The sequence below is a fragment of the Rattus rattus genome, chromosome 8, assembly GCF_011064425.1.
Source record: "Rattus rattus isolate New Zealand chromosome 8, Rrattus_CSIRO_v1, whole genome shotgun sequence".
Lineage (NCBI taxonomy): Eukaryota > Metazoa > Chordata > Mammalia > Rodentia > Muridae > Rattus > Rattus rattus.
The window spans coordinates 47,739,365-47,811,207 of NC_046161.1; the positions used below are offsets into that span (position 1 = coordinate 47,739,365).

At 45.7% G+C, this 71,843-nt stretch overlaps 1 protein-coding gene across 1 annotated transcript; it reads left to right on the forward strand.

The window, feature by feature from the left end:
- The first annotated feature begins 10,739 nt into the window (after positions 1-10,739).
- On the forward strand, positions 10,740-54,270 carry Slc35f2 (solute carrier family 35 member F2). The gene is made up of 8 exons (XM_032911156.1): positions 10,740-10,879; positions 38,887-39,062; positions 42,202-42,329; positions 46,416-46,575; positions 47,772-47,928; positions 49,052-49,104; positions 50,292-50,446; positions 53,939-54,270. The coding sequence occupies exons 1-8, from the start codon at positions 10,770-10,772 to the stop codon at positions 54,125-54,127; spliced, it is 1,128 nt and encodes a 375-aa protein (XP_032767047.1). The 5' UTR covers positions 10,740-10,769; the 3' UTR covers positions 54,128-54,270.
- Positions 54,271-71,843: the final 17,573 nt, after the last annotated feature.

A 71,843-nucleotide genomic window follows, 5' to 3' on the forward strand; every position in this document is an offset into this window, starting at 1 on the left:
GACTATACGTTAAGTTGCCTAGAGTAGTAAGTAGACAATGGTTTATCTTCAAACATTTTCTCCCCTTTGGACGTCTTCTTACTGGTTTTCTTTCTCCTGACAAATCACAGGCCTCTGTAGGGGAACTCATGCTTCAGATCAGGTTTCTGTGCTGCTTTGGGGTGGGGCTTCTCAGCTTTTACTGGAGACCATCGACTCCCACTGGGTCTCAGGGTTACCCTCCATGTCTGTGGAAAAGTGGGAGGTCTTAATGACAGTGGATGATCTAACCCTTATATGTGACTTCTCTGGACAAGCTGATAAAGTTTCTTTTGACCCAGGAACAAGATATATTTGTTGTTTCCCAAAGACATCGAAAGGTATGGGGAGTTCTCCCAGACATCTCTATTGAGATGTTGGTTTGGAGGGAACAAATGCCTCCTATATTTAATGTTTGAAGGATCAAGCATTCGAAAATATTTTTAAAGATTTATTTATTTTCATTTTATGTGTATGAGTGTTTTGCTGCGTGTATGGTGTATCCCTGTGTCCCACATGTGTGACAAGAGCCTGCAGAGTTCAGAAGATTTATGGATGGCTGGGAACCTCCATGTGGTGGCTGGGAACTGAACCTGGTCCTCTGCAAGAACTGCGAATTCTCTTAACCACTAAGTCACCTCTCCAGCTCCACTCAGAATATTCTTAAGACGAAGGTTACAAGGTCACAATATGGAGGAGAAGCCAGAGAAAAATGCAGAACTGGTTATTGGAGGAGTGTCAGGAGCCAAGTGTGAAATAGGTAATAAACCAGAGGTTATTTCCCAAGGCGAACAGAACCACGTCAAACCAAGCCGACAACAAACCAATCAGAAACCAAAATGCTTCTGAAGCCCACAAAACTGACTGCTTTAAAGCGAACATGTTGAATGCAAATCCTATCCTAAGAACTTCAGGTCGGAATAAGTCAAGAAGGTCTGAACCCTAAGAAAAGACTCACTAGTTTTTCTTTTGTGAGACAGGGTCTCTCTATGTAGTCCCGTCTATACTCACTGCGTAGACCAGGCTGGCCTTGAGCTCTCAGAGTTCTGACTGCCTCTGCATCCCAATCGCTGGTGAGGCAATGCTGAATTGTAGACAGCAAGAGGCATCCTGTCCTGGTAACAATCCAGTGGAGGGCACACTTTGGGAACCAAGAACTATTGATGAAAGAAAAGCATCTCTCCCTAAATGAATAAAGACTTTTTTTTTTTTTTTTTGGTCTGGAGCCAAACATGAGTGACCATAGCTTAGGAATAAAGACTTAGGTCTTCCCCAATACAGTGCTCCAGTATGGTAGCAAGTTCATGGAATATTCATAGTAGCAGAACGTGAAAGCTATGCACTAAGATACTTTTCAAATACATTGGTGGGCATATCTGGTAGGTGGATTTGCTGGTAGGAACAGCAAATCGGGGAAACCTCTGCTATAGGCCTTAGACGCATTCTGAGCACACTTAGCCTTTTGGTTGGTGGACACTGGAGAGTCTATTCATATTTTTTTTTAATGTCATTTACAGGACGTCAGAACTGAAGCAGGAATGGGCAAGAAACGGCTACTTAGGACAAAAGCTAGCCCAAGACAACTTGAAATTAGGCTATGGATCTGCAATATTCCAACCTCTCCACATCCCTGCTGGTCCACTAATCAGTCAGTCAACCTCTGCAGACACAGCTCATTCCCAGGGGTTACTTACAGGAACAGAGGTGACTCAAAAGCAGCTGTGTTACTGAAAAGCCCACCTTAATACCCTGGAAGACTCAGAAAGGCTGCTACCTCAGAGCTCTCTACCCAGCCTCCCAGTAGCTGGAAAGGCTCAGGAAATCTCTTGGCAAGCTCTGTCAGAGTCCCTTCCCCAATGGTGTTTATTCATTTTACAAAGCCTGGCATGAGAGAATCTTTCAAAATCCCCCTTTCCCAGACAGGTGACATTTTGTTTGTCTTCTGGGTTCCCTTTCCCTCCTGGAGCGAAGTCTTCAATTAGGTGGAAACTGAAGGGGCCCTGGCCAGCTCCAGCACTGCGAGCACAGCTCTGGCCAGTCCTGCCCTTCTCCCCCATTCCCTCTGCCTTGCTAAACCCCCTTAGATTACACTCCTAAAGCTAGCCCCCAAGGTCTATTCCCTTATATGGCCACTTCCTCCTCCTAAAGCTGACAACAAAGGTCCAGCTATTAAAGTGTTAAAGTCTAGCAATCAAGCCCCCCCTTTTGGCTCACCTAATTAATATACCCAATTAAAACTAAGCACCTCATCCTAATATGGAGCTTCCCCTTGTTCCTTTCTAAACTGGATAGACATCCTTTCTATCCAGAGGCAGTCCTTTGTCCCCCTCCTTTGGGACACACACCCCTCCCCTCTCTCCCTTGTTCCCTTCCCTTTCTTCTCTTCATAGTCTTCTGTCTTTGTCCCTTATCCTGTTCCTCTGTCCCCCTGGGCAAATAAATCTCCTTTGAGCTGAGAACTTGGTCTTGGGGGTGGGGGTCTTGAGCCAATACTTTCTCCTTTCAGAAACTGCTGTTCAACAGAGGCCACCCTGGCCAGGTGTGTCAGTCCACATCTTCAATCCTAGCACTTAAGTGGGAAGCAGAGAGATTAGACTGATTAGATTAGATCTCTGGGAGTTCGAGGCCAGCCTAGTCTACAGAATGAGTTCCAGGATAGCCAAGACCACAAGGAGAAACCCTGTTTAGGAAAAACAAACAAACAAATGAACAAATAAATAACAAAACAAAGACCAGTCTTGGCTACTTAGAGAGATCCCCCATTTCAAAAAGAGGGTGGGCACGTATGTGGTTTAGTGGAACAGTGCTTGGCCCGGGGTCCTGAGCTCCATTTCCAGCACTACAACTACAAAAACTCTGGTTTAGAAAGAAGAAGCTTTCTGGTGGTCTTTTGTCAGAAGTCCTTGATCACGGGCTTTGACTTACAGGCTCTTGCCTGGGGCTGAGGAGGACGCTGCCAAGTAAGTAGACCAAAGGCCTTGAAGTCACCAGGTTGTGAAGAAGTTCAAATTAATCCTCAAAGAGAGGTCACAAGGAGACCTCCTAAATTAAGCAGATGGAGAGAGAGTTGTTGAGTAGGAACTAGATGTTCTGTCCCTCGCTTCCCACTCCTGCCTCCAGCTACTTTCTAGCTGTGAAAGCAGGAGACCATTCCAGCCAGAATTGTCCAACTCATACCTTCCTCAAACTCTGGACCCACAGAAACCACAAGAGATAATAAAATGATTGCTTGAAACACAGGGATGTGGGCTGATTTGATACACACAGTAGATAATATCAGGCACACGGAAGGTGTTTACTAAATGGTAGTTTTTTAATTGTTATTTGAACGTCTAATAAGCAAGTTTATTATAGGAAAAAAGAAGCCCCAACACCTACTTGTCCCCCAGTAAATTTCCTTTGGCAGAAAAACTTGTGGATTCGTGCCCACAGATGGACTCAATATATTTTAGTCCCGATACCGAAATAATGCAGGCTGATCAATACTCCTCAGCGAGGGATGAGCCCATTGTAGAGCAAAGCTAGGAAGTCCTACTTTCTGGGGAGGACCCCGTGTGTAGAGAACACGTGCCATATGACTTCATGTACTGCTTGGTTGTACTTCTGTCCTTTGGAGTATAATGTTGAACCTGACACATCGAAAAATGCTTTAATTGAATATTTTCACATTTCAAAATTAGTAATATGACCCCCCAAAATAAAGACAGATAACGACAATCTCTCTTCACTTATTTCCCTAGCTCCATTCTGACCGTGCCCATGATTTAACCAATTTTCAATTTCCTGGCATGTGTTCTTGCACACTTTAGCCCTCTCCTCCCTTCTTTAAGACAGAGTCTCGCTATGTAGCGCTGGCTGACCTGGAATTCTCTAGTAGGCCAGGTTATACAGTATGGGGATTGCAGGCTTGCTCTACTCTGGGTGGTTTCAGGTTTGTTTTTTTTTTTCCATTTTCCTTTTGAGCTGGAAGCTCAGGATGATGATGCCCAGGCTGGACCCAGACTCTTGGGTGTGAGGCAACTTCCTGTCCCAGTCTTGCAGGTGCTGAACTGATAAGGCTCCATCAGCACGCTTGCTCTTCTGGTTCTCGTAAACAGAAGCAAGCGTAAATATGTGTGAATCATGCATATGCAGATACAAACAAAGATAGTAATGTCTTTGGTGGCTTTCAGTAATGGATTCGTGTAGCATGGTTCTCTGACGCCTGCTTGCTTCACTTGACAGCAGGTCACAATCTTTTCAAAGTAGCCTATGTCTCCCTGGCTGGCTGCTGTCATAAGTCGTCATTGATTTATCGCTTAAAGTAGGGTAATTTTGTTTATTCCCTTCAATGTTCTGGAGGCCAGAGGTCCAAGATCAGTTTTACCTTATGATGTTGAAGCCTAAGGTTGTCGAGGCTGTTTCTTCTGGAGGTTCTGAGCCCGTAGCAGCTACCTGTATGGTAGCTGCTTCTTTGTCTTTAAAGTATATCACCCCCCAGTCCCGTTATGTAATTTCTGCTGGTGAGACTCTCCCCCTGCTTCCCTCTGTAAGGACACTTCCTTTAGGGCCCACTGGATAATCCAGGATCACTTTCCCATCTCAGGATGCCGCCCTTCATTAAACTTACAAAGTCCCCATTGCTGTGTAAGACAACTGCCCTTGGTTCTACAGATTCAGCCTGTATTTGGGGGCTGGAGACATCATTGAGTATGGCACAGCTGAACTTTTTTCTTGTTTGTTTGTTTTTGATTTATTTATTTTTTATATAAGTACACAGTCGCTGTCTTCAGACACACCAGAAGAGGGCATCAGATCTCATTACAGATGGTTGTGAGCCACCATGTGGTTGCTGGGATTTGAACTCTGGACCTCTGGAAGAGCAGTCAGTGTTCTTAACCACGGAGCCATCTCTCCAGCCTCCTGAACTTTTTTCTTAAAAGATCTATTTTATTTTAAAATTTCATATGTGTGGCATTTTGTCTGTCACGTGTCTGTGTGCCACGTGAGTGACTGGTACCCCTGCATAGCCTGAGACTGCAGTCATAGTTGTGCATTGACTCGTGGGTGCTGGAAATTGAACTTAGGTCCTCTGGAAGAGCAGCTGGTACTCTAATCCACTGAGCCATCTCTCTAGCCTCACATCTGTTGGTTTTTCTTTTGTTTGTTTTGTGGCAGGGTCTCAGTATATAGCTCTGGCTGTCCTGGAACTCACCATATTTGAGTTTCTTGTAGGATGGACTACTACTTCCAAGGTCTGCCAGCCTCTGTCTCCTGAGTACTGGGATGAAAAGGCTTGCACCACCATGACCAGTTGCATGTGAACTTTTAATCTTAGCATACACTAAAGGACTATTTGATACATGCTTGCTGTTGCTTGTTTCATATTTGAAGAACAGACCCTGAAGATGAGAGTGGCTTGGAACTCAATAGGTAACAGACTTCTCAAATTCAGGCAATCTTTCTGCCTTGATCTCATGAATCCTGGGATTATAGGTGTGCCGTACCGAACCCATCTTATTTTTTGTTTGCTTGGAACAGATTCCCATAGTCAAGACTGTCCTCAGACTTCCTACAGAGCAGAGGATGGCCTTGAACTTTTGCACTTCTGCTCCTATCACCCAAGTTCTGGGATTGCAAGCATAAACTGCCATTTCCAGCTTTACTGATCTCTCTCTCTCTCTCTCTCTCTCTCTCTCTCTCTCTCTCTCTCTCTCTCTGACTGTCTGTCTCTGTCTTTCTCTGTCTCTGTCTCCCTCTCCTCTCTCTGTCTCTGTCTGTTTCCCTCTTCTCTCTGTCTTTCTTTTTCTCTGTCTCCCTCTCTGCTCTCTGTCTCTGTCTCTCTCTGCCTCATCTCTCCCTGCTTTCTCTCTCCCCCCTCCCCTCCTCTCTCTTTCTGTCTCTGTCTGTTTCCCTCTTCTCTCTCTCTCTCTTCTCTCTCTGTCTCTCTCTGTCTCCCTCTTCTCTCTCTGTCTCTCTCTGTCTCTCTCTGTCTCTGTCTCTCTCTGTCTCCCTCTTTTCTCTCTGTCTCTGTCTTTCTCTCTGTCCCTCTCTTCTCTCTCTGTCTCTCTCTCTTTCTGTCTCTGTCTTTCTCTCTCTCTGTTTCTCTCCCCTCTTCTCTGTCTTTCTCTGTCCCATCTCTCCCTCCTCTCTCTCTCCCCCTCCCCCTCCCCTTCTCTCCCTCTCTTTCTTGGTCTCTCCTCTCTCTTATTGTTTGATTTCTTTTGGTAATTTTTTCTTTACATTTTTGAAGTTTTTCCTTTGCTTACCATTCATTCTCCACCATTTTTGGGAGGTGGGTGCAGGTCTTGGTGAGGTAGATTGAACGTAGAAGTCCCAGACACACTTAGTTCATTCTAAGCGCCTGCTTTCCTAACCACGAGACACCTCTCTGGCCATATTTTAAGGTTATGTGCATTGCTAAAGCTCATAACTTTCTCTATAATCATGCAAAAACCAAACAAGTCTCATACTTAGGAGAGGCTGTACTGGCTGGTTTTGTGTGTCAATTTGACACAAGCTGGAGTTATCACAGAGAAAGGAGCCTCCCTTGAGGAAATGCCTTCATGAGATCCAGCTGTAAGGCATTTTCTCAACTAGTGACCAAGCGAGGAGGGTCCAGTCCATTGTGGGTGGTGCCATCCCTGGGCTGGTAGTCCTGAGTTCTACAAGAGAGCAAGCCGAGCAAGCCAGGGGGAGCAATTCAGTAAGCAGCACCCCTCCATGGCTCTACATCACCTCCTGCCTCCAAGTTCCTGCCCTGTTTGAGTTCCTGTCCTGACTTCCTTTGGTGATGAACAGCAATGTGGAAGTGTAAGCTGAATAAATCCTTTGCTCCCCAACTAGCTTCTTGGTCATGATGTTTTGTGCAGGAATACAAACCCTGTCTAAGACAGAGGCTTTGTCGGGGGAATCATTACAAGAGTTACTTCAGCAGGGGGCTGGAGAGATGGCTCAGTGGTTAAGAGCATTGACTGCTCTTCCAGAGGTCCTGAGTTCAAATCCCAGCAACCACATGGTGGTTCATAACCATCTGTAATGAGATCTGATGCCCTCTTCTGGTGTCTGAAGACAGCTACAGTGTACTTCTATATAATAAATAAATCTTTAAAAAAAAAAAAGAGTTACTTCAGCAGGGAGGTGAGGGGCAATCCCAAGGCTTCAGGGAGCTGGTTTGATTGATAGTAGATGGAGAAGGCTTTAGCTGAAAATGGCCTGTTTTTAGGAGTGGCTCTTGTGGAAAGCTGACTCATGGATTGTGAAAGTTCAGAGGCCTGGGGCTAGAAGACAAAATTCAAGTTGATCACAGCTAAGTGTGCTGATAATTGCATAAATACAGCACTTGGGAGCATGGGGTAGGAGGACCATAATTCCTAGGCCAGCCTGGGTAACAGTCTATTTCTAGATAAATTAAAAACAGCAACAGCATGGTGATGGGGGTGTATGACTTTAATCCACCACTCAGGAGGCAGAGGCAGCCAGAGCTCTGAGTTCAAGGCCAGCCTGGTCTAAGAGTTCCAAGACAGCCAGGAATATAGTATAGAGAAACCCTGTCTCATAAAACCAACCCAACCAACCACCACCACTACCACCACTACCACCACCGCCACCACCACCACCATCATCACCACCACCACCACCACCACTACCACTACCACCACCACCACCACCACCACCACCACCACCATCACCACCACCACCATCACCACCACCATCACCACCACCACCACCATCCTCACCACCACCACCACTACCACCAACCCCATCAATTAATTAAAACTTGGTTAATAAGTATTTTGTTCTAATTGGTCAGTGGGAATGAGTGGTTCAGTCTCATGAAGGAAAGAATGGGAGTCTGAGAGGTCGTTTGCCGGTCTTACGTAATCACACGAGGAGGCGTGTGTGCTGTGCCAAGAACAGAGATGAAAACAGGGTTCAGGTGAAAAACACCACATTGTCCTTTTTCTTTTTCTTGAGAGGGGCTCTCTGTGTTGCTCTCTAGCTATCTTAGAACTCACTATGTAGACCAGGCTGGCATCAACGCAGAGAGATCCACTGCCTGTGCCTTCCGCGTACTGAGATTAAAGGCCTAAGCCACAGTGTCCAAAACTTCCACACTGCCAATCTGTTGAGTTTAATGGGTGTGGTTTGTAAGTCCTCCCCACCCTCCTGAGACAGGGTCTCGTGTGTCTCAGACTGACTCTGAACCCTCCACGTAGCTAAGGATGGCATTGAACTTTTCTGCCTCCACAGTGCTGGGTTACAGGCATGAGTGACATGGTTCTCTCCAATCCTGGTGACTGAACCTAGATCCTCACACATGCTAGGTAAGCACTCTCCCCACCGAGACACATCTCAAGCCTCTACGTGGGCATCTAATGCTCTCAGACGGCTTCCTCAAGGTGTCCCATGATATTCAGTCTTCTTTGGTCATCTAGTTTTGAGTTTCACTCTCATCTTGGACAATCTACACAGACACATCTATCTATCTCGGTAAATCTATCTGTGTAATTATATCTTTGTGTGTCTGGAGATGAACCCAGGGCCCTAAGCCAGCTGAGCTCGCTCGCTACTATTGACGTCAGCAATCGCTACAACACGTATTTTATTATATTTTAATAAGAATATTTATTTTAAAAATTACAAAAATAATTTCAGTCTCAGCTTATATCCAACTCACTTTATATCCAATTGATTCATCCTGTTTATTTTCCCCAAGCATTTATAAAGAAATTTGATTACGTCCCTTTAAAGTTAGAAAAAATAGCCAGAGATATTGGCAAATGCCTTTAGTCCTAGCACTTGGGAGGCAGAAGCAGGCAGATTTCTGTGGGTTTGAGGCTAGCCTGGTCTACAGAGTGAGGTCCAGGACAGCTAGGATTATTTAAGATCTCCACACCCTGTCTCAAAACAAAACAAATAAATCTTCAAAATAAATAAATAAAATTAGACAAGTACTCCCAACAATCATTTCGGTTAGGCACGATTGTGCATGCCCCAACCCTTGGGAGGAGGAGGCAGAAGGCCTGCCCTAAATTGGAGGCCAGCCTGGGCTACATAGTTGAGTTTCATCTAGTGTAGCTTATGGAGTAAGGTTTTGTCTCAAAAAGGCAAAAATAAGCAGAAACAATTAAACTTTACAGCGCTTGTAGTTGGCAAACCTAAGGCCCATTTAGCTACTTTTTCAAAACCTATTCCCTTTTTTAATAAACATTTTTTTTGTTATATTGATTCGATTGATTGTGTTTGTGTGTGCCATTGCTTAAATGTGGAGTTCAACTTGGTAGGGATCTGTTCTCGGCATCCACCATGTGGGCTCCAGGAACTGAACCCTGGCGTCAGCTACCTTTATGGGCTGAGTCACACACCCCTACCCCCACCTCGTGTTTTTGCTTTCATTTTAGCTCAGGCTAACCTAGAACTCACACTATTCTAGGCTAGCCTCGAACTTAAGGCAATGCTCCTGCTTCAGCCTCCTAGGAGCTGTGATTAAAAGCATGAGTTACCAGCTGGTTAAAAATCTGTTTTTTCGGGGTTGGGGATTTAGTTCAGTGGTAGAGTACTTGCCTAGCATGCGCAAGGCCCTGAGTTCGGTCCCCAGCTCCGAAAAAAAAGAAAAAAAAATCTGGTTTTTCTTAGTGTCTTCTACAAAACCACCTGGTCTTCTGTATCCACACACAGTCTTCTAGAATTTACCATTTACAGTATTCCTTTATCCACTAAAGGAGGAGGCTGGGGTCAGGGTGAGGAGGTGGGGATCGGTCCCAACACCTTTTCTTTTGTGTGCCTGGTCTCTTTCAGGAAAAAAGCTTAATCAGCACTACAGATTTGCTTCTGTCAGCAAGAACCAGGAACTTTCCCATCCTTTTTTTTTTTTTTTTAATTCCCTCTCGTTCCTTCTAGGTCTATCCAAGCACCAGAAGGCGTGGCCCGGGTCAAGGCCAGGACAGCGCTGTGGGTGGCGAGGCAACCCAGCACCTCTGCAAGGCTTGCCTCGCCTTCACCACAGAGACACACTTCCCCGATCTTCCTTTTGCAAGGAAAAGAAACCACAGCTTTTCTTCAGTTCTTTTAAGGGAGGAGGAGGGAGACCTGGACACAGGCGGGGTCAGTGGTTCTTCCAGTTAGCAAAGTTCAAGAGGGCACTAACTCGCTGTCTGTACCGACATCCTGGAAACCAGCCAAGAACATCTCTTATCCGGTTACCTATAGGTTGCTGATTTCAAACAAGGAACCATAAAACCCTGAAATGCGCCGGGCGTGATAGCGCCGATCTGTAAGTTCCAGTTCTCTGGAAGCTGAGGCAGGAGGACTGCTGAGAGTTCGCGGTTATCCTTGGCTATATCGAGAGTTCCAAGATAGTCCAGGCTACAGAGTGAGACCTTAGGTCACACAAACTAACCAAATCAACTCCACCCACAGGGGGTGGGGGAGGAAGAAGCCCAACCCTCTCATCTTAAATTTACATTCAGCCCTACTCAGCTCTGACACTAGCCGGGAAAACAAACCCGCCCTTTCTCCTCCAGCTTCCCAAAGGTGCCAGGTGGCGATCTGCAAAAGCGTTGTCTGGCTTTAAGGGCTTGACAGTTAATGATTTGTCGCAAGAGCTGGGCGGAGGAGTACCGGGACCCAGGCGAGCGTGCTAGCGAGCGCAGCAGGAGAGCAAGGCAGGGCGCGAGCCGAGTCCGCGCTATCCTCACAGGCACCGCCTCCTGTCTTCCGGGCCTGAGCACTTATCGGGGTTCCGGGCACGCGAGGCTCGGAGGGACCCCATGGAGGCTGAGTCGCCCGCTAGCACGGGGGCCAGCGAGCCCCGGGCGCTGGGGACGGTGAGCAGTATCGGCAGCCAACTGAGCAGGATCCGAGGCAAACTCTTCACCTGGTGAGTGCAGCGCGCGGAGCCGGCCTGGGTGGCGGGGGCCCCAGGCAGGACCCGCTGGCTACCCGCGCGCACGTGTCTGCGGAGCGGAGGCAGCGGCGCCTGGACCTCGGTTCCTTGCGCTCTCAAGGCACCCTAGGGGTCGCATTTCACCTGGGTGCCCCCACCCCCCAAACCGTGGCAATGCTGGTTTTTCAGAGAGTACGCGGGGAATTCATCAGATTGGCATTGTGAGAGAGGTCCCCGGTTTCCTGTGACAGGGTGGGAGTCACCGTGGATGCAGTGGAGGGGCGCTGCCCAACCTAGCGCTTGGCAGGTGGAAGTGTTGCCCTTCCTGGCTCGGTGCCCGCATTCCTTCAGATCGGGATCCGTGCCCACCTAGCCTGGTGATCGCCTCCAACTGGAGTTCACTCAAGTGAGAAAGCTGGGTTAAGTTTTGTGCTGTTGCGAACCCGGAGACAGTGTCTGCCGGGTTTTGGGGCCTGAGCGAGGCGACATGGCCACCTCCGGGAGCTGGTCCAGGGAAGCAGGTGGCTGATGTCACTGTGCTCTGTTGAGCTGTAGGTAGAGATGTTCTTAAAGAGTTGGCAGCGACTCTGGGGAAAGCTTTCTGTGATCACTGGGCGACTTGAATTCTGGAGATACCAAAGGCTAACATCCAAATAATGAAATCCATTTACTGAACATTTACTTCGTGCCAGGCACCGCGCTTAGCCATTTATGTAGACAATAGCACCGCATCCTCTTCGCTTTAGGATATGGCGCTATTGTTAGACCCACTTTCCAGGTGCGGAAACATAAGGCTAAGCAATTCACTTGTGGATAGTGAGAATGCCAGGATTACAGGCATGTGCCACCATCGACCTTGGGCAATGGATTTCAATTGAAAGATTTTGAAAGCTATGTCCTTGAAAAGCATCTCACCTTCAGAGCTGATCAATAAATGTGTATACATGCATTTTTTTTGTCGTAAATAAGCATAGTTTTAAATAGATGCTCGGTACAGAGGGGCAAATGACCCAAATTGCTCATTCTCCGACAGCTGTGTAATGTCTTTATAATTCGGCAGTAATTGATTAGCAGGGAGATGATACAGTGGCATAACCCAAGATGCAAACTTGGAATTCAAATCTTTAAGAGAGCTGGTTTGGAAGAGTCACAGAACTCTGCGTTCACGATTGGTACTGTGAGGGTCGTTGCAGTACCACAAACAGTACCACAACACAGTGAGAGCATTCATGCTCCACCTGGGTCAGACCTATGGGTTCAGTTCTCAACAATAGCAAACACACGCACGCACGCACGCACGCGCGCGCGCGGGCGCGCGCAGGTGAGAAGGCAAGATGGCTCAGTGGTTAATGGCCCCTGCCACCAAACCTGAGTTCAGTACCCAGAACCTAAATGTGTGACGGAAGGAGAACCAACTTCCCCAAATTGTCCTCTGATCTACACGCGTGTGCTGCGGCATGCATGTCCACACACATACATATGCACGGATGTACAAAATAAATAAATAAGTGCAAAAAAAAAGTATCAGCAGGCTTCTATACCACCCTTCCCCCAACCTGCTTACCCTGTAGGGCTTCGAGTAGATTCATTGGCTGACTGCACAGCCTGGCCCATTTCAGAGTCCTGCACAGATAAGTTACCACCATCCGCGCTCTCCACTCCGTGGTAATGGGAACATGTGGTAACTGGGGAGGTGCCAGTGACCCTAGGCTAGGGTAGAATCCAGCGGATAGCTCAGCAAGAAGTGAGGACGAGCAAAGATGGCTTTCTCTTCATCCGTAGTGTTTTTCGGAGAGTATGTTTTATAACACATTTCAGATTTCTTCTCCTTTGAGGTGAGGTTTATTGTGCACCTCCTTCCCTGTGGGACTTTTCCTGTCTTCTCTGTGTGGTGGTGGTTTGTGGGTATCTTACATGCTCTCGGAGGGTCCTGCTTAGCATCACTTAAGGTCACTTGTGCAGTCCGCAGAACCCCTAGCATGGGGACAGATGAATGAATAAACAGCTAAAAGATGATAACGTTCTTCTTCCCTTACTGCTTTTCTTTGCTCATAAACCATTTATTTTTCCTAATTCCAAAATCGCACGCCGGAAAAGTGAACCAAGCTCACAATATTTCTGAACTCTTGAGCATAAGCATAAACACTATTCGCTCTTATTCTGTCTTTAGTTTTCCCAAACCCCCTTTTCATAAGTGTCTCTCTGTTGTCCTCAGCTGGCTGCAAACTCTTGTGCTAAAACGATCCTCTTGCCTTACCTTCCTGAGTGCTTGGGTTTGCTGGTGTGCATCTGTTTCCTGAGGTGAAATTCTCCTCCACACTCTGATTGCTTCCCTACGTTCATCTTTATTCCGAGGGCCACAGATCTGCAACTTTCTTTCTTGTTGCTGTTTTCCAGGGTCTCACGTAGACCATGCAGACTTTTAAGTTTCTGTGTTATCTGAAGCTAGCCTTGAACTCCTAACCTTCCTGGCCAAGGAACCATGGGGAATAGAGAGGAGATAGGATATAGAAAAATAGTTTGTAGCTATTTTTCTATAGAGACAACTCCCCCCTTTTCTTTTTTCACCAAAGGAAACATGAATACCTTGTTTGACAAGTGGGTTCCAAATGCAGGGAAAAGTTAGGGGCCTAGGGTGGGTCATTTCCTTTATGTGAAGTGCACATTCTAGGTGACCCTAACTCTTGACATACCCGCCCCCCTCTGGGTATGAAGTGTGAATACCATGCAGCTAGACTGATATGGTGGTGTGCGCCTGCAGTGTCAGCACTCAGTAGGCGGAGTGGAAAGTTCAAAGGCATGCGGGGTGGTCGAGGCCAACCATAGTGATACCCTGTCTCAACGAAGAAGAGGATATAAACATTGTTTCCTTCTTTCAAGTTTTCCCTGGTCTTGATTCAATGGAATGAGGTGTAGTTCCTCTTCTCTCTTAAAGCCTGAAGGTGTTAATGGCGCTTTAGCACTACAATTTATAAGCATTTCATGTCTGTGCACTTTTGAATGAGCTTAAGGCTTCCAATAGACACCCAGAGCAGCAAATGAAAAAGACGAGGAGGAGCAAGAGGATGATGATGATGGTGGTGAGGAGGAGGAGGAAAAAGAAAAAAGGTATCAGACTGCTTGATTACTCATTCCACAAGTTCAGTGAGCACTTACTGTCTGAAGCAATCAGGGCGGTAGACCACAAATATCCTCAAATAGACTCTGCTCCTTGCTGGACTTCTGTTGGATATTGCTCTCAAGTCAAGTGATACACTTTAATTAAAGCCAGGGGTTTCCAGAAGTGCCCGATGACACACACTTACTATTTGTACACTATCACATAGTGTATATTCTGGAACGGAGACCTTCATTTATTCATGTTTCAAAACACACATTCCTCACGATGGCCAACTTTCTATCTCTAGCAGAAAACTTTAATATTTCATGAGCTTATCTTTTCCCTTAGCGAATAGATGATAAGCTATTGAGGGCGTAGCTTTTCATTGTATTTTCATGCCACTGTGCCGGTCTGGTTTTGTTTTGTTTTGTTTCACTCAGCACACCTTAAATGTCTGAGGGGCAGCAGTAGGAATGGCTTAGTTTCTGTTTTCAAGAGGGCTCATAATGAAATCATGGTAAGAAATTGTGGTAACTGCCAGTTGTCGTAAGTGCAAAGTTCTGCAGTGGTGCTGGGCTGCAGTAGTGAACAGAGCTGCCTTCCAAAGGTCACTGTATGAAGGAGGGCGAAGGTCATGCAGCTGAGAAACTTGAAGTTTTGTTCCTCCAGGTGTGAAAGAGGTAGCCAGGTTTGGAGGGCTAGCGAGTATTTGGCTTAATGGGTGGCAAGGAAATTAGCTTGAAGAAGGCATGGGCTGGATGAGGGTCGAGCAGCAGTAAGTAGTCCATCAGTGTGCAGGAGCAGTCTTTGTCACTGTCCATCAGTCTGCAGGAGCAGTCCTTGTCACTGTCCATCAGTCTACAGGAGCAGTCCTTGTCACTGTCCATCAGTCTACAGGAGCAGTCCTTGTCACTGTCAGTGCAGAGCACTCCTCTTCAGTCTATAGGAATAACCTGCTTTCCCTACAGACGGGTGGATGTTTTGTGTAAATGTATACCTGTGTGGAACATGCCTTCTTGGTCAGATGAGGGCATTGGGTCCCCATGGACTGTAATTCCAGTCATCTGTGAGCCGCCATGTGGGTGCCAAGGACTGAACCTGTGTCTTCTGGAAGAACAGTCAGTGATTTTAATTGCTGATCCATCTTCCTAGACCAATGAAGGGTGCTGTTGTATGGCATTACTTATAGGAATTTTAGGAAATGAGACATTTATATGCCTTGTGCTGTGGGGACCTGGGTAATCCTTTATCCTACCTGTCTCTGTAAATTCTTCCAGCCCCATTTCTACCGTGCAATTAATTACTATCTGCTTCCCCTAGACTTACAAGTCAGGAGTAATGTCAAGTCCACGGTTACATACTTTATTATAGCACATTTTGGACTGAATACTTTCTCACTGGGAACAGCTGTGAATCCTGGCTTCTGCCAACACAACACCCTTGCCCCTCAACATATACCCCATATTACAATCAAAAGTATCTCCAAGCACATCAGATGTCTATTTTTAACTGCCTCATAAATTTATGCTCCACAGTGCCCCAAAACTTCCCATTTCCACCCGTAGAACACAGGTCTGTGCTGAGGGTTGTTTTGTTTTCTTCTTGAGTGCTGAAGAAGAACCAATGGCCGGGTGACAGTAGATAGGGGGTGCGAGGAGGCCTAGAACCCTGCCTGGGCCATAGCTCACAGCTGAGTGCTTTGATGGGTGTTGCTCCTGTTTGACCTGATTCACAACTTGCTCAGTACTGCAGGGATTTGTCGAAGGACAGGCAGTCAGTGACGGTGTCTGTGTGGTACATTGGAGAGGAGAGAGTAGACTTTAAAAGCTCTCTTCCAACAGGCTTTACATGGGCCTCTGGCCAGGATCTCTCCCCAGAATAGTTCTGGAAACCTCCGGGCTCATCCTCTTCTCTTTGCCCTTTTTTCCCAGGCTAACTTGAAAGCAGAGAAGATGGCTGTCAGAGTTTATTCTTTGACAAACTTATTGTCAAAGCTTATTCTTGACAACCCTTCTAGAATATTCCTTCAGGCCATCTTCCCTTCAGCCCTTCACAGCCATTACTTTAATTGAAACCTTTCTCATCTGTCATCCAGACTCTTATAGCTTCCATTCATGGTCTCATTCATCCTCTCCACCAGTCACCTCACTACACAGGAAACAGAGAGATGTCCAATAAAACAAGAGGGTAGCAATAGCCTTCATCCACCGTGAATTCTCTGTTTACATTTCATCGGCCCCGGGACACACCCACACAGTTTGGTTTCTCACTGGACGGGACAGATGAGTAACTTGCTTGGATCACATAATTGGCGAGTGGCAGAGAGAGAAGGAGTTGCAGTTGATTCTAAAGTGAAACCTGCTTTACTAGTTCGAAGTCTCACCGTATCATACTTGAAGGCAGGGCTTTAGGATGCTGCCCTTCACCTGTACCAATGATGTACAAACCAAAAGATATCCTGCAAGTTCCTAGAGGTTGCTCAGATGTTACCCTGGGGTGCAAGTGAAGAAGGGGACCTAGTAGGTTTCTTAGGTGGTCTCTGGCATTCACAGATACATTGCTATTGCTATTTATAGAGTTGGGATTTCATGCTAGTTGTTTGACTCATTAACAGCAGTACTCCAGGCTAGGTGGCTTAGAAAGAACAAGAATTCATTTCTCAGAGCTCTGAAAAGTGGGATGTCTAAGACTGAGGCTCTTGCAGATTTGGTGTATGGTGAAGGCATATTTACCTCCTCGTGGATGGCCATCTTCCCATGATGCCTTTGCACGTCAGAAGCGGTGACAGAGCAAATGGTGACAGAGCAAACTGGAGCCTCTCTTTTGCACATCGGTCCCAGTCATAAAGATGAACTCTGTCTTAATTACTTTACTTATTGTGATAAACACTTTGATCAAAAGAAACTTGGGGAGGAAAGGGCTCATTTCATTTTATAAGTCACAATCTGTTATAGAAGGAAGCCAGGGCACGAACCCCAGGTGGGAACTGAAGCAGAGGCCACTGAGGAATACTGCTTACTGGTTTGCTCCCTATGGCTTAGTCAGCTCGCTTTCTTATATAGCTCAGGACCGCCTGCCCAGGGGAGGTACCATTCGAAGTGGTTTGGCTTTCTCATATCAATCATTAATTGAGAAAATGCCCACACACATGTGCCTATTGGTCAGTCTGATGGGGGCAGTTCTTCATTTGAGGTTCCCTGTTTTCATCGTCTCTGGTGACTCAAGTTTAGTCAAATTGACAAAAACTAACCAGCACACACTCTCATGACCTAAGCAACTCCACAAGATGGTGGCACATCCAAAGCTGAGCCTCTACGTGCCGCCATCTTGTGGATGAGATTCTTTTTTTTTTTTTTAATTTTTTCTTGGATATTTTATGTATTTACATTTTAAATATTATCCCCTTGCCCCCCTTCTCCAATACCTCCCCTTCTCCACCCCCTGCTTCTATGAGGATGCTTTCATTCCCACCCACTCCAACCTCAACGCCTTGGCATTACCCTACATTGGGGAAACAAGCCTTCACGGGACCAAGGGTTTTTCCTCCCATTGATGCTAGACAATGCCATCCTCTGCTACATATGTGGCTAGAGTCATGGATCCCACCGTGTGTACTCATTGGTTGGTGGTTTTGTCCCTGGGAGCTGTAGTTGGTTGATATTGTTGTTCTTCCTATGTGGTTGCAAAACCCTTCAGCTCCTTCAGTCTTTTCTGTAACTCCTCCATTGGGGTCCCCCTGTTCAATCCAATGGTTAGCTGCAAGCATCCTCATCGGTATCAGTAGGGCTCTGTCAGAGCCTTTCAGGAGACACCCATATCTGGCTCCTGTCAGCAAGCACTTCTTGGCCTCAGCAATAGTGACTGGATTTGGTGGCTGCAAATGGGATGGATCCCCAGGTGGGGCAGTCTCTGGGTGGCCTTTCCTTCAGTACCTGCTCCGGGTAACAACATTTCATCTCTGTGTTTGAAGAAAGCTGCAGCTAACACAAGTCTGAGAACCACGGGTCCCTCCACTTACCTCCTCGCTCCTCCATTTCTCCCTTCTTCCGCTTTACCTGCACATAGCAGTTAATTTCAGTGTTCTAAAATGATGTTAAAATGTACAGACTTTGAACTTTTTCTTTACAGCTGCTTCTATGTGTGCTGTTCGCAGACATTATTAGACAGTGCAGCCTTCACCTCCGTCCAAATTCCAAACAAAAGCTATCCCCTGCCTTCTGAGCCCTGGCAGCACCCAGTTCTTTCTTTTTCCTTTCCTCTTTCCTCTTTCCTTTAAAAGTATCTATCTATCTATCTATCTATCTATCTATCTATCTATCTATCTATCTATCTATCTATCATCTACCCATCTATCATCTATCTATCTATCTATCTATCTATCTATCTATCTATCTATCTATCATCTACCCATCTATCATCTATCTATCTATCATCTACCCATCTATCATCTATCTACTTATCTATCATCTATCTATCTATCTATCTATCTATCTATCTATCTATCTATCTATCTATCTCTTTATCTACCTAGCTACCTATTCTCTCTCTCTCTCTCTCTCTCTCTCTCTCTCTCTCTCTCTCTCTCTGTCTGTCTCTGTCTGTGTGTGCGCGTGCATGCGCGCTTAATTAGCTGAAGGTGTATAGAGGTCAGAGGACAACTCAGGAATCACTTCCTTCTGCTGTGTGGATTCTGAGTATTAAACTCCGACGGCAAGGCTTGGCAGGAAGCACCTATCCCTGCTGAGCCACACCGTCAAGCCCAATCTACTTCGTCTATGGGTCTGACTTGTCTAGAAGCCTCCTAGTGATGGGCTGGACTCACATGGCATTTGTCTCTTTCTGAGGGCTTAGGCCTCTCCATGCAAAGTACAAAGGCCCGCTCTCATTTGCCCACTTCCCATTCCTGGATCATCGACCAGAATGATGCTCACTTTCGAGGCAGAGACACGCCATCCTTTGTCTTTTGGTTCCCCCCTCAGTGCTGTTGCTATCTGCCTTCTTGTGGAGGAGGCTTAAGGACGGAGTTTCGTAGATGGCACTAGGATGGTAGCTGTGACCTCCTCCCACCTGTCCTCCCCCACATCTTTGTTGGATACCCTCTTCTCTACCTGTAAGGTACGTGTTCCCATCCTCACTGGTTTATGGTTGAAAGCTCAACGATAGTTATCATCGGCCCGGGAGAGTCCTTTAGGGCAGAGGCTGTAGCTCGTCTTGGAACAAACGCCTGTAGTTCTTTGCCCTTGGCATAAATCCAAAATGGTAGTGGTTCTTCCCATTTTTGGGGATAGGAGAGATCTATGGGAACAATAAAGCCCCATTTTAAACGGCAGAATACTTGTTATCTTTGGCAGTTTCATATGTGTGAATGATGTACCTTGATTGTATGCACGATCAACTCCTTCCCAGAAATTCCCTGCTCCTCCCTTCCTCCTTCACGTCCCGTCTGTTTTTGTTATTAGTAACCCTCCGGGTCCTTCAGGTGCTGCCTGTTGGAATGCTGACTGATCCTTGTTGAGTTGATGTCATGTGGGTAACTGTAGATGTATTGAGCTCATGAGCTCAGGGGCCATATCGTGTTCTGAAGGCAGCATTTCCCCCATCCTCCTGTTCCTGCATCTTTCCATCCCTTTGCCAAGATGCCCTGAGCCTGAAGGATGGGACTGATATAGATGTCCTATTAGGGCTGAGTCCTCCATGGACACTTGTTCACAGCTCTTTGACTAGTTATGAGTCTCTCAGTTCACTGCTAACCACTGCAGAGAGAAGCTTCTCTAGCCAAGGTTGAGGGCAGCACATATCAGCCGGTACAAGAATTGTACCAGTTTAGAAGGCAGTTTGACAATTGTGCTGGTAAACAAAATGACAGGAGTAGGTTCCTCTTGGGGCCAGTGACCTCCCCAGCTATGGACTCTTGACTAGGTTTATAGTACCAGACACGAATTCCTTCCTGTGGAGCTAGCCTCAAGTTCAGTGTAAAAGGAGTTGCCAACCCCCTTACTGTTCATGCCTCTGTTCCATCAATGCACACATCGTGCCTTGCAGGTTGGAATTGTAGTGTCGAGTGGCTGAATGGGTACCACGGCTGTCTCTTCTCCCTCCCCACCACAGACTGCATACATAGCACACTCCCCCTGGCACAATGAAAAGGAGTCACCAGAGAAGGTCATCAGGTCTGTTCCAGCTTGATTTCACGGTCTTACAACCAAAGTGGATCGTGTCTTCATCAATAGGCTCTTACCGTCATCTCGTTCTCCTGGGTAACCAAGATCAATGGTGGTAGCACGTGTTGTTTAGGGGGCCTGTGGGGTTTCCTGATCAGTAACACATAGGAAGGTATCCCAACCTCGGTACTGAGATTTTCACTTAATAGCCCATCTTCTGGGGGAATCATTGCCTACTATGTGTGATTCTCCCCCTTTAATTAGATGTGTTAAGATGTGAGAGCTGGGACTGAAGTAAGAATAGGCTCTTTCTGAAGGGCAGCTTACAGAATGTTTGGAAGGAGAGGCTACATGGGCAGAGGAGTTGCCATCCCTGGAAACCGTTTTGATACATGCTCTGGTAAGCTCATTAAACAGCCACTGTAGCTGAGTGCATAAAGCACTGGCCTAGCACACCAAAGGACCTGGGTTCAATCCCCAGCACTTCCTAAACTGGGAGGGTGGCATGCAGCTCTTTCAGGACCAGGAGTTCAAGGTCATTCCAGCCTCTGCCAGCTCCTGGCCCACCAGGGCTTCATGAGACCATGTCTCAAAACAGCCACAACTGATCAAACAGCTCTCTTTATCCCCACCCCTCGTGACAAAAGCTAGAAAATTTCCTTCTGTTACTGAGATCATTACAGAACTTATTTCAAGCAAGTTGATTTTCCTGAAAGCTTCAAGCTTGTTCTTCTAAACACTAACTTTACTTAAAAGGTGCGACTGAATGGCGCCTCCTTGTGTCTCTCACTTCTGGTAGTTTTTCTGTGCATAATATCTGGCAGCTATTCTTCAATATTGAGTTGGCGGGTACGAGACAACTCTCCAAGGTGAACCAATTCATGTAATTACCTAGCGGGACCATCTGGTGTTAACCTTAGAGATTCTGGTAAAACCAAAAACCGAAAACCAAATCCAAAAACTCAAACCAAAATTTTATTTGAAATTCTCAGCTGGCCGTTATGGTATACTTTTGTAGTTTCATCACTGAGAGACTGAGGCAGGAGGATTGCTGTGAGTTCAAGGCCAGCTTCAGTGAGTTTCAGGACAGTTGGGGACACACAGTAAGACCCCACTTCATACAAAACAACACAAAAAGAAAATAAATCAAAACAGTTTGTTTTTTCAGGAAAGTTCACTTACTTCTTTAGTGTGTATGTATGTGTCTGTGTGTGTGTGTGTACAAATGTATGTGCTTTTATACCCAGAGGTCAGAGGACAGTGTCTTCCTCTTCCACATTCTGCCCATTCCTTTGAGGCAGAATCTCTCTCCCTGAGCCCAGGGCTCAAGTTTTCTTGGCTTGGAACCCAGGAAGCCCTAATAATCCCCGTCTCCATGCCCTTTGGAGCTGGGGTTTCAGGAACCCCATCTTGTTCCATGGGCGCTAGGATCTGAACTCTGGTCCTGATGGTTGTGTAGCACGTTCTCTTAACCACAAAGCCATGCTTCTAGCCCCAAGAGATCAATTAAATTCTTCGCTGCACATTTAAGACCCAAGAACACTCCCATTTCCACACACAAAGCACACTCAGCCTGGCACCACCTCGGTTCTTGTGGATTTTACTATTCTGCAGAGCAACAAGAATGTGCCCTGGGGCACTAAGTGAACTCTTTGTCTTGTGTCTTCTAACTCTCACTCCCACATTGTCCCATGTGACTTTTTTCTGTCTTATCAAGCATATCTCTGGAAACGTGTGTTCTTTTAAAATTAGTTTTTGACTATTAAACCCTCCAGGACCCACTGAACAGCTTTGTACCTTAGAACTGCTAGAAACAGGCCACACATGAACACTTTAATAGTTTTGATTTTTGTTTGATTTTTGTTTTTTTGATACAGAATTTCTCTGCCTTTAGAATGATGGAATTAAAGGTGTGACTTTTATTATAATGGATTATATAGGTGTGTGACATTGTACCCAGCAGCTCCTGGCTTTCACGTAGGCTAGCAAGCACAGGTAAAAGCAGGCACAGCCAAGCATGGCTGTGTACTGGGGAGTAACAGCTCCGTGTAGTTCTTCTGCTAACTTTCTCTCCTTGTGACTTGGGGTGGCCTGGATTAATTTTGAACCACGTGTCTTTTTATTTTTTAAAAAGATTTACTTATTTATTTTAATATTTATTTATATTATATATGTGTGTACACTGTAGCTGTCTTCAGACACACCAGAGGAGAGCATCGGATCCCATTACAGGTGGTTGTGAGCCACCATGTGGTTGCTGGGTATTGAACTCAGGACCTCTGAAAGAGCAGTCAGTGCTCTTAGCCACTGAGCTAGCTCTCCAGTCCTGAACCGCTTGTCCTACTTAACTTCCTGAATTCTTAAAGAAGTCCCTTGTTTTTAGTTTTAGTTTTAGTTTTTAGAGACAGGGTCTCTCATACCTGTTTCAACCCCTCAACCTCCTGTTTCTGCCTCCTGCGTTGTGGTACCTCAGCTCCGAGTACTGGAGACTAAACCTAGAGACTTTTGCATACTAGGCAAACAGTCTTCTCCTGATCTATATATTTTGCTTCTGGGAAATTTCTGTATTAACTTCCCCTCTTGAACAAGGGGAAACTGAGGCAAAGGGAGCATTAGTAATTCTGTCTAATGGGAACAGTCACACTGCAACCTGGAACCAGCAGCGTTTTCCCCATTCAGGCAATTCGGCCCAACCTCCAGTGCTGTTAGCTTTTTATGCTTTCGCATAGCTTGTGAGAGGGATAGTAAAAGCAAGCAAGCAATCCACCCACTCTAAACAGACAAATGCCTCTGGCACTCTCCCACTGAGGCGGTTGTATCTCCAGGCGTGCCTGATAGCACATAACCCTCAAGATAAACATCTCATTTCCCCCCTTGAATCATATTAAACTCTGACCGCTCAAAGCAGATTAATCTTTTTAAAAAAGAGATTTATTTATTATATACAAGGACACTGTAGCTGTCTTCAGACACACCAGAAGAGGGCATCAGATCTCATTACAGACGGTTGTGAGCCACCATGTGGTTGCTGGGATTTGAACTCAGGTCCTCTGGAAGAGCAGTCAGTGCTCTTAACCACTGAGTCATCTCTCCAGCCCCGGATTAATCTTTTTAAGTTTAACTTTTTATTGATTCTTTGTGAATTTCACCTCATGCACCCCAATCTCACTCATCTCCCCATTGCTTCATACCCGCCGCTGCCACCCTTGCAACCTTCCCCACCAAAAGAAAAGACAATCTTGTTGTGGAAGCTGTATTGTGTCACAGTGTGTCCCACAGTGTATCCTTTTATCCTCATTCTTTACTTGCAAATGTCCATTGCAAGGAGTCATTGGTCTGTTTCAAGGCCTCTGACTTCTGCTACACTATCAGTACTGAATCCTCACCAGGACTCTTTTTGGATACCCTGTTGCCCTGTGTCATGGAGTTCCTTTGGATCTGTAGGACCAGCCCCTTCATGCACTCCAGCAGTTCAAAGATGGGGTAGCTGTTGGGGCAGGCTAACTCAAAGCCCTGGATTTAGGCCTGGGTGGCAGCTGAACTTGTCAGCCTGTCAGCTCTCCCACGCTTGTGCCCCCAGGGTGAGCTCTCCAGCACTGCCTGAGCTAGCTCACCCAATGTGCAGCAGGGGAGCAGAGCCAGCTCTCACACCCTGGGGACTGGCTCGCCTGTGCCCATGCCAGCAGGGCTGGCGCTCTCTGGAGTGCAGGAGAGGTGAGGGGCTGGGCCAGCTCTCCCACTCTCATGACCTGAGGGCCAGCTCTCCTGCTTACCATGCTCACGTGCAACCCTGCAACCAGGGTGAGCTCTGATTGCACACATGCACAGTGCAGTTGGTGAGGGGTGGGGCCAGCTCTGCACAGCCCTCAGACATCAACATGGTCCCAGGCAGTCCATGGCTTTTGGTGGCCTTTGGTGGCAACAGCCTCTGCTGCTGCAGGGCCACAGACCCAGACATGGCAACATGGACAGAACCTCGCCATGGCCTTAGGTGTCAGTGCTGGACACTCACATCAGGCTGTTCTTCACTACCCGTGAGTCCCCAGTTCCATGCATCCTTCTGCCTCTCTTTCTCTTCCACCTCGCCACCATTTACTTGCACATCTTAGTGGTACCCAGAGTCTCTGGATGTCTGGGATCATCTCAGGAGTGCTGTGACTCACCATGGCATGCTGGGGGAACGGGTTATCTCTAGCATGATCTGGGCCACATAGCACTGGTTGTCATGGGCTTGCTCTGCCTGCCTAGACCAAGTGGCATGGGGCTGTGGGTCATCTTGGGCCTGGTCTGCCATCTTGGGCTCCATGGCATCAGGCAGGGTCCTCTCAGGCTTTCTCTGTCCACCTAGGCCATGTGGCAATTGCCTGGGAGTAGAAAACAGATTAATCCTAATTCTTGGTCTATGATACACTCTCAGTGTTGGCACATGAATGGCTCTATTAATTTTTTAATGTAACACATTCCCATGAATTCACTACTAGCTCAAACTAGAATCTATGTACACCTAGACGTGATTCCCCTCCATCTGTTTATCTGTTTGACTTCAGATAATTATAGGTGGCCATCACCTGGGTCTTCCTTTTGCTACTTCTTTGCTTTCATATAATATATGTATATATATAACATGAAAGACTATTAGACTAATATATCATCTATTGTGTGTGTGTGTGTGTGTGTGTGTGTGTGTGTGTGTGTGTGTGTGTGTTTTAGGTAGTTTTGTATCCGTATGACTTTTCTTTTCCCTCCATCCCCCAGTCCTCCTCCGGCAATCTCTCTTTGTGAAAGGGTATGTAACCTTGGCTGTCCTGTAGCTCCCTATGTAAACCTGGCTGGCATCTAATTCCCATCTAATTCCCAGCAATCTGCCTGCCTTTGCCTCCTGAGTACTTGTAGACACGCTCTACCACACTCAGCATTTCTTCCATTTAGTCTGGGTCTCAGTTATTTCAGGATGGCCTTGTGTTCCATATATGACCAAATATGACTTTGAACTCCTTCTTCATTCTCCTGTCTGCGCTCTCCAGTGTTGTGGATTTACAGCTGTTTACTATAATGGGACATATCTGTATGTGTGTCCAAAAGACTATTTTATTTTATGTGTGTGGATGTTTTGCCTGCATTCGTATCTGTGTGCCAAATAGATCAGATGAGGATGTCAGATCCCCTGAAACCAAGTTGTTGCGTGGGTGCTGGGAACTGTGGGTGTTCTGACAGAGAAGCAAGGGCTCTTAACTGTTGAACTATTTCTCCAGCCCCTATTTTAATTTTATCCCCCCTCTTCTCTCGCTCTGTGTGTGTGTGTGTGTGTGTGTGTGTGTGTGTGTGTGTGTGTGTGTGTGTGTGTGTGTTTCAGGTGCCCTCTCAGAGGTCAGAAGAGGGGTCAGTTTCCCTGGAGTTTGAGTTACAGGCAGTTACGAGCTGGAGCTGAACTCGGATCCTTCTTCAGGAGTAGCAAGCACTTTTACCTGCTGAGCGATCTCTGCAATCTTTACTAAACCCTTTCACCTCATTAAAAAGCATACAATGCAATAAGTTGAAATTCGTTCTGTGGGTGCCAGGCAATATTCACAATTACTCAAATAATACTCTTTCCTCTGAATACGCCACACATCATTCTTTCCTTGGCTCATTCCTGCATCCACTCTGTCAGTAGGTTTTGGGATATTTCCCAGGTGTTGTTCTTGTGAACAGGACTTCTAGGAATATCCTTCCATGCGTTCCTATAGGCTGGTGACACAGCTTAGTGGTATATAATGCCCAGGGTCCTGGGTTTGATCCCAGTGCTGCAGAACAAACCAAATGTTTGTGAAAGCTTCTTTAAATATGCAGATATACACTCATCTAGGAAAGAAATTGCTGGTCTGCAGGCCGTACGATGTGAACTTTGTAGAGCAGTATTGAACAGTTTTCCAAAGTTACACTGATTTACACCCTACCAGCCACAGGTGAGATCCGGGTGGACCGAGGTCCTTTCTAACACTTGATGTCAGACTTGGCATTTTCAACAGCTACATAAATGTAAGTCTCTTAACTCACATATATTTGATTACTAATGGTATTTGTGTGTGTGTGTGTGTGTGTGTGTGTGTGTGTGTGTGTGTGAGAGAGAGAGAAAGAGAGAGAGAGTGTCTTTGTCTGCTGTGCATTCACATAAGAGTGCATTTTGAGGCCCGAGGACCACCTTGGTTATCATTCGTCTCAGAGGCTTGGAATTCAGCAAGTGGGGTAGATAGCTGGGCATGAAGCCTCAGGGATCTGTCTGTTTTCCAACTCCCCAGCACCAGCATGAGCCATGACGTCTGGCTTAGGGTTGTTTTGTTTGTTTGTGTGTTTTAATATGGATTTTAAGGATTGAACTCATGTCCTTGTGCTTTCAAGGTAAAGCACTTATCATGCTGCCTGAACCATTTCCTCAGACTGATTCTTTTTATTTGAGAATAAAACAAAAAGGGTCTCACTTGGAGGTCTCACTCTCCAGGCTAGCTTGGAGTTTGATACATAGGCCAGACTGACTTCAAGCTCACAACAATTATCCTGCCTGTTGATGAAGTAGATTCTGGGTTTGTTTATTTGTTGTCTGTATTTCAACTTCTGTAGAGTGTGGTGGTTTTCCTTTTCTGCACAGTATTCTTCTTACTTAGCTTCTAATCCCATTCATTCACTAATTTATTTATACACAGACACAGACACACACACAGACACACACACACACACACTCTTTAGCATATGCACTTAAGTTTTTATTTATTTATGCATGTTATTTGTGAACATATATGCACATGCCTGTGTGGTGTGTGTCTGTACATACACACAGAAGCCCAAAGAAGGTGTAGATGCCTTGGAGCTGGGGTTGTAGGCATTTGCAGGATTCCAGGCTTGTTATGTTGTGTGTCCTGGAGTCACAACTCTGTACAGTAGTCAGGGGTCATCACAGTTGTACAGTAAATGCTCTTAATGACTGAGATGTCTTTTTAGCCTTGACATAATGCATTCCATGTGTTGTAGAGGTGTCCATGACTGAAGAGTCTGTGTCTGTGTGTGTGTGTGTGTGTTCGTGTATGCGTGTATGCGTGTATGCGTGCATGTGTGGACTCGCCCACACATCAGCTTTCTGTTGATGCTCTTTTCCTTCTTGTCTGTTAGTAGAAGTTCTCTTAAAAGGATTGAGAATACTGGGGTGAGTGGACTTGCAGGATCAGTGCCAAATGAATGTGACTTAAGGGATGTGTGTGAGGGAGTTTTTCTAGTTTGAAGCTAGTGGGTGTGGAAAGGTTGGACAAGACCCAGTGACTCAGGAAATCTCCCCAGTGCCTCCCAGTTCTCTCACTGGGCCCTGTCCCAGGAGCTCCAAGATCTGGTTCTCACCTCTGCTGTCCTCAGATGCCTGGCTGGCATTTGATGAGCATGGTAGATGGGTTCTTAGGGAAAGCCAGCTCACCACTGGCATGGGAGAAATAATACATTGCTTTGCAGAGTCAAGGAGGGCCGCACTGCCAAACCACAGCCAGGCCATGGAGGCAGCTGCAGCCAGGAACCCAAACCACACTGGAGCTCCGGCTCCATGCCCCACCTTCACTGTGGGCTTCTTGCTTCTAACTTCAGGCCAGATGATTGTCTTTATTTGAAGATTGCATTCTGCAGTGTAAACCACACCAACCAACCAGAGGGGGAAAATGACTTTTGTTTTGCTAATCTACAAGCAGGTAAAATTAGATATTGGAAAAAAATAGTCTTTCAAAAACTTTTAATTAAGCCTTGCTTGGCAAGCTGCGCTAAGAGCTACACTTTTTATGGGCCGTGGCTTCCTGACTGCCTTTTGAGAACAGGGTTGGTCTGCCTTCAGTTCTTCTGCCAGATGAGGGGGCAGAGGCGGCCTTGTGGGTTGCCTCTGGGCCGGAAACTCTTAGGGGTCAGGCTTGAAAGAACAGTGTAGATGTTACCCCAGGTTAGCCCCGTGCTTCTTCATCCTGCCCTCAGGGCCACACCATCTTTTCAGGATAGGTTTTATGCGTTGTCTCTTATTCGCTACAAAATACCACGCATGGAAGTATTTGTTAAACGTGTCCACGGTGGGCCGTGCTTCAATACCCATTGTTAGAGATGTGGGATCACTCATAACAGCTGATCCTTGGGTCAGCATCATATTCTATTATGATTATCAAGGGTTAGTGTGCAGAGTTGGAAAACACAGACTTGATTTTCTGGCTTGGACTGAAAGTCAGTCTCTCATCTCTGTGTAACTGGGCCTATAATCTCTATCTTGCGAGAGTTTTGGTAAGACCGAGGTGACACAGAAGAGTGTTTAATGTGATATCTGGCCCACTGGTGTTTCATTACAACACCTCACATCTATTTGAACATGAAGGCTACTGTTTTATTCTTTTTGAATCATTAGGGTCAGAGGTAGTGCTTTTTCAGTACAGCCTCCCATCTCTGCCTCTTTGTGGATAAACAGGAGCAGTCACAGGACCTGACTCGATAGGCTGTTGGGTCACAAGTGAAGTCGACCTATACCACCCTTAGACGAGTGCTCTGTAGTGTGCGCTCCGTACATCGGAGCAGTCTTAATGTCTGTCTTTATTGTCATGGCTGGGTGTTTAATGTGACTCCAGATATGGGGAAGCAGTCAGAATTATCCATGACAACGTCTGCATGTGTAGACCCAGTAACACAGACAAAAGGCATACAATGTAGAAAATGGGACTGGGACTGTAAAGAGTATAACCAAAAAGTAGGTATTTATAGGTTGACATTGGGTTCTAGGCCCTTCCTTTTTTATTTTTCTCTTTTAGTGAGTGAGTGAGTGAGTGTGTGTGTGTGTGTGTGTGTGTGTGTGTGTGTGTGTGTGTGTGTGTGTGTAAGCCAGGGGACAAGCCACAGTTGTCAGTTCTCTCTCCTACCATGCAGATCCCAGGGTGGATCTCAGGGCACCTTTACTCACTGAGCCATCTTGCAGCCCCCATCTTTTTTCCTTACCTCTGTTCTTCTTCATGATTGCATCTTCTGCACCGGGCAGAATGAAAAAAAAAAAAAAACAAAGACAGACTCCAGTATCATCTTTGGACTTTAGTGTTCGTATTTTGATCTTTGACATAGGAACTTGGCTAGACAACGTTTGATGATGTGAGCTTTGCAAAGAAAAAGTCTACTCTTCCTGTTGTGTGAAAATCCAGGGAGCTAATACATGTGGGACCTCAGCACGGTGCCCGGCACTTCCCCTGGGATCTTTTACTGTACAGGAGCAGAGAAACTACTAACGCGCCCTCTGTATTTTTGACTATCCGAGGCTCACACAGAACTTATTGTGTAAGAAGAAACCAGCAGATTTACAAGTTTAATTTTGTTTGTATAAAACTGTTTCTCAGTTTCTAGCTTGAAGGCCTGGTTTTTATTCCCCCCAGCCCTGGCAAGTGCTGGGTGTTTTAATCCAAAGTGGCTCCTGATTGGCTTTGCCCGCAGCTATTTAATAGACTCTTTATTTGATGTGATTATCTTTCTCCTAAGCAAATTACTAAGAGCAGTGGAAGCAGCTCTAGCAGTGCGACTCGTACTGTTTCAAATCGACTCACACAAAGCTAGTTCTGTTACTTTACCTGCTCCTGTCCTAACAAACTGCCTCGCCTCTCAAGTGCCTCCATTACAGGCTTGTGCCACCGTGCCTAGCCTGTAGTCAGGCTTTAAGATTACGGCTTATAAAATGATCGTGTTTCTGTTATTTCATCTTCATTAAGTTTAATGGCCAAAGCGACACTACTTTATTACCTTTCTGTTCTGTGGCTCAGAAGGCCAACCAACAGAAGCCTCACTGGGCCAAAATTATTAGTACTGGTAGAGCTGTACCCTTTCACAGAAGCTCTAGTTGGGAATCAAGTCCTTTGTTGCCAGCTTCTAGAAGTCACCTGAACTTCTTGTCTCTGGTTCTTTCTCATCCTCAAAGCCAGAGTCTCTGGTCTTTCTGACCATAGATGAGAAAGGATCTTCCATATTGGGCCTTCCTGGATAATGAACCAGGACAATGTCCCCTGGCTCAAGGCTCTTTTTTTGTTTTGCTTTTTGAGACAGGGACTTTCTGTTTAGCCTTGGCTGTCCTGGAACTCTGTAGACCAGGCTGGCTGCAAACTCATAGAGACCCGCCTGCCTCTGTCTCCCGAGTGCTGGGATTAAAGGCATGTGTCACCACTGCCTGGTTTAGCTCTAAATTCTTAACCTGTGTCCTGTGTACATGTTTGAGGAAAGAATGTGGGTATTTGTGCAATGGCCTTTACTTCCCTCCTGCATTTGATTTGGTCACAGGACCAAAAAGGTTACACTGAAACAAGTAGCTTTAAGGGCAGGTTACAGACCTATAAACCCAACATTTTGGCTGCTGAAGCAGGTGATTGATCAATTGTGTAAGGTCAACCGGGGTTACCAGTGAGTTGTGGGGCAGCTTGTACAGTCTGCATTTGGTGAAAATGTAGCAATAATTGGCACCAGGGCAGTCTTCCTCAGTCCTCTTCACTTACTTAGCTTTCCACACATACTCATTCTTTGTAATCACCAGTCCCAACTGCCACTGGCTGGTTTCTAGTTGTACCATGGGCTTGAAAGAAGCTCAATTCCCTTGGGTGAGTTACTCCTCCACACTTGTGCTGGAGAAGATGCTTCCCATGGAGTTTCTCTCTATCCCTTGTGTCGGCTCCTGCGCTGCCAGTGTGTGAATATCAGGAGTAGGTCTGTGGGATTGAAAGAAAACACGTACACGGGTCACCCATTTTTAGCGAGTGCCACCAAGGCTTTACTGAGATCTCCTTATATACCGAAGGCAAAAGTCGTGGAAAACAAGAAGGCAGGTGAAAATCCCCAACCAGGAAAACAGGAAAAGTCTGTGTGGTGGAAAGTTCCGGGCCCCAATCAGGGGCATAAACAACTTCTTAAACAACAACAAGCTGGAAGGTTCAGTGGGGAGGAAGGGTGCCATGGAAAATCCCAGCCCCAAATCAGGGGCTAAGAGCAGCTGCCAAGGGTGTAAACAACTTCTTGCTATAGCAGGCTAAAAGGCTCAGCGAGGCAGGAGGGAAACACCAAGGTAGGGCCCAACACCCTTGTATGCATGTGTATTTGTATGTTTGTGTGTGTGTGTGTGTGTGTGTGTGTGTGTGTGTGTGTGTGTGTGTGCGCATGCTGGTGCAAATGTATGTGCATATGTGTGTGTGGTGTGGAGGCCAAAGAACAAGCTTGAGTATTGTTCCTCAGGTAGGTTATCCACTCATCCATCCATCTATCCATCTATCCATCCATCCATCCATCCATCCATCCATCCATCCATCCATCCATCCATCCATCCATCCATTTAGTATTTTGAGACAGAGTTTCTCTGTGTGTTTCACTCTGTAGACCAGGCTGGCCTCAAACTCACAGAGATCAGCCTACCTTTGCCTCCTGAATGCTGGGATTAAAAACTTGTGCCACGGGCTGGAGAGATGGCTCAGTGGTTAAGAGCACTGACTGCTCTTCCAGAGGTCCTGAGTTCAATTCCCAGCAACCACATGGTGGCTTTGAACTATCTGTCATCTGATCCGATGCCTTCTTCTGGTGTGTCTGAAGACAGCTACAATGTACTCACATACATAAAATAAATGCATAAATCTTAAAAAAAAAAAAAACTTGTGCCACCATCGCCCAGCACAACAAGAACAGAGACATCTCTGGCCCCTTTTTTCAAAGGTTGTCTCTTGCTGTGACCTGGGGCTAATTGACTGAGCTGGGCCAGCCTGAGGGACCTGTTTGACTTTGCCTTCCTTGTGCTGGGGTTACAAATATGTGTCATCATGCCTAACTCTTTACATGTCTTCTGGGGATTGGGCTCAGGTCTTCATGCTCTGACCTACCTCCTCATCCCTGATAGCTCTTCTCTTGACCTAAGTGACTTTTGATTCTTTGAGTCTATGAAATCCCTCTCTAGCTGTCCATCTCTTTAAGCACGTCCACCCCACTCTCTGTAGTTTTTTTTCCTGTCCTTCACTGCTGTGTTGTGAAGCCATGAGGACAGAGGCTCTACCTCCGTCTGTCATTGTTTTCAGAGTGACATATTGTCAAGACCCCTCTGGGTCCTAAGACTGTTGCTATCTGGCATCATTCAAGAGTGCAGTACAAGTCACTGTGGGGACCAGGAGGTGGCTCAGCAGTTAAACCATAGCTGTGCAAGCAGGAAGACCAGCGTTCAGATTCCTAGAAGCCCTGTACTGGCCGGCTGGGCATGGCGCTAGCCTGAAAAACCACAATAAGAGAGATTTGAGGCTGCTTGGCAAATCCTCAGTGGTAGCGCTTTCTTCCTGAACCTTCGTTCTCCTCTTACAGTCAGGGCCCGTGCGTGGAAATACCGCTCAGCTGAAGTGCTTTTTATCTCTTAAGGATTTTGACTCTTGACTTTGTGGCAGAAAAGAATTTTAGGATGAGTGAGAAGAAGCACAGTTGAAGCTTGTGAAATGGGGGTTTTTAAAGCATTAAGGGAAAGACAGGCATTTGGGAAGAAAGTAAGACACACCAGGGAGATGGGCGTGGGGCTTCTCAAGGGGCGCCAACCAAGTGATCTCGTCTCTGTATTTCATCTTCATGAACTTCCCAGGGTTTCTACAAGCTCTCCTTCACCAACCCTTTGGCCACCTCGTGGGTCATCACTTGGATAGAAAAGGCAGGATAATATTTTCTTGCTTCCTCTCATTTACAGTTTTTAGGTAATGAATCTTTCCAGGGCCAAGCAGTGCCCCTTTGAAAGTTGGTGCTTGCTGTTATGTCCAGATTCAGACATTTATGTGTCTCAGCTCCCTGCCACATCCTTCCTGTACCGACATCTGTTTTGGCCCACCCAGGCATCCTTGCTGTGCTGATAACTGTTTTGGCCCATTGAGGTACTCTTACTGTAACTAGAATGTTTTGTTCTGTCAGCTACATCTCAGACCTCTTGTTTTTGTTTTTTGTTTTTTTTTAAGACTTATTTATTTAATGTATGAATGCACTGTTGCTGTCTTCAGACACACCAGAAGAGGGCATCAGATCCCACTACAGATGGTTGCGAGCCACCATGTGGTTGCTGGGGTTTGAACTCAGGACTCTGGAAGAGCAGTCAGTGCTCTTAACCACGGAGCCATCTCTCCAGCCCCAGACCTCTTGTGTTTTGCTGTGATGAGATGGCCCAGATCCGTTTTGTTTACTTCCCACCCCAGTTCTGAAATCCACCACCTTCCCAACATCTTTATACCTTAGCATTTAACTCTGAGGAAATAGAGAATCTCAAGGCTCTGGCAATTACACAGAGGTGTTAGGTGGTTTATATCCCATCAAAAATCGAAAGGTGCTGGGCTAGAGCTGTGCTCATCACCACCATAGCTGAGTTCTCAAGGAAGCAAAACAGTCACCGAGGCTGCCATTCCGTGTGTTGGTTGCTTTTCTGGCTGCTGGGACAAAATGCCTGATGGAGCACGGGGAGGAGGCTCGTTTGGCTCACAGTTTGAGGGTATCATGGCAGGGAAGGAATGCTGGCATGAGCAGGAGCTGGCAGGGTCGCAGGGCACCTAGAGTTAAGAAGCAGAGCCACACACCGGGCTTCGTGCTCACTTTCTCCCTTTATTCAGTCCACCGGATGGTGCTATCCGCGCTCCAAGAGGATCTGCCTTCTTCCACAAAACCTTTCTGAAAACACAAAACAAAACAAACTCTCATGTACACACCCAAAGGTGTGTTTTCATGCCAGCTCTAACCTCATTTTCATTGGCAAAGATCAACCATCAGTCATGCTGTGTGGAGAAAAATCTACTTGAGTTAATTGAGCTCAATTATTATTAAATAATTCATTAGTTAATATTAAATTAAATATAATGTAAGTGCTCTGAGAACGGAACGGGGTAGCCTATGTGTGAAGTGTGAAACCCCGGTATTCACACTTCAGGTTCGCGCTGGGGTTAATGAGTATTCCTCTACAGGTAGTAGGCAAACTAGGTGTTTGAATCTCCCCAAAGAAACTACACTCCATAGACGCCTTTCAGCTTTCAAGCCTGAAAACCTGTCTTCAGCTGGGACTTGGCACCACAGATTTATTGAGACATGGAGGGGAGCCGTGGATCACAGTCAAGTGATGTACTTTATCTGTCCTTTGGACCTCTTTTAAAAGAAATCAAATGAGGAGGAGAGAATAATTGAGCAGTTGCCCTTCTCATTGCATCGCCTGCTTCTCCAGGAGGTGCTTCAGTAGAACCCACTGATGTTTATGCCACCCTAGAATATGGTTAAGTTGCTCTGAGCAGAGTTTTTGGCTATACTCTTATTTTTTAGCCTCTGATGATTTTGAGATATACACATAAGTGACGGACGTCTGGTCCAACTTGGAGCTATTCTAAAGAGCAGCTGGACACGGGGTGGTGGGCATTTTGCACACATGCCAGGGTTAGGGGTGGTGGTCATTATGAGAAGTGTCGGAGACTGGTCATTGTGTCTGTCTCTTATGTCATTGTGTCTAATTTGTCTTTAAATTAGGCACAATACCAAGTGGTGACCTTTTTTGAATTTCCCTTGAAGTTTATCAGGAAGTAGCCTATCCTCCCTTCCTGTGGGAACTTTCTCCAGGAAGTCCCGGTCCTTGGTGATTGGTCTAGATCCTCACAGAAACAGAAACTTGGGGATGTTCAACAATGGCAAACATCCCTTAGGCGCCCTCAGTGTAGCAGACATTGCGCTGATTATGACGGCTACAGTGTCTTCCTGCTCTTGGAGCTTAGGGTGAGCTTAGCTTTTGGAGTGTGAGCTGTAGTGAGTCTGTGGGGTACTATAGATAAGGGGTTCAGCAAAAAAATCTGGACTGGGAATATTTATATTGAAAATAATTGTAGGTGCCTCGGGCTTGGGGCAGTTGACTGACTGAGGCAGAAAGAATGTTACAAGCTGGAGGAAGGGGCAAAGTGTTGTGGAACGGCTGCTGCCCTCCAGGCATAACACGGGTCTTACACTCGTGAACTCGTAGCAGCCATGATTAACTTGAATTATGAATTCACGAGACCTCAACGTGGTTGGGCCTATTAGCACATTATGGAAGTGGGAAGAGACTCCTAAGGCTCTAACCTGCCTTGGAGAGCTGTAGGCAGCTAATGGTTGCTAGGGAAAGGAGACATATTTTCATCGGCAGGACAGCTACTGGCAAGTTAGCTGCCTATGCTCCTGTAATTAACCCTAATTAAGTTATTTCACACACACACACACACACACACACACACACACACACACACACACACACACACACACACCATGGAGGAAGGTGACTGATTCGGAGGAGGAAGGTGTTAAGGGGGTTAATATATGGTAATAAAAGCTTTAAAAGAATTTACTTAGTGAATAAAAGAAAATATAATTTTATTTAAAGCAATGCACTGCTGTATTTTGGTGTTTTGGAGTGGAAAAATACTAAGCTATGTACTTTAGAGTTTTCTGGATGAAAGAAGAGAGGGGAATAACGTGCCTTTTCTTATTTTTTAAGTTCTCAAATTCACAGAAATATGCAAACAGAAGCAAGGCAGAGAGTAAAATACTCATCCTGTTTTCTGTCTTTCCACTCCTGCCTGAGGTCATGGGCTCTTGGAGACCCTGCTCCCACAGCAAGCAGGCAGAAACTGGGAAGTCCACCTTGTAGGCTGTGGACATCCTGCTCTTTGAAGTTCACTTCAGTGGAGGTTCTGTGTGAAAAGACCGGCAGGATATAGTCCACAGCGGGATGCATGTTGTTTCCAGAAGCTTCCTTTAGCTGTTTTGTATGGTGTGCAGTCTGACTAGGCCCCTTTGGTAAAATGCCTGTGGGGCCTGAGATGGTTCTGAAGCCCTTCCATCATTTCCTCTTCTTTCTTAAACCTCTCCCTCCCTCCAGCTCCCCTCCCTCCCCTCCCTCCACCTCCTTTCCCCTCCCTCCACCTCCCTCCAGTTCCCCTCCCCCACCTCCCTCCAGCCCCCTCCCTCCACCTCCCTCCAGCCCCCCCCAATCCATTATAGATGAGGTCATTAGGATTTAGAGCCAGGAGAAGTTCGTTGTTGCTGTAATTTTAAGTCTCTGAATTCAATTTGGATCTCTCTCTCTCTCTCTCTCTCTCTCTCTCTCTCTCTGTCATACTTCACTGTTGGGGGATGGCTTGCTTAACTGTGCTGCTGCTGTAGACTAACGAGCGGGCTGTAGGAATTCAGCAATGTGTGAACAGGGCTCAGCGTCTCCATTTCTTACGCTCACCTCTTTCACATTATATCATTGCTATCAAGATCATTATGGGATGTGGACCATGGTCTGGGTTTGATTAGCTTCTCAGGGCTTGATTGCATTTTCTGTGCTTTCTAGTGTGAATACCCACCTTTTGCCAGTTTCGCTCAAGGAAGGGGTGTGATGAGAGGAGAGAGGCCAGGCTTGGGTGGGACTTTGAATAAGTTGGGCTCTCATGTTAGGGCAGAGGGGACCCACTTAAGGCCTTAGCCAGGGAGTGATTCCATTAGATCAGAATCTAGAAAGGGGCTGTTTTAGTGTGGAGGCAGGATTTGGGGAGAGAGATCAGTAAGGAAAGGGTAGCTACCTCACAAACCACAGAGTCCCTTGCGGGAAGGAACTCTGCACAGGGAACAGGCCACACCCACAGAACCCCAGCAGTCAATATTAAAAGAAAAAACTCTTGGGGGCTGGTGAGAGGGCTCACTGGATAAAGGTGCTTGCTGTTAAACTAAGTGACTTGAATTCCGTCTCCAGCCCCATATGGTAGGAGTGAATAGATTCCTGCACGTTACTCCCCGGCCTCCACAGGTGTTTGAGTGCGCGTGCAGGCACACAGTAAATAATGCAACAACATATTTAAAAATTCTTCCATGCTTTTATGGTATGTCTGTGGCTGCATTTTTTAAACGTTTAAGCCTTTGATATTTGTGTGATATCTGGTTGTTTATTTTTGAGGTACTGAGGGCTACATCTAGGGTTTGCACCTTGTAACAGCTCTCCTCTTAATCTTATTGTGCAGTCTGGAAAGACTGACAAGTTAGGTTGATTCGAAGCTCCCTTTAATAAAGAATTCAAATTTTATATCCATGATTTCTTTTAAGTTTAAAAAGTATTGTTTAAGTTCGGCGAGGTGGTGCATGCCTTTATCCCAGCATCTGGAAGGCAGAGGCAGACGGAGCTCTGAGATCTAGGCCAGCGTGGTCTACAGAGTTCCAGGCCAGCCAGAGATGCGTACACAGTGAGACCCCTTCTCAAATCCTGCTTCCCCACCCTCTGGAAAGGTATTTAGATTTTTAGGGCGTTTCAGGCAAACCTTGCAGCGTGCTCAGGTCATATCAGGCCCCTCCCAGAGCTACCTTGGGTGCCTCTTAGATTTCTTCAATTTTCAGTTTGATTCTTACTCTCTTCGACCTGTCTTCCGAAAATGACAGCCACATCCTGTCCTCCACTGCTGCCTGCTTTCCAAGCCCTTCCCCCACCCCCTTTCCCTCCCCCTTTTTTTTTACTTATTTATTTATTTAGACAGTCTCACTTCGTAGCACAGGCTGACCTCGAACTCACATTGTAGCTTAAACTGTCCTTGAACTTGTAAGTGGTCCTCCTTCCTCAGTCTCCTATTTCAGATATGTATTTCTTTATTGTGAGTGTGTATGGGGGGGGTAATGGCTACGGTGCGTGTGTTGAGATCAGAGGACAACTCTCGGGGTCTGTTCTCTCCTTCTCCCATGTCAGGCTTGGGAACTGAACTCAAGCCATCAGGCTTGGTAGCAAGCACCTTAATATGCAGAGCCATTTTGCTGACACTTCCTCTTTTTTTCTTTAAAAAAAGAATAATTTATTTAGCCTCTCTTCCTCCACTCCCCCTCTCGCTCTGTATGTGTATGTGTGTAGGCACACATATATGATACACTCCCACCCCACCCCAGTAGTACACGGAGAGCTAAGACAACAAAATGATCTTTTAATGGATGGCTATTGAATGGAAGAGTGAGTCTTCTTGGAAATGGGTGGTATGAGAAAGATAAAAGAATAAAAATAAAATATTTCAAACTATGTTAACTCAACCCTTGTGCTCACGAGGTAAGCAATACCCTGAAATCAAGAGGCTTGGGATATGTTTGAGCTGGTGGAATGTCTGCCTAGCGTGGATGCAGCTCCGGGTTCTGTTTGTAGCACGTCATAAACTGGGTGTGGTGGTACGTGACCTTAAGTAGCCTTAGGAAAGTGGAGGCAGGTAGATCACGAGTTCAAAGTCATTATCCACTGCGTGGCAAGTACAAGCCCAGCCTGGGTCACATGACTGTGCCTCTAAATTAAATGAATAAATTAGTGGTCCAGTGGGTAAAGTGCAGATGTCCAGAACCCACGGAGAGCTGGTAGTGGACATCTGCAATCCCAGTGGTTCTGCAGGAGATGGGAGACTCTCGGAAGCTTGCAGACCGCTGGAGTACACATCGGTGAACCAAACCAACGCTGTTCAGAGTTGAAACAGGAAGACGGAAACCCAGGGTTGTCCTCTGAACCCCACACATGAATGTACAAACACATCTACATACAGACACAGGACACATACACGTTGTACACATATGCATGAATGATAAAGCATAATTATTTAGGATAATTATTAGAATAAAACAGAATAATTCCTATTTCCACAGTAATTCATGTTGTGTTGATAGCAGAAAGTGTGTGTATGTGTGAATTACAGGTTCTTCCAAGTCAATCTGAGTTCCTTCTTATTTTCTAGGGATATTTTGAAGACCATAGCCCTGGGTCAGATGCTGTCCTTGTGTATTTGTGGCACAGCCATCACCAGCCAGTATTTGGCAGAAAAGTACAGAGTGAACACGCCCATGCTTCAGAGTTTCATCAACTACTGCTTGCTCTTCCTGGTTTACACCGTGATGCTGGCGTTTCAATCTGGTATGTCAAACGGGGGACTCACTGGTCCATCCATTTCATGTTTTTCTTTTTTTAAAACCTTTTCTGCATGTGTAAGTGTGGCGTGTATGTGTATACATGTATGTATGTGTGTGTATATTTGAGTATGTGTGTATATATATGTGTGTGTATGTGTGTGCACGTGGTATGTATGTGTGCATATATGTGGTATGTGTGTGTATGTATATGTATGTGTATGTGGTATGTGTGTGTGCATGTGGTATGTGTATATGGTGTGTGTATATGTATGTGGTGTGTGCGCATGTGTGTATGTGGTATGTATATGTGTGTGTATGTGTGTGTGTATGTGGTATGTGTATGTGGTGTGTGTATGTGGTATGTGTGTGTGTGTGTGTGTGGTGTGTGTGTGTGTGTATGTGTGTGTGTGTATGTGGTGTGTGTGTGTATGTGTGTGTATGTGTGTGTGTGTGTGTGTGTGTGTGTATGTGGGGTGTGTGTGTGTGTGTGTGTGTGTGTGTGTGTGTGTAACTTAAACCAACTAGGAGGGTGCAGTATTTCCATTTCTATCATTTAAAACTACTAATATGTTTGTTACCTGCTAAGGGAGTCAGTTCCTGTGATGCTAGATTAATAACTCCCTCCTCCTCCTCCCTCCCTCCCTCCTCCCTCCCTCTCCCTCCCTCCCTCCCATGCTTCTAGGGATTGAGTTTACAGTGTTGTTCCCAATCCTCTCTTTCCATCTTTGAAGATTTATTTGTTGCATGTCCTGTGTCCACGTGAGTCTCGGTGTACATGTGTGTTGAGGCATGCATAAGGCTAGACGAACGCATCGGCTATTCTTTTGCAGTACTCTCCTGGTTTTGAGGCAGGGTCCCTCCCTGAGCTTAGATCTATGTTTTCAAGCCTGAGCGACCCTCCCGACTGCACCCACCTTGGAGTTGGGGTCACATGCATGTGTGCAGGATGCCGCCTCTTCCCTGGTTCTGAGAGCTGAACTCTCCCTGATTGTGAGCACTGAGCCATCTCTCTAGCCCTCTGTCAAGCTTTAAAACGTTGTTGTAAACACCTTAACCAAGTGGTTCTTGAACCTTTAACCTTCCTGCCTCAGCCTCCGGAGTAGTTGGGATTATAGCCAGCAGACCTGCCTATAACATTGTCACGATTGATTGTCATCACTGCTGTAGGAAATAGAAGCCAGTAGTGAGAACGGAGAAACACACTGAGGTACCTTAGCTGGCAAGGTCTCCAGGGTGGTATCTGGGGTTTGGCAGAAGTAGCTGACTCGTGAGAGCTGGACCCTGCTTTCCTTTGGAGGCACTGCCTTCAGGAAGACCATGTGATTCACAGACACATCAGTGTGGTCCCTTGAGGCCATGGCTGTCCTGTGCTTTTCTGTCATGCATTGAGGAGCGGCTCTGGATTTTCAGGATGTTCTTGGTGGCTGGAATTTTATGATGTAGGAATCTTTCTGGAATAAACCACCAACACCAGCCGGAGCGGAAGCCAGGAGACGTTACCTGTGGACCGAAGCCAGGACAGCTCCTGAAGGGCTTCAGTGCTGGGTCCAGTTGGTATTCTCATTTTGTGCCAGGAGGGGCTGGCAAGTAAGCATGACTTTACAGAAACCTGCCAGGCAGTCAGTGGGTTGGGAAGGTCAACGGCCCATTGTTTCAGCCATTTCTCCAGATCAAGGTAGCAGGAGAAGTCTTTTCTACCTTATTTTATTCTACTACAGTTACTTGATTAATGTTCTTAGCCAAAATGCCAAGAAGTGATAGCCATGTGGTTACTATGTTAATTTCATGTCTGAGGTAAAATATCTGACAAAGGTAACTTAAGGAAGCAAAGGTTTGTTTTGCCTCTTAGATCCCTCCCTCCCCCCCTCCCTCCCTTCCCCCTTCCCTTCCCCCTTCCCTTCCTCTCTTCTTCCTCCCTCTCTCTCCCTTCCTCCCCCCCCTTCCTCCCTTCCTTCCTTCCTTCTTTCCTTCCTTTTGTTCATTTCTATTCTCGATCATACAGCCCTGGCTGGTTTGGAGCTCCTTTGTGTAGACAAAACTGGCTTCAAACTCATAGAGACTCACCCTGCTCTACCCACTTACTGCTGGGATTGGATTGTACCACTGTGCCCTGCCATTTCTTTGTAGATCATCTTACCACAAAGCCTCCCCCACATATGTGCCAGTTCTTGATCTCTTGTGAATCCAGAGATGAGTCAATCCTATTTAATTTAAAACAAAAGAACTGTGGTGTGTACGGTGGTTAAAAAACATTCATTTAGGGCTGGAGAGATGGCTCAGGGGTTAAGAGCACTGACTGCTCTTCCAGAGGTCCTGAGTTCAATTTCAAGCAACCACATGGTGGCTCACAACCATCTGTCATGGGATCTGATGCCCTCTTCTGGTGTGTCTGAAGAGAGCGACAGTGTACTCATATATATAAAATAAATTGATATATCTTTAAAAAAATCATTTAAGGCTTTCCTCAAGCTTATTGCTGGCTCGAATTTCACTTGAAAATATGTCTTTTTTTAAGAATGAGCTTGCTATGTTTTCTTCAAAGAAACTCATGCTAGGGGGTTTTGATAAGCAATTATTAGAGTGTCAAAACATTTTCTTTTCCAGAATAGTCTGTGACTTGCCAGAAATGGCTTTAGTCATGCCCATAGATGGGTATATTGTTTATTATTATTGCTTGAGACAGGGACTTATGTCTCAGGCTGGCCGTTAACTTCCTACATAGCCATGGCTAACTTTGAACTGCTGGCCCTCCCATCGCTACTTCCTGATTACAGCTGTGTACCACTGTGCCTGGTCTCTGTGGTGCTGGGGATGGAACCTAGGACTCTGCATGCTAGGCAGTCACCCTATCAACTGAGCCCCATCCCCGGTCCTGAATGTTGTATTCGTGTCCCACTTCTTCCCTGGTGTTCTCCTTGCATAACTGTGTGGTCTTCAGCTTCCTGCTAGGCAGTCCTGGTGGTGATGACACAGATGTCTAGCCTCTGGGTCACTGAAATCAGGATTTGAAATCCATAGCAGACCCTCGTTTTGACTTCCTGGTCTACAGATTGATGTGTGTCGTGTCATGCCTTGTCATGTCATGTTATGCCATGTCATGTCATATCAAGTGACTTCTACTCACTCAGCTTTCTTTCAACCAGGCAGTGATAACCTTCTGGAGATTTTGAGAAGAAAATGGTGGAAGTATACTCTCCTTGGGCTTGCTGATGTGGAAGCCAATTATCTGATCGTCAGAGCGTACCAGTACACGACTCTGACCAGTGTCCAGGTGAGAGAGGGTTTGGACGTTTTTTGGCTTCTATGCTTTCTAGGAGAGAACGTGTACTTGTATAAGTTTATCTAGTTTTATCGGGAAGCCGTGCATTGGAAGAAGTCCTGAACACAGGTGGGTGATAGGTGCTTTCCGGCACAGTCACATCTTCTGAAGTCACTGACAATGTACACACGTCAACCACTTTTGAGGTTTCTTACACTAGAGCAGATCCAAATACTGCTGAGCAAAACAAGCATAAATATTTAGCTTGCGCTCGCTGCTGTGATGTCGACAGGAATTCTGATGTGTAATGGACGCGAACGCAGAAGTAAGTGTGGCTCTGTACTGCAGACGTGGAGGTTTGCAAGTCAAGCAGGACAGAGAGACTCTCTGAAGGAGCCTGCTGGACACACCAGGAAGAGGTGTCGACAACGGGGAAACTCTTGTCCCTGTTTCTTCACAGACTTACTGTAAAATTATTACGATTGTTACTGTGTGTGCGAGTGTGCCATGGCACTGTGTGGAGGAGACATCTGTATGGACTCACTTCTTTCCTTCCACCTTTATATGAGTTCCAAGGATTGAACTCGGGGCCCCCAAGCTTACCCAGCAAACCTTCACCCACTGAGCCGTCTCACCAGCCCATGATTGGCTTTATTCTTTCTGGGTTGAAGGGAAAATATTACGTCTGCACTTTGTACTGTGGAGAAAGACAGAGGCCAATTGTCTTAGTGTTAGCGAATGAGGAGACGTGCCACGGCCCTGACTTAACGTGTTAACATGTTACTTAACGTGTTAACATGTTACTTAACATCAACATGTTCTGTGAATGGAGATGAAAGTGAGCCAGATGAGACCTGAGGGTTTAATGATTCTGTAACTCTTTTGTTTCTCAACAAAAGGTCTTGCTATATATCCCTGGATAGCCTGGTATCCACTATGCACTGAGCTCACAATCCTACTACTTCAGCCACCTAAGTCTCCCACCTCCTCCATCCCCCAAGTACTAGGATTACAGGTAGGAGCCACTGTGCCTGGTTTCTGTAGCTTTTTAGACATTTTTGAGACAGGGTCTTGTGTATTCCAGGTTGGTCTCCACTGTAGCTGAGAATGAACCTGAACTTCTGGTCTTCCTGCCTCCGCCTCCCAAGGGCTGTGACTACAGGTATACACGGCCACACTGGTTCCTGACTACAGGTATACACGGCCACACTGGTTCCTGCAACACTCGCTAGGGACTGAACACAGGGTTTTAGGCTTGGGAGGCAAACACTCTACTCATGTACCCACCCTGACCCTCCTCTTTCAACTTTTTTTAAAGTTAAATTTTATTTTATGTATTTTGGTGTTTTTAATTGTGTGTGTGTGTGTGTGTGTGTGTGTGTGTGTGTGTGAATCTTTTGCCTGCATGCGTAGCTATGTACCATGTAGTTTGCCTCATGCCCTCAGAGGTCAGAAGAAGGTGTCAAACTCCCTGGAACTGGAGTTACAGACAGTTGTGAGCCTTCATGTGGATGCAGGGACTCAAACCTGGGTCCTCTGCAAGAACAGCAACTACTCAACTTCGAAGCCATCTCTCTTGCCCTGTGTATGACCATTTTGCCTCTGTGTGTGTGTGTGTGTGTGTGTGTGTGTGTGTGTGTGTGTGTGTGTGTGTGTATTTCTGTAACACATGTGTGTACCTGGTGGTCAAAAAAGGGCACCAGATGCCCTGTAATTGGAGTTACAGGATTTTGTGAGCCACGCAAATGCTGGGAATTGAACTCTGGTCTGGTCCTCTTGAAGACCATCTAGTATTCTTAACCACTGAGCTCTCTAGTTTTTTCTTGTAACTTGTTGAGGTTTCATTTTTCTCACTATCCTAACACAGATATATTCTTTAGATCTTCAAATTCTAGAAACTATCAATAAATTGAGGTGAAACAAAACATGTTTTACTTTGAAAAGGCAAGGCTTGGTGAAAACCGGTGTTTTCCAATGTGAGCACAGACTAAATGATTGTGCCTCTACTCTGGTCAAACTCATTTTTATACCCATGTCCCTGCTATCCAAGGGTATGTAGTACTCTGTTCACTGTGATAATAGGATAATTTAAAAACTTACATTAAATGAAACTGTTGGAACTTAAAGTATCAAAAACAAACACACAAACAAACAGACCTCCACCCCAAGGAAACATTCAGAAAGGCGGTTCCTGTAGATACACGGCCCAAGGTAACACGTGTCAGACAGGGAGTGGTGGCATTTCAGAGAGGGTGGGACCTGAGGTCACTAGATCTGGTCCCGGCATTTTGGGTTTTGGCTCAGAGACTGGCTGGCTGGGGATTACTCGGTGGTAGAGTTAGAGATGAAGCCTCTGTGGTTCTTCCCATGACATAAGCAAGTCTCTCAAGGTCATGCCCCCTCCAGGGTTCTAAAAGATAGACTAGCTTTGACAGTGTTAAGCTGTAATGGCTGGACTCCACTGGTGTCTTCCAGGACATTGTTTAGTGGTTTGATGTTCAGTCAAGGAAGCTCAGGGAGACTAAAGAGTAACTAACATGGCAGGCCCATGACTACTGGTGAAATTCTGGCCCCCAGTGATGGTTTTGCTGGGAAAACAAGCAGTGAACTGCTTTAGTTGCGGTCCTACAGACTGCTGGGGGCTTAAGGCTTTGTCTGTCTTGTCCATGACTTAACAGACAGGGAGGAAACCAGGAGCAAACTAAAAACCCCACAGACTGAGCGTAGACACTTCAGGAATGTAATTAGTGTGTGGCCGTGCATTTACATATTAGTTCTGTATGTACTTCAGTGCATCAAGAATGAGCCTTCAGGAGTTGTAGAGATGGCTCGGGGGTTAAGAATGCTTGCTGCCCTTGCAGCTAACGGGAGTTGTTCCCAGCATGCACATCAGTGGCTCACAATTGCCTGCAACTCCAGCTCCAGGAGATTCAACATGCTCTTCTGGCCTACACATCCACCCCCAAATTAAAAATGTTTTCCAATGTACTTTGTCCTTGAATACACAACACACACACACACACACACACACACACACACACACACACACACACACACTGTCAAATTAAGAACCGAGTAACTGAACTCTCTCTTCTTCCTTATCTTGCCATTGATTTTGGATTTGCCATAGTTTGAATATTCCTCATCCCTGTTTGATAAGAAAAGCAGTTATGGGGGTATAAGCATCTTATGGACCTCAAATGATGGAGGAACATATGCTAAAAATGAATGGGAATCTGCTGGCAGCAAGCATGTGTCTTACATGGTAGAACTGAACTCTCTATCAGGGAGATGGTGCCTGTTTGTTGCCTCACTGGAACCTGTACTTGGTAGCACTTTGCTCAGTTACAATTAAATGTTGGACTTTGTGACTCCTAATTTCCTGTCTGTCCAGTCTAGTCTGTGCTCCTCAGGATAGGGCTCCTATCTTGTTCAACTTTATATTCCAGTTCCTCTTATGACGTACCGACCCATGGCCCTGTGCTTGCCAGGCAAATACTTAAGCTGCACACCCAAACCCTCTTGCAGAGTCCTGGACACTGGATATATCTAATAAATATCTGCTGGCGGTGTAAATTGATGTATTGGAAGGAAACTCTGCCTTCTGTATTTAAAGATAAACACAGAGTGGGGAAGCAGAGGCCCCAGGGTAAAATGAACAGATTCAGCCTTGAGTGGCTTTGTTTGGAGGAAGATCTGATGTATCCCAGGCTGGTCTAGACTTTGCTATGTAGCCAAAGATGACCTTGAACTCCTAGTCCTCCTGCCTCTACCCCTAAAGTACTGTTTTATATCAAACTAGAGCCCAAACACAGGGCTTTGTGACTTCTAGGCAAACACCCTATTAATTGAGCTGCATCCCCAGCCTGAATTTTAACCATATGATTTGGGGCAACTAATCTCTCGTTAGCCTTTGTGTGCACATCTAAAACCTGGCTTGCAGTCCCAGTCTCACAGAGGGACTGTGCAAACAAGTCAGCTCAGGTAAGCGCTTGCATTCAGGGCCAGCAGTAACAAGCGTTCGCTGGGTGCTTTCTCTTGTTAGTACTCACTTATGCTGCTGAAATGGTTGAGGCTGCATGCTTTTCTTCCCCGCAGCTCTTGGATTGCTTTGGGATCCCTGTGTTGATGGCTCTCTCCTGGTTTATTCTCCGGGCAAGATACAAAGTGATCCACTTCATTGCCGTGTTTGTCTGTCTGCTGGGTGTAGGGACCATGGTTGGCGCAGACATATTAGCCGGGCGAGAGGATAATTCAGGTGAGACTGTGTCACTCGCTCCACCACAGGAGTGTCTTTGCTCGATTTCGGGTTAGTCTGTTAGTTACTGGGACAGAACTCAGCATGAATCCATGCTGAGAGCAAGTGTGTGCCTGCTGGGCTGGCCCCTCCTCAGTGAGGTGTGCTGGCTTCCTCAGCACTTGGTACTTCCGGTTTCCGGTAGCACTCTCCCAGTTGCTGCTAAATGTTTGGTCGTCGTTTTCTTGTTTAACTGCACTTTCCCATTTAAACATGTTTAAGGATTTATTTTTAATATATTTGTAGAAAATCATCTTTTTCTTAAATCGTTTTTGGATGTGTTGTTCCGAAACCCTCTGTTCTTGAGCTAGCTCTCTTTTTTTCTCCCCTTTATGGCATTCTTTTATTTCTTTTTCTCCCTCCCGTTTTCTTTGTTTCTTCTCTTTCCCATCTCTTTCCTTCCCTTCCTTCTTCCTTCCTTTCTATCCTTCCCTCTCTCCTTCCCTTCCTCCCTCTCCCCTTTCTTCCTTTCCTTGAACTCAAAAACTCAAAACCCTCCTTCCTCAGCTCCCCCACCCCCACCCCACCCCTACTGCTGTGGGAGGACATCCGCAGCACCACTCTGACTGGAAACCTTGGTTTTTATTGTTTGTTTGTTTTGTTGTTTTGAGACAAGATTTTTTTTTTTCTTTTTCTCTGTATATCCCTGGCTGTCCTGGAACTCAACTCCATAGACCAGGCTGACCTGGAAATCAAAGACGTTTCTACCTGCCTCTGCCTCCAAGTACTGGGGTTAAAGGTGGCTGCCACCACTGCCTGACTGGAATATAGATGTTAAACTAGGTCTGAATTCACCAGATCTCCAAGATAATTTTAATATCTCCTTGGATCAAGATAGAACCACTTTTTTTTTTTTTTAACCGAACATCTTTCCCCATATTTCTAAACAAATTCCCTGCAATTCATTCTATGAATTCTCCACGTCTTTAAACGGCTTTCTTTCATGATGGTATACGGTACCATCTTCCACTCTGTCGGTCGGCCTCCCAGGGAGTAAAAATGTGAAAAGGATGGCAGTGTCACGTCAGACAGTAAGGGCAAGAGCCTTTAAACATACAGAAACTAGGAGTCAATAAAGTTTTATTCAAATGAGCAGTGTTTTGTAACTCCTCGCTTACCTGTTGGCAACACATTTCTTTTTGTGTCTTGCCCTGTAGGGAGTGACGTTCTTATCGGTGACATCCTGGTCCTGCTTGGGGCTTCCCTGTACGCTGTGTCTAACGTGTGTGAAGAGTACATCGTGAAGAAGCTGAGCAGACAGGAATTTTTAGGAATGGTGGGACTATTTGGAACAATCATCAGTGGCATTCAGCTGTAAGAATCTAAAATTATTCACAAACCCAAAACGAACGAATGTGGGGCCAGGGGTCAGGACAGTCAGGGAGGGGATTACTTATAGCAAAGTGTGATGACATATATGTGTAGTACATCAAAATGCCTCAGGACGCTTGCTGCCTAGCCTGATGACCTAACTTCAATTCCTGGGACCAACATGATAGAAGAAACTCCTGCAAGTGGTCCTCTCCCTCCACGCCACATTGTGGCAGGTACACACACACCCACACACACACACACACACACACACACACACACACACTGAAATATAATGCCAATAAAATAGCAAAATAAAGACCATTACTTAACATGCAGACTTACATTTTTAAAAATTAGTAAGTAGGGGCTGGAGAAATGTCTCAGCAGTTGAGATCTCTTGTTGCTTTGCCAGAGGACCTAGGAGGATTGGTTCTCAGCACCCACGTGACAGCTCACAACCATTGCAACTCCATTTCCAAGGGGTCTAACTCTCTCTTCTAACCTCAAGGGCAGCATGCATAGCACAGAGACATATATGCAGGCTGAAGACTCATACACATAAATTAAAAATAAACGAGTCTAAAATAATTAATGAGAAAATATTTGGTAGATGATTACCCTCTCCAACTAATATTTGTTTAACCCCAAATCACATTTGAAATTAATAACTTGATAAAATCTAATAGAGGACTTTAATTTTGTTTGGTTTTTGAGACAGGGCTCTACACTGTAGCTTAGGTTAGAGTTCATGGCAATCCTCCTGCTTCAGCCTAATGAGTTCTGGGATTACCAACATGAGCCACATGCCTTGCTAGATATTTTTATATTATTTTTTGTCTGTTTGTTTGTTTTTGGAGACATGCTTCTCTGTGTAGCCTTGACTGTGCTGGAACTCGATCTGTAGACCAGGCTGGTCTCACACTCACAGAGTCACCTGCCTCTACTTTCCGAGTGCTGCACAAAGGCAGGCACCACCACCGCCCGGTTGATATTTTATATTCTAAGAAAAAAATTAAAGCTCAACATAACTCTTTACCTTGGCCAAATTACAGCTTCTAAACTTTCTACAAAATAAGAGAAATTAACACGTGAGTCTTTACCCGGCTTCTTGTTTTGATCTTAGATTGATTGTGGAATATAAAGACATTGCCCGGATTCAATGGGACTGGAAAATTGGTAGGTACCTAACAGACAGTGTTTTAAGTCTGCATTCTGTCCTTTAACTGACAAAAATGCACGCCAATGCAGCCATATTTTCATATCTTCGGGAATTCATACCTTTGACGACAGCCTGCTCTGAGCATTGGCGGGCCAGCCTCTGTCTTAATCTTCATCTGAAGAAGTAGGGTTTCTTTCCTAGGAATTCTGAATAAAACCAAGACTCACCTTTGTCACACTAGCTATCAAGCAAGTAAGCCCACATCTTAGGTCCTTGAACTCTTAGAGATTACCACGGGCTTCCTGTACGTTGTGAAGCATTAACGTCAAGTGATGGATGGTCGTATAATCACCTTCTGCCCACTGTTGTTGCTCCACTCCTGATATCCTTGGACATTTGTGGGGATAATGCAGAAGGTGCTAGGGGAGTTAAGAAAGGTTTGAACCTTAATGATCAGTAAGAAGTAGTTAAATAGTACACAAGTGTTGCTGAAGATTGTATGCTATGATGAGATGATGCAGGGAAATTCAAATATCTTAGATATCCCAAAAGTGCATGTCTCTCTGCTTTGTGTGTGTGTGTGTGTGTGTGTGTGTGTGTGTGTGTGTGTGTGTGTGTGTGTGTGTGTGTAGCATAGGACGGGGTTTTAAAAAGTGCTTATAAAACAGACACATTGCTACTGCTGTCAACATCTGCACGGTCAGCACTGATCTAAAGTAGAGAATAATATTGTTCTATCTTGGAACATGTAGAGCAATGGGCTAAATAAAATGTAGTGGGCCTGATGTCTATCTTTGATGTCCTAAAAATACTTTATTGTGAATCCAGTCATACGTACCACAGCAACCGGCCAGTCAAATAAAAGCACACAAGGCCAGTGAGGAATTTTGTTTTGACATGCGATATTGACCTGGCTTTGGTTGAACTTTTATATCACAGCCAGCCTTTTGTCTCGGTGAATGATGCGGGTTGACGGCTGCTGGCACAGCCACGCCCCTGCTGACCATCTAACTCCCTGTTGGATTTTCACAGCATGTTATTTTACGATTACCGTTTTCCAGAAAGCTTTGTAGTCTCTTTAGAGAAGGCCGACTGGTAAAGAGAAGCTTTGCAGGGAACCAGGGAGTTTTTTTGTGGCATTCGAACCTAAGCACGTTGTCTCCTGATGTCTCTTCCTGACTTGAGCCGTTCCATTTCTTTACAGCCCTGCTGTTTGTGGCGTTTGCCCTCTGCATGTTCTGCCTGTACAGCTTCATGCCATTGGTGATGAAAGTCACTAGTGCCACTTCAGTCAACCTGGGCATCCTGACAGCTGACCTCTACAGCCTTTTCTTTGGGCTTTTCCTATTCGAGTATAAGGTAAGAAAATAGATTGTGTTCAAGTAAGAAAACATAAGAAAACTTAAGATGAGTTTACCCATTTATATGCTCAGGTATCCTAGGCTAGCCTGAGATTCACTGTGCAGCTAATGATGATCTTCAACTTCTGTTCTGTCATGGTTAGTTTATGTTGAAGATGGGACCCATGGGCAAGTACTGAGATACACCCCCAACACACTTCCCACCCCTCTCACTTTTCAAGACAGAGGTTCTCTGCAAAGCTCTTGCTGTCTTGGAACTAGCTCTGTAGACCTGGCCTTGAACTCACAGAGATCTTCCTGCCTCTGCTTCCTGAGTGCACACCACTATGCTTGGCTACAACAAGTTTCTATAAGACTCTGGATCTCGGGGTTGGGTATTTAGCTCAGTGGTAGAGCGCTTGCCGGCAAGCGCAAGGCCCTGGGTTCGGTCCCCAGCTCCGAAAAAAAGAAAAAAAAAAAAAAAAAAAAAAAAGACTCTGGATCTCAAAAAAAAAAAAAAAAAAAAAAACCCTTTCTTGTCCTCTTAGCAATAACCTTACCAGACAGGCCCCAGACAGGCCTCACCCATTCTGTTACTGTTTACAGCTTAGAAATTGATCTGAAAGAGAATCGCCCTTCTGAGACTTTCCAAGGTGATTAAATACAGTGGGTTTCATCTTTGATGTATAGTCGAGAACACTATGTATAGTCGAGAACACTATGTATAGTCGAGACATGCTCAAGCACCTTCCAGGGGCTGCTCGTGACCTTGGGAACAATACAGCTCAGGCTGGACTCTCTGTTCGCTCTTTTTGTACATAAAAGGTCTGAGGTAGCTGATGGAAGGGTTGGGCCTGTTATCATGCATGTGTGGCTAGAATAGTTCCATCTTTAGTGGTAATTTTTTTTTTTCTGAGACAAGCCTAGGCTAGCCTCAAACTCACTGTGTGAAAGAGGATGGCCTTGAACTCAGGATCCTCTTGCCTTTACTTTCTGTGTGGTAGGAGTGCAGACCTGGTTACCTTCTGGACACCAAACAGGAACCCTTGGGGCTGATTTCTTCTCTTCCTAGGAGCCAGGAACCCACAAGGCTTATCTGAAGTATTGGTACATGAAGCTCGCTGGGTTCTCAGAAATGTCTGCGCACCTTGTGTAAACCTTTTTACCACCCAAGGTGAGGTGGGCCAGGAGCCTGATGTCTCTGAATACTTGCTGGTGAAGGAATCTCTCAATTAACACCAGCGAAATATTTATTGGCTATTGATAGCGTCGCATAAAAACATTAAAGTGAATCAGAGTGGTTTTTATGATAGGCACAGGGTTTTTTTTTTAACCCTTTGAGATCAAAATATAATCACAATATTTCTCTTTTCTCTTTCCTCCCTTCAAACCCTTGCAGAGATCTTATCTCTCTCCCCTCAAATCTATAGCCTCCTCTTTCCCTAACTGTCCGTGTGTGCATATATGTATATTCCCATGAGAACTGTTAAGGGCAGACGCATTTCTCCCAAGGGAGTTGGCACTGAGGCTACACATGGCCCTCTAGGGGACAAGGCTGCTTTGTATTGGGATTCCAACTTAGAGGAGTGGCTATCTGTGACCTTCCGCACCTGTTTAACCTTCTCTCTATATTTAAAAGAATCATTATTACATTACATTTATTTATTTGTGTGTGAGCACATATTTGTGGCATGGCTTATCTGAAGACCTGAATAACTTTTGGGGATCAACTCTCTCTTTCCATCATGTGGGTCTCGAGGACTGAATTCAGGCTGTTAGCATCCGTGTTGCAGTGACTACCTGCCGAGCCTCCTCGCTGGCCCTACTTTTCCTATTTTTTTAACCAACCATATCACCATTAGTGATTTAACTTTTTATTTCCTTCTCTAAATAAAATAATGTCTAGAAGGAGATAAAGCTAAAGGGATAAACCCTTCTAGTCCAAGGTACACTTGTCCATACTTATTATATTTGACTCATAACATACTTTTCCCACAAACCCCAAACCTTTCAGCCTAGGATCTTAATACTTTGTCATCAAGTGCTCCTGAGGTTAACATGAAGACGTGTTTCTGTGTCCTGTGGTCGGGCGTATGACCTCACACTGCTCTCCTCAGAATGGGAGAGCGCCGTCCATGACTACCCTTCCAGAGCTTTTGTTAATGGTCCCTTGTACCGGCATGTCTGGCAGCTGACTTTGATATCATATTTTATTGGTTTTGGTCAAAGGCCATTTGAAGACTCAGAGAGCAAAGGGCAGCTCTACCACGATCCTCAGAGTTTCAGATGTGTGTGTGTGTGTGTGTGTGTGTGTGTGTGTGTGTGTGTGTCCGTGTCCGTGTCCGTGTGTGTCCGTCCGCACGCGCGCGCCGATGTGAGAAGAGGACAAAGGAAAGGACTGGTCTTCTCGTCTCAAACTCTGCCCCGGGTGTCATTTTCAGTCTCAGGAAGAATAGGTTAAAGGAGCTGGAGATCCACCTGCTCTTCCAAAGGCTCCAGATTCAGTTCCCAGCACTCAAGGGCGGCTCAGAAGTGGCTGTGCCTCCATGTATACACACACACACACAGGCAAAAACACAGTACACGTAAAATAAAGTGAAGGAAAAAGAAAGGGTGAGCAGATGAGGGATTAGGAGCTCCTCCATCCTGTGGTGCCTCTGTTAACATGGGCCCCTTCAGTCTCGGTCCTTCTGGAGAAGGGAAGCAGATGCCTCCTATGGGAACTGTTCTCTATAGTGTCCTTGCTCTGGTCGGCCCACTGGACTTCAGACTCCTGCAGAATAGTGTCCTGACCCTCTGCATTTGCTCAGTTAATGTGGGGTATTATTATTATTGTTGTTGCTGTTGTTATTGTGAGAATTACCTACAGAGATACGACAGTTTGTTAAACCTAGTGAGATGAATTTCAGTGGATAGTGTAGGCCCAGAAGATGCCAAGTGGATCGTGGAGAATAGAACCATAAGCTGAGTTCTCTCACAGTGTCCACACTTGCCAGTTAATTATTCCGTTTTGTAAGACAGCTTTTTGGATGGGCCCCCATAAGTGGATTGCTATAGAGAAGGCAAAGGGATTCCACCCACAGACCCAAGGATCTGGTCAGGGACATAGCTCAGTTGGTGCTCATTGGCCTAATATGTCTGAAGCTTTATATTCCTAGCACTGTACGAACCGGATGTGGTGGCCCACAGTTGTAATCCCAGCACTTGGGAGGTAGAAGAAATAGGAGGATCAGACATACAAGGTCAGCCTTGACTACCCAGTGAGTTTGCAATCTGACTGGGCTACCTGAGACCCCGACACAAACAAACAAAAGCCAAGGGTCCCGTTCACTGCCAAGCCAGGTTCTATAGTCTGAGCCCAGTACTTACCAGTGTGTAGGAGAGGGTTAGGTGTTGACATCTCCATTGATGACTCCCAGAAAGAGACTGTGAAGGTAGATCTCAGCTGACAACAGGCCACAGCACCTTGCTTGTGAGGGAGTGTGACTAACTGCCCATTTCCTCTTCACAGTTCTCAGGACTCTACATCCTGTCATTCACAGTCATCATGGTAGGCTTCATCTTGTACTGTTCCACCCCAACACGCACAGCGGAGCCAGCAGAAAGCAGCGTACCCCCCGTCACCAGCATCGGGATCGACAATCTGGGACTGAAGCTTGAGGAGAGTGGTCTCTCAGAGACCCACTCTGCAGTCTTGTAGCTGGACAAGCCACAGACTCCAGCGAGCGTGCCACCGGGAGAGAGTAGAGCCTGCCACTGCCAAGGGCCTATCTGAGGGGACATCAGCCTCAGAGGGAAAGCCCACTGTAATGGATTACATCCATGGTTAGATCGCAGAAAGGAACGCTGACCATGATTCCAAACTAGAAATACCAAAGCAGAGCAGAGAGCCCGAGGGCAGTGTTTCTGTGTGTTCAGTGCTAGTTCTTGTCACCGTCAGAGAGACCAGTGCAAGGCCCCTTGCTGGGGTCTCAGAGACACATATAAGAAGAGAAGGAGGGATGGGGGACCTGCTTCAGGGCTGTTTAGGTAGTTAGGAGTTGGGACAGTCTGGGATGGTTGTGCAATAAGATTCCTCTGTTGGAAGCCTCACATTTTTGTTCTGCGGGGGCAGTCACTATCCATGAGCCTTATGGAATTTAGACACCCACTGGCTGCTTCCTTGGTGGCAGGTGGTGGGGAAAATGGGCGTGGCAGCACTCGAGAACTCCCAAGATAAACTGTGACTACTTTGAAAGCAGCTATTGAGTACAGGAATCCTCTCCCAGTTGTGTTCCTTGATGTCTTATAACAAGTCCCTTCTGTCTATCCTCTTTCTCCTCCCTAGCCACGTTTGCTCCTGCGTTCTGAGTTCCAGAACAAACCGCTCTCAACGCCTGTTACACTGGGCATCCCACATTCAGCCCCACACTACACCCTGAAAGTTCTCCCAAGCAAATACACTCCTGTTACCCTTTTAAAAATGTCCCCCGTGCCCGGGAATAGTCATCCCCATTGTCCTTACCTCGCTAAGCCACAGCTTAGAGAATTTACCTGCTGCAAGTTCTCCTAGCAGGACAAGAGCTTGAGAAGTTGGTTGCTGTCTCTGGTTGGGAAAAAAAAAGCATTATCATTAAAATGGAAACAAAATGCTAATCATTTCCCATCGAAGAAAGGAGCAGTGAGCAGTGGTTCCAAACCAGAAACACTAAAGTAGGTCGGTGCTGGGCTTCTGGAATCCTGTGAGGAGAGTGTCTTCCCTCTTTACACCAGTTTACGATGCTCGCGGGTTTCTGACACTTCCGCAGCACGGCGTGAACATGCAGCTTCAGCATAATGTCAGCCACCAGGATGCCACCTTTAGAAAACTCTATGTAAATGGTTTTTGTATAGGTATAATAAAGAAATTTGGGGTAAGTGTTCATATTATTAAAAGACTTTAAACTATTGGAAATAGAGTCACACGATGTATATTTGTTTGAGATTAACCCCGCTCCTCTGCGGAGCTCTATCCGCGTGTTTGATTCCTGTTTTTGTCTTTGAGCAAGCGCATGTGTGTGTGCATGCCTGCATGCGTGTGATGTATGTATGTATGTATGTATGTATGTATGTATGTATGCATGCATGCATTCACGTATGTGTGGGTGTGGGCATGCACACGCCTCAGATCTTCAATGGAGATCTGAGGACAGCAGACAGTATCATTTCTTACCTTCTCCCTTGTTTGAGGCAGAGTCTCTTTGCTGTCCCCTGAAGGGTAGCTTCAGGCTAGCTGACCCACAAGCTTCTGGAACACCCTCAGTCTCCCCTCAGTTAATGCTGGGATTATGGAATCTCCTTCATTCATTGCCTGGCTTTACATAGATTCTGGGGATTAGAACTCACTCCTCACACTTGTGTGGCAAGCGCCTTACCCACTGAGCCATCTCCTCAGCTCCTGTTTTTTTGTGAGACTGCCCTACTGTATGACCCAGGCTGGTTTTGAACTTCTGATCCTCCTGCCTCAGACTCCTGAGTGCCAGGGTTACAGCTGTGCAGCACCATTCTGCTTCCCCCTGGAGATATTACACAGCTTGGTGCATTCACGTTTTCCTTCCCATGCAGCTTTTCAGAATCAGATGAGGCAAGGCAGACATGACCAACCTGCTTGGGGGCTACGTTGGGTCCGAGTGTGCACACGTGTCCTTTGCAGCAATCAACAGTTTGTATTTTTGAATGAACATGCTGAGTATAAAATGTTTCCGAATGAAATAGTCTCTCATTCTCCATGAGCCATTTAAACTGCCCTTTCAGTTTGGGTTTTTGCTTTTTACCTGCATCAGTGCCAGGTAGGCCACAATTCCGAAGGTTCTAGAACCTCTCAAAACCCATTCAAACCCCAACGCCTAATGAACAATAATGAAGGAATTGCTCGTTGGCTCCCCCGTGTGGATACACTATGTAACTGGATGTGGCAACAATTTAGAGAAGGGCTGATGCAATTGTTATTGCTGTGTTTGGATGGGCAGATAACATTTCTCCCCGATACCACGGTATCTGACAGCCAACTGATATATATATTTAATCAGTGGTATTTCTAGGGGGTGGCCCCAGGACTACTTGTGCTAGCAATCTCATTTTTTATTGCTTCCATATTGTTTGTTAAGGGAATTTTAAAATGGGGGGTGGGAGAGAGAAGAGAGAGACAGGGGTGTGTGTAAAGGTGTGTAAGCATTTGTGTGCAGACCTGTTTGCCTATGTGCCTCCATGTGAGTAGACCCCAGAGGTTGATATTAGGTTGTATTGCTTTCCACCTTAGTTTTTGAAACAGTCTCTCTCTCTCTCTCTCTCTCTCTCTCTCTCTCTCTCTCTCTCTCTCTCTCTCTCTCTCTCCCTCCCTCCCTCCCTCCCTCCCTCCCTCCCTCTCCCCTTGGAACACTGTTTCATTTAGATTTGCTGGTCAGTCAGCCCCAGGACTGATGTGCCTGTCCCTGCCTCCCAGACCTGAGGTTACAGATAATTGTGACCAAGCCCAACTTTTATGTGGGAGTTCCAAATCCAACCCGGGTAATGCTTTCACTTTACCCACTGAGCCATCTCACTAGTCTGATGGATTTTGGCTTCGTTTTAGACAGGGTCACCCTATGTAGTGATGGCTGGCCATTAGCTCACAGAGATCCACGTGTGCCTCCCCATGTGCTGGGAACCAGGATATGCACTACCTTAACCGGCTAGTGTTTGTTTTAAAGGGCATATTATCAGGACTTCACTCAGAAAGGATTGTCCCCAGGTAACCGTTGTGGGGTGGGGTCGTGGAAGAATTGAGACACATTTCACTCATACGGAGACGGATGGATAAGGGGCAAATGGAATCCAGTTTTAACCTGTAGCCAGCATCAAGGCCCCAGTCAGTAAGCAACAGGGGAGAAAGAAGGCCTGGTCCTGAGGAGACACTGAGCCAGTCACCCTGTGAGAGCTGCTGGGAAGATTTCTGTGGAAAAGCCTGGCTTGAGAGCATCCTTTTCTCTGCAGTAGCAGAGCCTGCCATTTAAGGAAGCTTTAATGTAAACATTTGTCTCCTCAAGGTCTTCTGTATGCCCAGGCACGACTCTGTTTTCTATCATAATTATGGTGATGTGCCATTTCATCCACGCGGAATCACTTAGTTTCTGGGCATAGCCTCAACCCTCACAATATATCAATAAAAGGGAAAATTCAGCAGAGAGCCACTTAGCTGATTAAAAAGCAAGAGGTTTATGAGGAAATTAGGTAATGCTGAGCACACAGCGCTTCAGAAGTCACATAGAAAGTGTTTTCAGAAGTCTGACCATGTATATAAACGGCACATCAGAGGATGGAGCCCCATCAGAACAGTAAAATATCGCCCGTCCCTCCCTATCTTGACCTGTGTGATTTAATACCACAAGGTTTTGTCCCCCAGTGTGACGATCTTAACCATGTAATTTATTCCTTGGTTAAAACAATGCTGTCTTGTAACAACCTTAATTCAAAGCATAGATAATTATGGGGATGGGAATATCGGTTAAAAGGATGGTGAGGACGGAGATAAATAAAAGGCTGTTTGAACGTTGATTGCCTCTAGCTGGCCATCCACACACATCTGGGTCTAACTGGCCATCCACACACATCTGGATGTTTTCAAATGCTCTTCACTTAGTCATACAAGACACGGCTTACGGATGTGTAAGGCTGGTGTGCACAGTTCCCTTGTGAAGTTCCACCTTCTCTGACCTTCGGGTATTCATTTTGTTTGCTCGGAGACTGCACTTTTCCATGGCTACTCCACATACCTTTGGGTATACATACACACATGTGTAAGTATGTGTATCTGTGCGTCTATATTAGTCAGGGCTCTCCACAGTCACAGAGCGTATGGAATGAACATACACGAATGGAGTTTATCGCAACGACTCACAGGCGAATGTAGTAGTTGCTCAGTCCCATGAGTCTGGGCTTCAGCGGGTCTTCTGTATAATCTGGGTGGCTCAGCGGGTCTTCTGTATAATCTAATCTGGGCGGCTCAGCGGGTCTTCTGTATAGTCTGGGCGGCGGGTCTTCTGTATAATCTAATCTGGGTGGCGCGGGTCTTCTGTATAATCTGGGTGGCTCAGCGGGTCTTCTGTATAATCTGGGTGGCTCAGCGGGTCTTCTGTATAATCTAATCTGGGCGGCTCAGCGGGTCTTCTGTATAGTCTGGGCGGCTCAGCGGGTCTTCTGTATAGCCTGGGTGGCTCAGCGGGTCTTCTGTATAGTCTGGGTGGCTCAGCGGATCTTCTGTATAATCTGGGTGGCTCAGCGGGTCTTCTGTATAATCTGGAATCCTGGAGATCTGTAGGCTCCAACAGATGTGCTGGCAAAGTGAGTGCAAGCAGCCAAAGAAGGACAAACCAAACCCACGTTCCATTGTCCTTAGGTAGGGCCTCCAGAAGCAGGTACGGCTCAGCTAAAGGTGAGCCTAAGATCTGGATTAAAGGCGTGTGCCAATCTGGATCAAAAGTGTGAGTCATCCCACATCAAGATCTGAATCAAAAGCTGTGTCTTCCAGCCTCAAGATCCGGGTCACAAGTGTGGCCCCCCATTTCTGAATTGTAGTTCCTTCCAGATATAGTCAAGTTGACAACCAGGAATAGCCATCACATGTGTATACTGTTTTACACACACACACACACACACACACACACACACACACACACACACACACACACATACACACACACACGTTGTTGTAAAAATATAAAATATAAAAGTCTTTTATCCTGCTCTAGATCTGGCACTGCGGTGCCCCAAGATATCTAGTAGATATCTTAATTCTCAGTCAGCAAAGCGTCTCACCCACTCTGCTCCATCCCATATGACACTGCCAAAGGCCTCTCCCTGAGCCTGGCAGCAATCCCTCTACCTATCTAGTTCCCAAGGCAGGTTTCCATGCCAGAAACACACGTCCCAACTCTGTGGCGGCCCAGCCCAGCCGCCCCACACTCCCTTACACTTAAATCTACACATGAAAGAACACACAACACAATAACCTTTGATCCAATTGATAAGATAAAATTGCCCACCTACACATACAAAGCCCTGAACACATCCATCCCTTAAGAACATTCATAACAACCTGTAAAGGTACAGCGTGGAATCTTAACGTCAGCTGCCATATTGTCCCTGGCTACTCTCTCCCTCCTTCTCTTCCATTCCTGTATCCTCTTCCTTCAAACTTCTCTCCCGCCCATCCTTCCTTCTCGTCCAATGACAGGCCTCATTCTATCTTGTACCTGCCTCACCGGTGGCATCATCTCACACACACATATTTAAACTCTTCCCAGCACTGAGGCTTGAACCTGGAGCAGTTAAGCAGGGCACTATTCTAGACTGGGCTTTCAAAGTTTGATGCATTTATTACAGTTTAGGAAAAATGGGCATTCTGTGAAAATGCTGAATTGGGGTCTACCTTCTGCTCTGCATTGTTAATTCACCTAATCAGCAATTCAAGTGCATCTGTTATCCTCTTAATTATAATTAGAAGATCTGTGGGCAGAGATGGTGTCTACAGCAGCTGGAATGTTTGAAACCCAATCCCTGCTGCAACGATGTTTGAAGGTAGTTAGGGTCTTGGGAGGTGTGAGGGCAGAGTTCTGGATGGGACTGGTGCCTTTATAGAGGGCTCTGGAGAGTTGCCTTCCTCCTTATGCCTGGTGAGAAATAGTGAGAAACTGGCCATTTAAACACCAGGAAACAGGCTCTCATCGGACACCCAATCCTTAGTCTTGGCAACTGTGAGAAATCAACTTCTGTTGTTTTAAACCACCCAGTCCTGGATAACATCAGCTGTAACAACCAGGATGGACAAAGGCATGCCTTGGGCTATATCAAATGGTGAGGAAACTAGGAACAAGCTCTTTAATACTTACATAGCAGCAAATTAAGGCTTCAAGCCCCTCCCCAAGAGAAAAACACTCCTCAAAACAACAACAACAACAAAAGGCTCAACATAAACACTCTGTTTGTTGTCTCTCTTGGCTTTTCCTCTGTTTTGTCGGGTCCTCAACTTGTGAAAGGCTAGCTTTTATTTGGCTACACAACAATCATTCTGTGACTTAGGGAACCGAAAGGTGATTCATTATTCAGGACATCGTCTGATGACAGCACCTTACGCATACATTGATCTCTCCAAAGACGGTTCAGTCTCAGGATCAGCTAAAACAGGGCAGAGTAACGAATTTTAGAAGCTATTCAGTAAAGAGACACTTGCTATTCTAGTGTGAAAAAAGCAAATCCTAGTTTAGTAGGTTCTATTTCTTTCTTTCTTTCTTTTTTTTAAGATTTATTTATTTTATGTATGTGAGTACACTGCCGCTCTCTTCAGACACACCAGAAGAAGGCATCAGATCCCATTACAGAGGGTTCTGAGCCACCATGTGGTTGCTGGGAATTGAACTCAGGACCTCTGGAAGAGCAGTCAGTGCTCTTAACCGCTGAGCCGTCTCTCCAGCCCTTTATTTCTTATTATTAGAGTAAAATTTATGCTTTTGAGAAATGATAAATAAAAGAGAAATTATAACCGCCAGTGTTGACATATGCTGGTGAGATGACAGTATTTGGATGTGAGAATCTGTGAATCTAAGCAGAGGTAAAACATTTTACAGGCAGCTTGATGGGTAGGAGATTTGTTCTTTCATTGAAACCTAATGAAAGCTGAGTGTGGTCCTGCACACATGGAACCCCGCCCGGTTCTGGGAGGCTGAGGCACAGGTATGTGAGTGAGGCGCCAGCCTGGGATGGATGAATGGTAAGAATTTGTCTTTGTTTCTTTTCCTGTTGCTGTGATACAGTATCATGAGGAAAGCCATTTACGAGAGAAAGAGCTTATTCTCATGGCTCGTGGGTACAGTCCATCATGGCAGAGAAGGCAAGGTGGTGGGAGCATGAAGCAGCTGCCACATCACAAACAATCAGAAAGCAGACAGGGATGAATGCTTGCTGCTCCTCGGCTCCTTTCTCCATTTCTATAGTCCAAGGTCCTAGCCAGGGGAATGGTACCGCCCACAGTGGGTGGATTTCCCCTCTCAATTAATGCAATCAAGCCCAGAGGCTCCCAGACAATTCTAGATTCTATCAAGTTGACAGCATAGTCCTTGTCTTAGAAATTAAAAAAAAAAAGTTGAATGGGCTGAGATCTCCCCCTGCAACCCCAGTGTTTAAAAATATGGAGTCTCACGCATCTCAGGCTGACCTTGAACTTGCTGTGTTCCTGAGAATTACCTTGATATTGCCTCCACTTCCCAAATGCTATGATGAGCCACTGTGGGCAACCGTACCTGGTTTTATGGGGTGCTGGGAATCTCACCCTGCGTTCCGTGAGTACAAGGCAAGCACTCCTTCATCTGGGTAACAGACCCAGCCCTCTCACAGTTTTCATTGCCGCTGAAGTCCCATGTGTCTGGCAGTGTACTAAATCTTTTAAAGTGTGTACTAAATCTTTTAAGCTTTACAATTTCTTAAGGATTTTACGTTATTATATCCCCGTTGACAAATGAGAAAGCTGGGGTTATAACAGTCATCTGGATTAGGCTCCACTATCCTAACAAACAATTCCAAATACCTTATTATTTTAAAATATCACTGGCTTAATTTTTGGCCCCACTGTCATCCCATCGTGAGCCTTCTTCAAGTTATTCCCTCTCTGGAACACAGGCCAGTGCAGTTGCCATGGGGTAAGATAAGGAAGCATGAGAACTCCACCCTGGTTCTTACATACCACCCAGGATGGACAAGTTCCACTTTTTACCTTTCGCCGACCAAAGGAAACCAAATGTGCTGTCTGTTTAATAGGGGTACAGAATGTAAGTCCCACTATGTGCTTTGATGTGGTGGGGGAGGAGTAAGAGGCATTTCTGTGTATACTCCCACCGTAAGGCTTAAAGAAGTAAAACAGTTCTACCAAGCTCAGGCCTCCTCTCCTCAGTACCCAACCTGTATAATCGTTAGTTGGCCAGTGGTGCCACAGGCCCTTAGTCCCGGTATTCAGGAGGCAGAGGCAGACAGATCTCGGAGTTCGAGGCCAGTCTGGTCTATACCGTAAGTTCCAGTACAGCCAGGGTTACACGGTGAAGCCCTGTCTCACACTTGGGAGTCTGAGCCACATAGTTTGTTTCTCCAAACAATCGAGCAAACAAAAACAAACAAACAAACAAACAACCCTCCAAATGTCCTCATCTAGATACACAGGTGCCTCATTAGAAAGAAGGGAATCTGAACTCGAGAGCCAAATTTGCTGCATCTTCTTAGTTAAATGGTGTCCACATATCCCTCGAGAGTGCTAGGCTTGGCAGGACCTGAACCTGCTAAAGGGTAATCTTAATTCCTAGGAATCTGACAAACAATCAGGCTCCTGATTTGGCTCTGACTCTGAGACCTGGGAGGCAGCTCGGGGTGGTAAAGGTCTTCAAGCCGTAAGGTGGGAGTTTGGATCCCAGCAACCGAGTAAAAGCTGGGTGAGAAGGATGGCCCACTTGTAACTCAGGGAAGCAGAGAGGTGGAGATGGGATCATCAAGACCAGGCTGGCTAGCCAGCCAGTGTGTCAGCTCCAGGCTCAGTGAGAGTCCCTGCTTCAGTAAACAAAGTGGACAGCAATGGAGGAAGACGCTGGACATCCACCTCTAGTTTATGCACACATGTGCCTGTGCATTCGCCTCACATAAGCATACATGAACATACGTATGCACAGAGCTCTGAGCGTTGGATTCCGGCTGCTTCTCATAAACCTTAGTGGCTATTGAAAATACCAGACGTCATCACATATGTGCTCCTGTATTAAATCCCGTGACTTTCTCACGGAAAGATTTAAAATAAAGACTGAATTCAGGCTTCCACTAGAGACCTCTTCTGGTTTTCTGGCCCAGTCTAGAGGCTGCACAATCCCGACTCCGCCCCCTGCTGGTGAGTCAGGGGTAAGAGACGATTTGTCCCAGTCAATTCCCTGGCAAGCGAGGGAAAAGTAAATGCTGAGCGCTGGGAGGCGCTGCTCTTCTGGAACTCTCTGGAGCTGCTGCGCTCTGTGCGTGGCAGCTCAGGCTCCTGATTTGGCATCGCATCCCTTCCACACACCTCGGTTATTTCAAGGCTCACAGTCTTGTCACCTCCCTTGTTATCTTGAGATAACCAGTCGTTTCGGTGTCAACAGCAGAGAAGAAGATCCAAAAATAAAGGAAGCCAAGAGTATTAAATATAAACCACTCCTTAAATCAGGGGCATGTTTCTACTGCATTTATTTTACTAATGAATTATCCGGAACTCATGGTCTTTATGAGTAAAGAGTTCTCCATAGGGGCACCCATCTTCCCTGGAACCTTTGCAAAATCCAGAGGGCTTTTTGTCAAACTTCTTTATCAACGGCTTGGCAAGTCACTCCCCAGGATGCCGTATCACCATGGAAAAGCTTTCCACGGAGGATGCTGCCATTACTTTCTGGGCTGAGACTGCACAGCTACACATCTGCTCAGATTTCCTCCGGTCTTTTGCCAGAGAGCGAACGATCTAACCCTACTGAAGTTTGCCTGAGTATTTTGTAGAGCCTAATATTTAGTGAACCTCCCTAAGCCCTGGGGTCTTTTTATGTAGCCCAGGCTGTCCCTGATCTTCCTACTTCCTCCTTTGGAATCCTGGGATTATAGTTGTACACCATCTTTTTAAGTTGTGCAGTTTAATCTTTTAATTTGTGCATAATTTAGACTATTTTTTGAAGGTGTCAGCTGGACTCTGACAGCAAGGAATGATTTGAGGGTCCACGGCCCAGAGTTACTAACGCCATTTGCTGCCCAGGGATCCTGCTTTTAGCAGCTCAGTCAATTATAAAACACTCAATTCTCAAACAGAGAACAATCCCCACTCCCCTCCGTGCCAAGCTCTCCAGCCTGCCACAGGAATGCAACCATATTGAGTGTTATAAAGACAACATACATTTTTCAGGAGAGATATTTCCAGGGGGTGGAAGTGTGTCCATAACGACATCACGATCTGGTGCGGAGACCACGTTTAATGACTTTAAGCTAACTTATTCCAAAGGGGATGTGTTTTCAGTTTATGTAGGGCATCTGTCTGGTGCCTTCTTTACAGGAAAAGGAAAATGCTACAAATTTCTTAGCTGCAAGGTCATTTTACTACATTATCAGGCAAACTCACACTTAAGAACAAAAACCTATCAAATTTGAAAAATATAGTAGTTTCTCTTTAAAAGCATGATGCCAGGAGTCTCTTCTCCAGTAAAAATGAATAATTATTTGTGCTTTATTGCCATAGCAATAACATTTCCTGCCAAGAGTTTAATTTCAATTTTTGGCTCGGTGGAAGTATCAGGGTTTTTGCAGTAATGTGTGTGTGTGTGTGTGTGTGTGTGTGTGTGTGTGTGTGTGTGTATTTACCTCCATTTTGAGAGACATTCTGTCCTATTGTCTTGTTTTCGTGTTAGTTTATGTGTTCTGTCTTTCAGCATGATCAGTTTCTGCCTCCTAGCCATTGTCCAGACTGTAGTAAGGGCTTTGAAACTGATGGATAGGTTTTCCCCACCCAATTCTTTCCATACTTACGGAATCTCCTGCGGATGAAGCCCAGGGGCACAACACTCACCTAGCATACACAAAGCCCTGGTCTTGGTTCCCAGGACACCACACACGCGCATGCGCACGCACACGCATGAACGCGCATGTGCACATGCACGCACATGCGCAAGCGCTCACGCACACAAGCATGCGCAGTCTATCTACCTGAAGAATTCATGCGCATGAGATAAATTTCCCAAATCTGACCTTCGTATTCATTTCCTCAGTGTCGAAGACTCCTCTTCAGTGGCTTATTCATACTCCATTTACACTTTGTCTCCTCAGAAGTAGCTTATTTCTTACCTCTAGTTTGATTACAATTCCCATCCTAAAACCAGGCCCCCAAACTCTCCCTCTCCCTGTGTCACCGCACATTCCTGGAACAGGGAAATGAACCCCCTATCACGTGCATAACACTTACCGAGGGCACAGAGACAGGACACGGCACACAGCTGCTCCCCTCCAGTGTATTCCTCCACTTCCTCGCATTCTGATAGGCCAGACTCTGTTCGCGGAGCCGAGGATGTAGATCAGTGACAGAACAAAGTTCTTTGTTTCTACCACTGCAAAGTCAAACCAAACCAAGATTTTCTCATAAGCATCAGACTGCAGACAGCCATTACCTAATGCTGAGCTAAAGGTGGGACACAATTTCCTTGGGCCTGTACAAATGATGGTGGTTGTCAGTACCACGGTGGCCTTTTAGTAACAAGAATTGTTTAACCATAACAGCGCCAAGCAAGAAGCGACTGAAGAGTCCATCAACGGGGAAATGGATAAATAAGACAAATTCACAAATGGAATGTTATTCAGTCACAAAATGGAATTCATTTCTGATTCGTATAGATTATAAATAAATCTCAGTCTGCTGCGTGAAAGAATCCCTAATTCATTTACACACAGTTCGATGGGAATAGAAATCAGAGTCAGGCTCAAAACAGTCCTTGGGAAGGGGCAGAGCAGTTTTCCCTGGATGAGGAAGCAGATTGTGTCTTTCCCCAGGTATTGGTTACAGGGTTGTCCAGTGGCTTTTCCCACTGAGGGGGACTCACACACTAGATCAGTGCTATTCCACTGGCTGTACCCCAGGCCTCGGGGGTTTTCCCTAACGCTATAGACTCCATCTGTTTGAACCTTCATTCTTTTCATACCCTCTGCCCCAGGCAGCCTTTCAGCCTTTACCCTCTACTGCCCAGCACTACTTCCTCTGAGGCTTTCTGCAGTTGTAAACCATGGAAGAGAAGCTAAACAAAATGGATTGTTACCTGGTCTGAGGGTGCACAGCATACAGCGTCCGATCCTCCAAGGACTGGGAGTTCACACCAAAACGAAGCAGGAAATGTGGATCTTCCCTTGTGGGAGGAGAACCCTGTACTCTGAACAGCACTTCTAAACAGGAAACAACCCGATGCCAGGAGGTGCAATTCTTTAAAACTAGGTAAAAATAGGTAAAACTCCAGTGGAAAGGGTTCAGCTGGCTCTGGTTGGTTTTGAACAGAGAGAGGCCATGGAAGTCCAGTGAGCATGATTTCTGACGTGCGATTGCCCAAACTGTGGGTGAATGAGATTAGGCTGTTTTAAGACACTGGGGTTAGGGTAGTGTTTTCCATTAGATGATGAATACACTATCCGTGGCCAATACAATCTTGCAAGTTGGAAGATGAAGCTAGGAAGTAATAAAATATCCCTAAATCCCACAACTGGAGATAATGATCACTGATAACTGTTTCTTGATCTCTATCTGTCTATCCACCCACCCATCCATCCATCTACTTTTGGTATGAGGCCCTGGAGGTTCATAATATACTTTTTGAGTGCTCTACTTCTGAACCATATTCTCAGCTGTGTCAGATGTTTTGTTTTTGTTTTATGCATGCACACATATGAAAAAGTTGGCACACACACACAATCTATGTGTACGGATTCAAAAGTACATACTGCTTTGTAACTTACTTTTTTTATTTCCCCACTCAAAATACGTCACAGATGCTTTTTTCCCCAAGGCAGAGAAGTTTGATCTTTCTCTTCTAGGGTTAAACAGCTTCCCCTTCAAAGGTTAAGCTGAGGTCTGAGAAGTGAGGGCACTGAACACTTGGTGGCAGCATTGAGACAAAAATTTTGGAAAATAACCGAAAGCCTCCAGGGACTTTGTTCAGCTGAATCCTGTCATTGCCTTCCTGATATTTAATAACCGGCGAAAGAACATGTGTGTTATTAGGGCTGCATTTCTCCAGTGGCTCCCGGTTTCCTCAAATTGGGGGCTGAACCATTCCCTGCCAAGATGGAAAGATTTGTTAAGATCGGATTCTTGTCTGCTTCCGTATCCGGTTGTGAGACTGAATTTGTGCTCCTAGGAAGGAGGAAGCTGCTTGGCATCTCCTTCACCCTCTTTCCCCAATATCACGTCAGACACAGAGGAGATGAGCTGACATTTTTCATGCCTCTCCACTCAGACAATTGGGTCTGATTCTTGCCGGTTCCTGCTCCCCGCCAGCAGAAACGTCTGGAAGATTTGGCTCCCTGTGGCTCAGGCTCTCTGTAGGTCGTGCTTCCAGTCCCATCTGGGATTCCAGTGTCCTCTGGAAAGTCTCCTGGGAGGGTATACTCCACACAGCACCACTGGGTTCCCAGAGGCAGCTGGGAAAAGCCCAAACCTTCCCCAGGTTAGATTACTCATTTTTTATTGAAGGCTTTCACCCCAACCCTTTATTGCCACACAAGGACAAAGAAGGCCCTGAAATTTTAGTAACTGGAGGAAGAGCATGTTTTTCTAAAATAAATTTGTGTTTTTTTAAAGGTGCTATATTCTCTCAGACTGGGCTACAGGTGCCTCACAACCCATGTGCAAAACTTGTGTTTGTGTAGTGCAGTATACAAGGGAGAAAGCCAGAGGCAAACCTGGTCCTGCTAACTGGTCTTGCATCTTGGTCAAACCCCACAGTTTCACTTGATGTAATTGTCCTCTTGGAGGCTTGCTGGTGAGTAAGTGCATCTCTTCTAGTTCTGAACTCTAGAACTGTTACTCTAGAGCTGTCTGGTACAACTCAGCTGCTCTGGTTCAAAATTCATCTCCAAGCTGGCTGATTCAGCTTGATTCTGTCGGCCCCTCACTGAATTGTTCTGGCTGGCCAGTCCATACTGGACCCTGAAATACACCTTGCTTTAATTGGTCAATCATGGATTTTGTCTGTTCTCCTTGCAATTCTCAGGTTTACCAGCTAATTGTAAGAAACCACAGCTCCTGGTCCCCCTCTAGACTTAACACATGAGTGCTGGGATCCTCCCGGCACTATTTTCTATATTAAAAACAAAAAGAAATTTAGTAATTTTGATCCGTTCCTTACATCTATCCAGTCGACGCCACTTGTAAGGTGTCCATCCTGCACGAACACCTTGTTCAGGCTTCCATTCCACTCTTCGTGAACCATGTGTCAATTACCAGCCCTCTCATGCAATTGTTACTGCTGTTGTTACATAGTGAGTTCCAGGCCAGCTAGGGCTACAGAGTGGGGACTCTGTCTCACAAAACAAACAGAAAGAAAAAGAAAATGTATGATTTAACCTTTTTTAAAAAATTCAACAGTATGTCCTAGGAGTATTTCTCAGCAAAATAAAATGGAGACCTTTACGATTTCTTTTTGTAGCTGTATATTACCCCCATTGTGTGGCTCCATCATGGTCTATTCGAATGGTCCCTCATGGGGCTTATGAGGTGGTTTGGTGGGTAAAAGCATCTGCTGCCAGGGCTAACAGCTTGAGTTTGATACCAAGGACCCACTTAGTAGGAGAAAATTGATTTCTGTAAGCTGTCCTCTGACCTCCACACATGTACAATGGCATGTACAAACCCCACCCCCACACATTTTTCAAAATGTAACCAATGGTCCTCAAAGATGGATGTTTGGAGTCCTAACAGTATTTCAGGTAGTGAATACCTCTGTTGTCTGTTGCTTCCAGAATCATGTAGGTCTTGGCTAGAGCAGAAGGCATATATGGTATTAAACAAAATAGATGTAAAGACGTAACACCAGCCTTTTTCAGCGTGCTTACCAATTAGGAGGGATGAAAATGTTTGGCGAGACGTCTGAACTCAGGGTCAGCTCCCAAGAACATACACTACTCTTTCCTCAGCCAGTGAGAGCAAACGTAAAAATAATACAGAAACTAATTTCCTGTCAACAACAGCAGTAACAATTGCATGAGAGGGCTGGCAATTAACACTCGGTTCACGAAGAGGGTAATGGAAGCCTGAACAAGGCGTTCTTCATGCAGGATGGGCGCCTTACAAGCGGCGTCGACTGGATAGATGTAAGGAACGGATCAAAATTATACCAAAGGTGCAAACACGACACCATGAATTTCTAAAGCTATAAGTAATGTTAGGAAATACGTTATATAGGGTGACTTTGGGGGAAAGGGAGGAAAGAGGAGATCATAATGAGAGAGATGTGTGTGGCCTGATCATGGCAATGTGCTAAGAATTAAGATGCTGCTTAACATAACTTCTCAACTAAATTAGAACAAAGCAAAACAAAGCCTCATTAACACATCTCTGCAAATCCACAGGGCCCAGGCTTGTTTTACACCCGGCAGGCAGAGGTTACATAAATGGATCATTAAAAGTTGCACAGCTCGCCGAGAAGCCCTTGGACAGCCTTCCCAGGCATGTAAGTACTTTGTTGAAGTGAATTCAACAATTTGTAAAACCCAGGCCTCCAGGCTCTAGCTGAAATGTGGTGCCCGGGACATCCTGCCTCCTTCTGAGACCTGATCCTAGGAAGCTCACGGTCTGCTCACATGGGAGGAGGTTAGAAAAAGAATAGTTTTTCATTATCAGGTGGTGAATGTCCCACCCTCACAGGATTTGAAGTGGGAAGCCACTACTAGTGACCTTAAACCACAGAGGTTCACAGAATACTTATGCCTGCTACGATACTCTAACCCTCCCCCTCAGGGTGGAACGACAGTGTTTATAGTGCGCATGCTTCTAAAGAGGGCCGTGTTCCAATGGGCTCACTCCATTTCTCTCAAATACTGAGCTCTGACACTGTGGTCAAAACAAAGGTGTCCAGGGGAACAGTGTTCCTTTGACTCATCAAATGCTATTTATAGAAGGAGTATGTTAAGTAGTAATCCTGTCCAGTCTTCTATCTAACACTTAGCAAGACTCCATTTGTCGTCTGAATATGATTGAATAGCCTTTGTCTGAACACCCTATTATTCCAGCCAGAGGGGCTATCGTTTTTCATTCATCAATGCATTCGCCATCTCAACATTTATTTATTTACCCATTTATTTGTTTTTGTTTTGTTTTGTTTTGTTTTTTATTTTAGACCATTTAATCCACCTTGCGGGAGATCTGATCATCATACTATGAACCACGAGACTATATCCTGGAAAATCTTGTCTATTGTTGTGGTGTGGCTCAGTCCTAGCACACACCTTTAATCCAAAGAGCTTTCTGTAAACAGGATTAAATAAAGTCAACCATAGTTCAAGAGGCAGAGCAAGGAGCCAGTTGACAAGGAGTGAACATGGGGGCGAAAACATAGAGAGTGTGAGGAAGTCAGGAAGTAGAAAGGCGGGACATTCTGTTTGAAAGGTTTTTTCTTTTTCTTTTCTTTTCTTCTTTTTTTTTTCTTTTTCTTTTTCTCGGAGCTGGGGACCGAACCCAGGGCCTTGCGCTTGCTAGGCAAGCGCTCTACCACTGAGCTAAATCCCCAACCCCGGTTTTTTTCTTTTAAGACAGCGTGGAGAAGGAGAGCTAGTGTTTTTTTCCTTCTGGGACATTCATTGAGGTGGAAGGTCAGCTGGGTGCTTTCTCTGCCTCTCTGAGCTAGTCCAGTTTCACCCCAGCATCTGGCTTCCAAGTCTTCATTTGGTAAAATCAAACAATTGGGATTTTGTTTTAAAAACAAACAAACAAACAAACAAACAACCCTTCATATATTTATTTGGGGGGGGGTTAAGGAAAAAGAACCTTACAAATTTGAAGTCCCTATGCTTCTTCCATTTCTTTCCTCATGGTGACCACTATCATGAATGTATATTAGACCGTTCTTTTCCTGTTTGTTTCATATGAGTACTAATGTCATGTAGTTCTTTTGCTATGTACCCCTGGCTGACTATTAACTCACAGTATTCCTCTTGTCTCTTCCTCTTGGGTGTTATGATTACAGATATGTGCCACCACACTGGGATATACCTATTTTTTAACTTATAGAAATGGCATTTTGGCCTTTGTGCTTTTCGTTTTGGTGAAAAGTAGTCCATTAGTGACTCTCCTGGTATACTCCGTTTACACATGTGTGAGTTCCTTTATGTGCGTTTACATATGAGGGGGTGGAATCCTTGCCAGAACATTGGGCACTTTTAGCTGTGCTAGAAACTGTCTGATTGATTCCCTCCCGAAGCGAAGGTCTTTGTGTGCCCATCAATACTTCAACTGTTAGACTTGTAAACGCCTATAAATCTGGTAAGGTAAAGGTTGTCTCATTGTTTTATTGTGAATATCAACTAACAATGATCATCTTCATGTGTCTTTGACAATTATAGTTGATTGTTTTGTGAGTTGCCTGCTTATATCTGTTGTCTGTTTATTTTATTTTTTTGGACTGAGTTTTTAATCTTCTTTTTGACTTTCTATTCCTTGAACACTGGAAACACACACACACACACACACACACACACACACACACACACACACACACACACACACCTCATGCCACATTACTATTTTTCCCAGTCTGAGTATTATATATCTTTAACAGTTTGAATCTGCCCTATGCATCCTAAGCAAGCTCTACCACAGAGCTACCTCTCCATCCCTTTTAAAACTGTTTTAT

Bases quoted from the DNA above. Each gene is read 5' to 3' on its own strand.
- Slc35f2 (XM_032911156.1), top strand. From the start codon at position 10,770: ATGGAGGCTGAGTCGCCCGCTAGCACGGGGGCCAGCGAGCCCCGGGCG. The intron at 47,929-49,051 runs GTAAGAATCTAA...TTTTGATCTTAG, and splicing joins ATCATCAGTGGCATTCAGCT to ATTGATTGTGGAATATAAAG. The intron at 49,105-50,291 runs GTAGGTACCTAA...ATTTCTTTACAG, and splicing joins TCAATGGGACTGGAAAATTG to CCCTGCTGTTTGTGGCGTTT.